Below are 60,948 nucleotides of genomic sequence, written 5' to 3'. Positions count from 1 at the left end.
AACCGTGAACGTACAATTTAGAGAAAATATACACATCATTGATTGCAACTCTGCCAAAAACATCTGCTGCACTCTTTCCTTGGAACAAAGAATCAACGCAGCATCCCTATCGAACAATCTGTTCTCTTTTTCCATCTTCGACACAGTTAACGAAACCTAACGCATAGAAAACCACGCAGAGGGTGTTTTTGATTCATTTTCGTGTTTCTAATGTTATCATAGCTACCGGCATGCTCATACAGATGACGCTGGAGATATTAATATTCACAATTTTAGATCTACCTTCATCATTGTAAAAGGATCCGGTACCTATCATCAGTTCTTATTGTTCTCAAAGCTTGTGAAAAAAATTCGGAGGATTTTGGCTGAATTAAGTGAAGACCCGAGACCTTAATTTCGTGGTCTTAAATTTGAATAAAAATCGATTATCGGTCGAAGTTTTTATTAGGTAATGATTAATGCTTTGAAGTAATGAATGTGATAGATGGGTTTCGTGGCATCGGGTTCTTGAAAACTACACGAAGAGAGCTGAGAGCACCGTAAGATTTCATTTCATAAAATTTCTTCAACATAAATAATCTACATACATACATCGTGGACATACAAATACAACAACAATCATACAGGTACTTAAATATTTTTTTAAAAAGCTCCAATACTTATCTGCGATAAAAAAACAACAACGATGAGCAAAAAATGGCCAAAATTGGAGGTTACAATTGCAATGATATTATTAAAACTATTCATAGTTTCTAATCCAATTTACACGAAAATCGTGACGATCGCGTTCTCTTCTGTCAACGTGATCTCCATTCTCCAATATTTACACCCGTTCGAAAAATTCATCCTGGAGGTAAATCTGCATCAACGTTCCAATTATTCCTCGACAAAATTTGCACTTCACCTGAAACAAAAACGCATGGATATTAGAAAAGAAACAAGAGTACAAGCACATGCACATTAGTGATAAGTACAATTAATTAAGTATTTATAGGTACTTGAAAAAATATTTTCTAATATTTTACGAACAACGATGTTTGAGGGGAAAGGTGGGAGTGCGAATTAAACACATACAAAAACCGTTTTTTGATGGAAATTTTGACAAAAAGTGAATCTTTCTAACAATTTTTACAAAAAAGTATGATTTCTTGAAAACTTGGACCGAAAACGTAAGATTTATGGGTATTTTAATGAAACCTGATTTTGTTTGCAATTTTCACTAAAAAGTAAGTTGCTATGAGGTTTCAGTAATTTTGGCAAAAAAGTAAATTTTTTTTGGTAATTTTTATAATTAAAAAAAAAAACACAGATTTTCTAAAAAAAATTTGGTTTAAAAAGGTGTTCCGCAATTTTGGCAAAAAAACACGACTATCTAAGCATGAAAAAACTGCTTTTTTTAATAGTAATTTTGACAAAAAGTGAGTCCTTTTTACGTGCAGATGCAGAACTTATTTACAAAAAAGTAGGAATTGTCATTTTTCGGTAATTTCGAATAAATAAAAAAAAGAACATTATTTTGCAATTTTGACAAAACTTGATATATGTGTAGTTAGAATCGGATAGATTACTTAAGGGAGAGAAGGAAATAATTGATTTCGTACTCAGTGCAGAATCCGCCTGTGGTGGTTAAAACGTTCGCGAACGATTCTTTTGACCCTAAATTGAAGGTTAAAAAAATAGAGCAACTACAAAAAAAGTTTGAAAATTTTTTTTTGTGATTTTCTTGAAAAGTATGTTTCTGGGGAGTAGTCAATATGCAAATTTTTGGGGCAATCGGTCCACATTTGGAGGATTAGTGCCATTTTATTGAAATTTGAATGGGGCTTAAGCTGGAAAAATCAACTCAATAAATAACTTTATTTTATATTAATTATTCATTCTTAGTAGTTTTCGCCTAATTTTTGGCGCAAAATTTATAAAAAAAGAAAAAATCGATTTGGGGAAATTTCGATTTTCGGCCTTTGGCAACCCTGATTTTGAAAAAAAATGTCAGGTTATGTTGGCACCTCTTGAGACCAAAAGTGGACCAAGTTTCACGGACCTACGAATCATAGATCGCCGAACACATAGATTCAAACTTCAAATGCCCGTCCTGTAAAATTTACTTTTTGGACACTAACCTGGTTTTCTCGTGACAGATCACATTTTTAGATTTTCTCACGAATTTTTGAAAATTTAAATTTGAGCTAAAATTAGGAAAAATCAAAATTTCAGCAAATTGGTCTGAAAAATTGAAATTTAGTCAATTCTGCTTCAGCCTATCTATCAAATAACCTCGCCGTTTCCTCGTGAAATTTTCTCCAACCCCTCCTACAGCGGCTCTAATACGGAAAATTGTTCTGGGGGGAGGAGACAGATTTGGAGTCTTTGTCCTCATAATCGCGTATATGGTTTCATTCAACAAATTTTTTAGTGCGCGGGCTTATTATTTCATATCTAATCTAATCATTTGCATCCTGTAATTTAAAATAGTACAGAAGTAGGAAATTGAATATTTTGTTATAAGTTATCAGAATGTGATAAACTATGCGAATCCACCCGAAATGAAGAGTCCTGTGTTTTTCGCCATTTCGTGGTCACGTGCATGTCCATAATATTGAAGATTCGCCGCCAGTATTGAACGATACAACTTATACACTTTCGAATAAACCATCGCGTCATTGCATATGAATCGTCATTTTGACGTTTACATCGTAAAAAATATGTTTTTTAGTCAAACGTTGGTGAAATTTTACGTGATTTTTCAAATTTTATTAAAGGCAAACTATGGAAATGGACACGACTGCGAAACTTTAACAGGTATGCAAATAGATATCCGTTCATTCATTTTACATAATACACGTAGTAATGTAGCATCGGCCAGCTCGCTAATTTTTTTTTTTAGTTCATTACATCTAGTGAAATATTTTGACAGGTAACTCTACAGAAAAGCTTAAATGTCGATTATTTTCAAATTACAATTCATCTACCCTTCAGAAAACTACTTCAGAAGATTACCTTCAAATACTGGACTTGGACGTTTTTTATGCTGATATAGTAGGTTTTTTCGTCAGTCATTTTTTGATATAATTATGAATCAAAGTAGGTATTCATTGCTTTAAAAAAAATAAATGTTTCAGCATGTTTCAGGAATATTCCAGCTGATCGGAACTGCAAAAGCGGTTGGTATTTAATTTTTTTTTTTTACATAATTTAGTCACTTTTAAACTTGACCTGTTCCCTTCCAAGATGTTATGGGGCAGATAATTCTCGGCATAGGGGCGCGAAAACTCTGAATCCACCACTGATTCGTCCTCGTAGTTTTCATTCATCACAATACCATTAGGTATTTGTACATTTCTATGAGACAAAATACATAGTTTAGTGATCAACTTGAACAAAAAAAAGTGCTGTTAAAATACCCTCTCTCTTCCCCACCCACCTCTATATGCAATTATTAAATACTTCTGATCTTTTTCTACATCCAGATGTGGAAAGATGAGCAATTGACCTGGGAACCAAATGAATACAATGATACACAGTCTCTAGATATTGGGAATCATTTTCACCAAACATGGAAACCAGATTTTTCATTAATCAAGTATGTTCCTAGATATAAGCTTTGTGTGCTCATTTAAACTGGGATACATTTTCAACTAAATTTGCATTCTATAGTTTAGGATATCGTAACCAAAAAATCAATCTTCAAAATCTTGTCAATACATTTTGACATCAACTTTCATAATATTGACTTGTCGATGTGAAAGTTGATATTGAACATCTGATAGTGGAGCACAAAAAATAACGTCCTGTTACCTATTGGAAAAAAGTGATTTCCTATGCAAATAATGTATCTTAATTGAAATGAGCACCATGTATGACCATAACAAATACCATCTATACATCGCCTTAAAACTTCATTACAGCAATGCATTCATCAAGAATAAACCTTTACTCGATTCTGGCGGTATTACTACAGTAATGCATAATGGAACAGTAACATTCTGGACAAACTACATCAGTATACAAGCAACGTGTCCAGTCACAGTAAAAATTAGACCGTGGTATAATCATATGTGCCAACTTGATTTTAAAACCAGCTCACTAAACCCATTATTCACCATTCATCATCAAAGTGAATCTTTACTTTCTAGAATTTTCAATAATTCTGACGTAAGTATTCATCTCATAAAATGGAATTTTAGTACTCAACTCTACTGCAATGTTTAACATTTCCATAAAGAGATCAAATTCTGGAAATGAATCACCATGGACTGTCAGTAAAACCCAAAATGTAAAATCAATAGATGGCAACTATACATCATCTGACTATGCGATATCGATTGAAGTTGAACTAAATAGAAACATTGGTATTTTCAATTCTACAAGATGTGTCCCATTTCCAAGTTTGTATATTTTTATTTAAATATGTACCTATCTACAAATACGTATTAAGGTGTACCTTATTTTACCAAGTTGAAATTTTCCACCTCCCACCCATCAAAGTTGTGACCTCGAGTGAGAAAATAATTTCCTATTTCTTATTTTTCCCTTATCTGCAAAAAAATGGAGCCGGTAGCCCTTCAAGTTTGAAAAATGTAAAAAAATGACAAAAAAATTCAATTCATAATTCATTGTTTCTGCGTCAAAACTTTTCTAAATAATCCCCGTTTCAAGAAAAAACTTTCTCCAGTCCTTCAAACAATATTGACTCTCCAATAAAGAGCCCCTCGAGGTTGATAAAATGACAAAAAATAACAATAGATCAAAATCAGGGAAAACTTTTTGAAAATATCTCGTTTCCACATTAGGATTATTCTACATAAGCCCCCTTTCAAGAAATCCCTTCATTGGTCCCCCAAAATAATGTTGACTCTCTTGTATGAAGACCTCAAATTTGAAAAAAAAAACGAAAAAAATAGGAAAAGAAATTTTGCAATTGGTAGAATTTTCCTAAATAAGCCCATTTTCAAGAAAACCCCTCCCTTGGTCCTCCAAAAGCTGTTGGTCCCATTGGGCGAAGCCCCCAGAGTTGAATAATATAAAAAAAGATGTAAAATTAATGTCTGCAGGTACAAATTATTTGAAAATTTTCCATCTCTGAGTAGAATACCTCATAAACAGGCCATTTCTCACTTCTTTTTTTGGGGGGAGGGGGGGGGGGTTACGCTAATTTTCGAAAGTTGTGAATCTATAATTTTTTGTACCCCTCACCACCCCAAATCACCAAACAGCATTGATTTTTTCGCCTTATCTGTTCTAAAAGTCTTTTTTTTTGTTGTTCGTTCCAAGAGTTATTTTTTTTGCCAAACTTGCTTAAATATAAGGCTCTGCTTTTTTTTTGTCTTTGCCCAAATCAAAAAGTGTTTATTTTCGTCAAAATTGTCAAAAAGTATTAATTTTTGGTAAAATATTCAAAGGGGGCAATTTTTTCTAAAATCGTTAAACAATCCTGTTCTTGCCAAGATTGCCCAAAAACCCACTGCTTCTGCCAAAATTGTTAAAAAATTTCCATAGTATTTTTTTTCATTGCGATAAAAGAAAGCGTTGCCACGGTAATATCGCACCTCGGGAGTTATAAGGTCACATCTCAAAAAAAATCGATTTTGATGTTTTTGCATTTTTGGGGTTTGCATGACCCCCTGCAACCAAAAATAACACTTTGAGTCGGGTATGCTGCTTAGATCATGTAAAAAATGCAAAGGGCCTAACTCAAAATTTCTACAACATTGCAAGTTGTTTGGAGTTATAAGGTCACATCTCAAAAAACTCCTCTTTCTTTGAGTAAAATTTGCACATACAAAGTGTCAGAAACCAGTTTCGATAGTGTTGAACGTTTTTAAGATGTAAAATAATCACAAGGAGTGTATTTTTTGTAGGTTTGTTCCAAAACAAAAAATTTTTAAAATAGAACATTTTTCAGAAAAATTAATTTGCATATATATTAAAATTTTAGTTTTTTGGGAAAAACTCAAAAACTAAGCACTCTAGAAAAAAACTAACGACATTATGTCGATTGGAAATTTAATTCTCTACAATTTTGATATCATGAAAATTTTTTTGGACGCTTTTTTTCGCCTCCAGATCACTTTTTATGAAAGGTTATAACTCAAAATGTTTTCCAAACATTGAAATATTTCCTCTTTAAGATTTTATTTTTCAAAATATTCTTATGCTAAATGAAGGTAGGATACCCAATCTTCAAAATGACATGCTATTCATTCCTCACAATTGATTATAAGTTGATGAAAATAATGAATCAAGTTTTTAAAAAAAAGAAAATCACTCTCCTGTAAAATTTCACTTTTTTGAGATGTGACCTTATAACTCCCGAGGTGCGATATAACAGAATCTAACTACCCGCAATTTTTGCAATTTTTTTTTTGAAAATATTGCAAAATTGCCAGAAATGTGGCGAGGGAACAGAATTTTTGCGGTTCCCTCAATTTTGAGGAAAATACTCAGGTAGTTAGATACTGTGATGCTAACCACTAGTACGCGTCACAATATCTAACTACCTTTTTTTTTTTTCGCTGAAAATACTCAGGTAGTTAGATACTGTGATGCATACGCGTCACAATATCTAACTACCTTTTTTTTTTCGCTGAAAATACTCAGGTAGTTAGATACTGTGATGCATACGCGTCACAATATCTAACTACCTTTTTTTTTTCGCTGTAAATCGCGGGAGGATGTGTGTGGTGGTTCTCCACTACGACGAGGAACATTCTCGTGATGTTAATAATGCCAAATCAACAAATCGATCCATTTTATTTTGAAAAATTATGAAAAAATTTGCAGGTATAAAATTAAAATTTTTTGTACCATAGGTTGTCAAATATAATGGTTGATTATTATAAAAATAAAATAAACACAGGAAAAGAATAATTTGAAATTTGAATACTACAAGACAGATTTATATGTAATGGCAAAATTACTGTGAATAAGTATATTTTTTTTTTGGTTTGAAAAATTGAACAGGCATCTTTTTTCTTGAGTATATTTTTTCTTGGTATTGAAATAAAAAAAAAGGAAGTAAAACATGAATTCATACAACACATACCTGCATATTTTTTCATAATTTTTCAAAATAAAATGGATTGATTCGTTGATTTGGCATTCTTAACATCACGAGAATGTCCCTCGTCGTAGTGGAGAACCACCGCGCACACATCCTCCCGCGATTTACAGCGAAAAAAAAAAAGGTAGTTAGATATTGTGACGCGTATGCATCACAGTATCTAACTACCTGAGACACCTGAGTATTTTCACCGAAAAAAAAAAAAAGGTAGTTAGATATTGTGACGCGTACCAATGGTTAGCATCACAGTATCTAACTACCTGAGTATTTTCCTCAAAATTGAGTAAATCGCCAAAATTCTTATTTGTGAAATCATTTAGTGGTATTTCCAGGTGGTTTTGAAAAAAAAAATATTAAATTACAAAGTAGTTAGATTTTGTGACGGTACAAGGTAGTTAGATTTTGTGACGGTACCCGTTGGGACTATATTTCTCCTCTGAGATAAGCAGGCCTTTTTTGGGGGCACACCAATTCTTGAAAATTGTACGTTGATAATTTTTTGTACCCCCTTCCCACCCCAAACACAAAAAAATCGACTTTCGTGTTCGAGAAGTCCTCTTTTCCTTCCAAAATTGCCAATCAAATGTCCTCTTTTTTGCCAAATGCTTATAGGATTCTGTTTTTTTTTCTACCTTTGCCCAGATTAAAAAGTGTGAATTTTCGGAAAAGTTGTCAAAAAGTGTTAATTTTTCAAGGAAAATGCCAAAAAGTGTCAATTTTTGCCAAAATAGTCTATAAGTGTTCGTTTTTGGTGATACTATATTACATTACACCAAGGTTGATTCAATTTTATTATTTATGCAAAACTTGCAACAGGCAGCTATGAAGCTGAAATCAAATGCAATTTGTTTTCAAATTACAATTTACTTTTACCTTCACCAAACGCATATGTGCAGACTTTCTTTAGCCCATTAGTGGATGTGGTCATCTCATACATCGATTTGGTAACATTTTATTCATTTTTATATCAAAGCTTCATAATGTTTGCAAAGTTGTAATGAAAATTCTATTCAATTAGAACATTGAGGATGGAATACTTCTGTTGATTGGACATATTAATATGGTAAGAGAAATCACCGCATGTTGACTGTCATGCTAGCCATATAAACCCATACATATGTACGTTGTCGTTCTATGTCATTCAATATTGCATCAAGTAAGTTCCCAAGTTCACCCATTATGTATTTGACAGCAATGGGACGATAAACGAGTCGCTTGGAATCAACAATTTAAAAAAGAACCAATAACTTGGGAATCGAATAAATCACTTGAAGATGATTTACTTATGGTAGGAATTGATGATGCCGATTCAGTATGGAAGCCAAGTTTGGTACTCAGCAAGTAATAAGTTGAATATTATTTAATGTAAATTGGCATAATTATGGTTATTGCATTTTATAAAGCATAACATTGTTAAACATTTCAGTAATTTGTTTGAAGAAGACTCCATAAACAACAGATCATTCGGCAAGGGTCGCATGAAGGCATTTATAGATGGTTGGTTGGCATGGGAGTCATCAATGAGGATACACACAAAATGCGACGTGAATTCTAATGGTTGGCCATGGGATCCTCAAAAGTGTGAACTCGATTTTACACTCAATACACCAGCTTTAGAGATAATATTGTTAGATGTGAGTTTCATTCACTTGTACAGGGGCTCCAATAATATGTAGGTACTAATTTGTTCGTGATTCTAAATCTCAAGAAATCGGTATATTCACCATCATTATGGACGATAACCGGCCTCGAAGAAAAACGTGATCTTCTACAATCGAAAATTGAAATAATTTTGCAAATGAAAAGCTATTCAAGGCAGGTGGTATTGTGTTCAACAATTATAGGTAGGTAATAATAAATGTACCTGAGTATTTTTGTTTATTTCATTTTAAAACCAGGGAAATGAGGCTTCAATCAGTTTTCTTTTAACTTCCAAGTTCCAGAAAAAATGACCAAAAAAAACTGGAAAATAAGATTTTTTGTGTTTGGTTTAAGTTTTGTTTCTGTTCTGTTATTTTTTTTATCTTTGTTTTTGTTCTTGATTCCGTTCTTTCAATTTATGTTCCTTTCCATTCTTTTTGTTTTCACCACCCAAAATAGTTATTGAACAGTTGACCTGTTTTTCAGCTGTAAGTTTGGTGATGCTGATATCTTTCTTGATACCTCCAATGAGTGGACTGAAACTGACTTCAAAAATATCATCTATTCTACTTCTGATACTTTTTCTGCTGATGATGATAAATTCGATTCCTAATTTCAGCACAAAAGCATCTAATTTTGGTAAGTAAAGATGGATCATTTTTATCAATTTTTTTCTGAATGTTTCACCTGGGTCATTCCATGTCAATTTGGACCAAAAAAACGCAATTTTGAAAATCATGTCTTTCAATTTTGCTCAAACTTTATTTTACAATGTTTACTCAGCCAATAAGTAAGTAACCCGCAATCAGTTTGGTCCCAGCTCCCTCAGTGGGCGGATAAGAGGCTTCAATTCTTTTCGCAATGTTTCGAGGTACTCAATTTCAGCAGCGCATATCTCCAAAGCTATGATACTAGAGAGCTCCCCCTCCCAAATTTGTGCAAAACTTTCAGAAAAAAAATCTGGGGCATGTGACATATTGAATAGTATGTTTTTGGTGAGGCTGAACACGAATACGACGTCAGATTTTTGATTGGACCCCATGCATGGCTTCCAACACAAATGAAACAAATTTTTTGAACTTTTACCCATGGGGGAGGGTCTGGGGGCCATAGCCTATTATTAGGTACATTGTTTTGAATTTGATTCGATTTTGTTTTGTGCTTCAGTGACTGGACTTGTCGTGTTATTATTAATATTGGGAGTATCCAGCTGTCTCACCGCCAAATTGGTTCAATTTGCAAGAATAACACATTCATCACTGGTCGAGGTACGGTTTTGTCATTTAAATAAATGTATACCAATTAACCAAGTAGGCCATAATCATACCCGCCAGCCGCCGCATTTTACCAAATTATTGATATATTTTTCATATTTTGTATGTCAACAAAATGTAGCAAGGAGCAATTTCTGAAGAAAGCAAATGCGAAGACAGCAAGGTGGATACATTGCAGTTGCTACCTATGTCATCCACTGATGATGAATGCACACCTGGAGAATCTCTATTGAATAGAAGTGGAAAAAAATGGTTAAACGTAGCCGTTGCGGTGGAACTTACATCATTTGGGATTTGTTTGATTGTTGTTATATTTCTTATCATGAGTTTATAAACTTATTGAAACTGCATAATGGCATTTTGTGTTGGTACCTACTTAATTTGATTGCACATATCTTTGAAATATGTATGTACTTACTTACTTACTTACCTAATATCATTTACGAGACATAAACTGGATAAATACATGAGTGCAGTTAGCTTTATTTCAAATTTCCAATGCATTCGAAGGATAACTTTTGCATGATCAAAATTAGCATTAGTAGACTTAACTGGAAAGCATCCTAACCGGTACAAAAATTTTTCAACCATACAAAGTGGAATCGAAAGAGCACCCCCAAAATATACCACCACCCAAAATTTTAGGAGCTAAAATTCATTTTTCGATTTTTTTGCGAATTTTTGAAAATTTTAGGTAAATTTGGACTAAAATTAGAAAAAATTAAAATTTTTGCAAATTGGTCTGAAAAGATGGAATTTAGTTTGTAGCTTGTTTTCCACCAGCCGAGTCGACTAGTGGCGCTTTCGAACCGTTCTGGCGCCTCCAGCGTATTTTCGGTTTCATGATGACAATAAAATTCAGCACGTATTAACTCGGAGTTACAATCTTTGTGACCCATTCGAGCGATTTGAGCTCATATTTTCAAAATCTTTTCAGGCTCGTTTGAATACAAAATTTTCTCCGGTGATGATTTTCGAAGAAATGAATACATTCACTCAAAGAATTCTACGAAAAATAATTGGCCAGAGAATCTAGTCAATTCTGTTTCAGCCTACCTATCAATTTTGACCTCGCCTTTTCTCGGTGAAATTTTCTCCAACCCCTCCTTCAGCGACTCTATTACGGAAAATTGTTCCTGGGGGAGGGCGCAGACAGATTTGGAGTCTTTGTCCTCATAATCGAGTCTGGTCTCACTTAACAAATTTTTTAGTACGTGGACTCATTACTTATATTCATATCTAATCATTTACATCCTGTATTTAAAATAGTATACGAGTAGGAAATTAAATACTTTGTTATATCAGAATGTGACTGATAAACTATGCGAATCCACCCGAAATGAACAGTCCTGTGTTTTTCGCTATTTCGTGGTCACGTGCATGTCCATAATTGAAGATCCACCGCCAGTGATAAACGATAATACCTATCTTATACACTTTCGAACAAACAATCACGGTTCTTCTTTGCATATGAATCGTCATTTTGACGTTTACATCGTAAAAAATATGGTTTTTGGTCAAGCATTGGTGAAATGTTACGTGATTTTTAACATTTTATTACAGGCAAATTATGGAAATGGACACGACTGCGAAACTTTAGCAGGTATGCAAATACATTGATATCCATTCGTACATTTTACATGATACACGTGTAGCATTGGCCAGCTCGCTAAATTTTTTTAGTTCATTACATCTAGTGAAATATTTTGACAGGCAACTCTACAGAAAAACTTAGATGTCGGTTATTTTCAAATTACAATTCATCTATCTCTCGGAAAACTACTTCAGAAGATTACCTTCAAATACTGGACTTGGAAGTTTTTTATGCTGATATAGTAGGTTTTTTCGTCAGTCGTTTTTTGATATGATTATGAATCAAAGTAGATATTCCTTGCTCAAAAAAAGAAATGAATGTTTCAGAATGTTTCAGGAATATTACAGCTGATTGGAACTGCAAAATCGGTTGGTATTTCATTTTTTTTTTTACATAATTCAGTAACTTTTAAACTTGATTTCTCCCCTTCCAAGATGTTATGGGTCGAATAATTCTCAGCCTAGGGTGCGAAGACTCTGAATCCACCACTGATTCATCCTGGTTTTCACTTGATCACAATGCCATTACATTTCTGTGAGACAAAATGGTTTAGTGATCAATTTGAACAAGAAACTAGACAGCTAAGCAAAGCTTAGCTGCAAAGTGTGCATAGCTAGCTGCCTTTTCTACAGCTATAACCGTTATTACATCTAGGTAGTGCATAAGTGAATCAACCATGTCACAGTGATGAGAATTTTTGAAACTCTCACTGCTTCAAAATAATAATTGTTTTTCAGTGTTTTCATGTTTTCCAAATTACAATAGGTATTTCAGAATAATTTATAAGCTTGTATTGCTTCTAAATTAAGAAATTTCTAGTTGTTTTTCATAGTTTGCATTGTTTTAAAATTTACAAAATTTCAAATCAATTTCCCGAATTCCCCATCGCTACAATTTCATAAAGTTTTCAATAAATTTTCAGAATTTTGCATTGCTGCTGAGTTCGGAAATTTGCAATCAATTTTTAGAATTCACATTGCCTCTAAATAGTCAAATTTTGAATAATTTTTCAGAATTCTTATTGCCTTTAAATTAAAAAATTTCAAATTCAATTTTCAAGTTCATATTGTCCACAAATTGTAAAACGTTTACTCAATTTTTGGAATTCACATTGCCTCCAATTTTTCAGAATTCTCATCTTCTTCATAAATATTACAATACTTATTTCATATAATTTTCAAGTTAACATTACCTGCAACTTACAGAACTTTTAATCAATTTTTGGAATTCTCAGAGTCTCTAAATACAAATTTTCACATTATTTTTTTTAGAATTTCCATTGTCTTCAAATTTATAAATTTTCAAATCAATTTTCAGAACTTGCTTTTTATTCTAAATTAAGAATTAAATCTTATAAAATATATTAAGAATTTGCATTGTCTCTAAATTACACGAAAAAAATATGGGTAATTTTTACAAAAAAATTTAACTAAATACTGGTATTTAGCACAATTAAGTACCAGATCCCATTCAATAATTTTTACTGTAATCGACTAATCGTATAGTAAAACTTATCATTTTAATAAATTTTGCTATAGGTACCAATATGTAGTAAAAATCATTTTGTTTTGATAATTTTTACTAAATCATGATAATAAAAATTACGTTTCAATTGTACAAAAATTAGTTTAATTACTCATTTTGAAGTAATTTTCAAATTATAAGTAAAAAGTTGAAAATTATTCATGTCAAGGTAATTCTTACTATACTTATGGCTATAGGTAGACAAAAAATTAATGAAATGAATTTTTAGTTAGCAAATCATATCATAATTCATGACTCAATTTCAGCATTATTTTTGCCCTATTAACATGTACTACATAGGTAACTCCATAGCATTTACCTATCCAATTTTTCTACGAAAAATCCGTCACCTACCTACTTACCTCACTGGGATTCGAACCTGGGTCCCTAAATTTCCTATTCCTACCTACATGCCCTAACCACTCAGCCACACATTCGCTACGAGGGTTAGGGCATTAAAATAATATATTTGTTTGGTAAACGCCCCACCAAACCACTCCCACTTGGAATTTACAGCTAACAGACCAGGGGTGTAACAGGGTACAATGAAACACAGCTGGTGATGGAATAGACTGGGGGTATAGCAGGGTACAATGAGCGGCAGGTGTTCTACAAGTCCCCTTTTCCCTTTTTTAGGATTTAATGCATTAAAATAATGAACTAAAATTGCAATTACTCAGCAATTACCCATCCGAATTGAATGAAAATTAATCTATTCCCTCCACCTTAATGATTCTCAAATGGTGTCCAATAGGTGCAAAAAACGGTTGGATAGCTTAAGAGAACATTCATTGTAATTGAAATTTCAATTTCTCAAAGCGAAACCAATAGTGTGCTACGCACACTAAAAAGTGCTGTTAAAATATCCTCTCTCTTCCCCACCCACCTATACATGCAGGGCCGTATTTACGTATAGGCAGTATAGGCAGCTGCCTAGGGCGGCAAATTTTAGGGGGTGGCAGATTTTTACTTTTGAAAAAAAATAAATCGTATGGATTTAGCAAAAAGTACCTACGGAAATGTACGGATTTCTCGATTTTTACCCAATAAAACATGCTAAAATGGAGGTTTTTTTGTTTCTTGAACTCATTTTTTCAAAAAAAATTTCGCTCTCGCTTCGTTCGAGCACTACTTTTACATTCCTTCTTCTACAATTATTTATCCCACGCCTCGAAAGGTTCTGAGATAATTACTCGTTCCACCTTTCCCCTTACGATCCCGGGAACTACAATTGAACAAAGACAATGCTGATTACCTCTAATTTCGAGTTTTCATGTCTAAAAGATTTGGTTTTTCACGCGATCAAAATCAAGAAACGCATTTTTTAAAAGTTTTTTTTTAGCATACAGAAATCGATTTCATTTTTCATAAAAAAAATACGGATTTAAAATAGATTTTTTGGCTGCCAGCACTTTTTGATATTTAATTACGTATAGATATTGATATTGTATATCAGTCACATTTTGTATATTTCGATTAAAAATTGAATTACCTACCTATGGTGGATGTAAAATTTCCACACAAACCAAAAAAATTGGGTGGAGGGAGGGGCGGCAAATTTTTTTCTGCCTAGGGCGGCCTAATGATAAATCCGGCCCAGTATACATGCAATAATTAAATACTTCTGAACTTTTTCCATATCCAGATGTGGAAAGATGAGCAATTGACTTGGGAACCAAATGAATACAATGATACACGGTCTCTAGATATTGGGAATCATTTCCATCAAATATGGAAACCAGATTTCATATTGATCAAGTAGGTATCCATGATATAAAGTTTATCCCCATAGTCCATGGGATCACTTCATTTCAAGTTTATTAGTTTATTGATTGGTACCTTGTGCTAATGAGCACCACGTTAACATAACAAATACTATCTACATCGCTTTAAAACTTCATTACAGCAATGCATTCATCAAGAATAAACCTTTACTTGATTCTGGCGGTGTTACTACAGTAATGCATAATGGAACAGTAACATTCTGGACAAACTACATCAGTATACAAGCAACGTGTCCAGTCATAGTAAAAATTAGACCGTGGTACAATCATACTTGCCAACTTGATTTTAAAACCAGTTCACTAAACCCCTTATTCACCATTCATCATCAAAGTGAATCTTCACTTCCTAAAATTGTCAATAATTCTGATGTAAGTATTCATCTCATAAAATTGAATTTTTGTACTCCACTCTACTGCAATGTACATAATACATAACATTTCCATAAAGAGATTAAATTCTGGCAATGAATCACCATGGACTGTCAGCAAAACTGAAAGAGTAAAATCAATAGGTGACAACCATACATCATCTGATTATGCGATATCGATTCAAGTTGAACTAAATAGAAACATTGGTGTTTTCAAATCTACACGATGTGTCCCATTTGCAAGTTGGTATAATTTTTTTTCGAATATGTACCTATATTATCTAGTATCTAGCTTGTGATTAAAGGAATCATTTCTGCAAGAAGCAAGAATCAAAATAATTGCAGAAAAATGGAAAGAATGTCCCACACTTGGAGGATACACACTTGATTTGACATGAGAGAGTAAATGTTACAAATATGGACCTCTCCTTCCTTTTTACTCTGAAGGGCAGAAAAAATGATCAATTTTTATTTTCAAATGAACCATTTGAAATGCCAAAGACCCTAGTTTATTATTGGGTAAATTTTTTCATGTTTAAAATCCATGGAGCAATTGCAAATTTTAAGCAGATACAAAAATTGGTAGAAATATGGACCAAACCCCCTCAGAAAATTGCTAACAATAGTAGGATGTTGTACAAAAATATAGCCTATTTAAAGATGTTTTTTGGTGCTTTGAAATTGTCTTCTTTGTTAATAACACTTTGCTCGACATTCTAAAAACCGTTGAATCAAAATTAGATTTTAAAAATGTGCATGTAATTTGTTAACTGAATCAAAATAAGGCCAAACCACCCGTCCCCTGAGGGGGCTGGGACCAAACTAATTGCGGCTTTCTTACTTACTGGGTGGGTAGATATTGTAAAAAAAATTTGAGCAAAATTGAAGGACATGACCCAAAAACGTTGGTTGAATTGACATGGAATGACCCTGGTATAATTTTTAATGCCCATTGTGGCAGTCTGTATGACAGGATCACCAAAATTCGGGCCAGCAATTTCTTGATTGTAACTCTTTCATTTTTCTTTATCCGACTTTCCTGATTTTGAAGCACATAAAGACATTGGGCATTTGAGGCAATCCCTTTTGAACCATAAATAAATCAAGTGATGATGCAATGGAACATAATATAATATTTTCCAGTGTTACTCCTGGTTGCTTAATTTTTATTATGTAAAACTTTCAACAGGCAGCTATGAAGTTGAAGTAAAATGTCATTTGTTTTCAAAATCCAATTTGCTTTTACCTTCACCAACTGCATTTGTGCAGACGTTCTGGGGCACTTTGGCAACAGTGATAATCTCATACGTCGATTTGGTAACATTTTATGCATTTCAATATCAAAGCTTTATAACGTTTGCAAAGTTGTAATGAAAAATCTGTCCAATTAGAACATTGAGGATGGAACACTTCTGTTGATTGGATACATGAAAATGGTAAGTGAAATCACCGCATGTCTACTGGCATGCTAGCCATAAAACTCATTAAGTACATTCCAATGTCTTTCTCTATCCTTTAATATTACATATTACATCGAGTGAGTTCATCTTTGTATTTGACAGAAGTGGGAAGATGAACGAACGGTTTGGGACCCCAAGAAATTTGGAGGTGTGTGGCTCCTGGATATTGACGACGCTGATTCAGTATGGAAGCCAAATTTGATATTTAACAAGTAATAAACATTATTTAAAATGAATTGATAAAAATGATGATTGCATTTTATAAACCAAACAATATTTGAAAACATTTCAGTAACTTGTTTCAAGAAGACTCTATGAATAACAGATCATTTGGCACGGATGACTTGAAGGTACTTTTTAATAGTGAATGGCATTGGAAGTCTGCGATAAAGATACTCACAAAATGCGACGTGAGTTCTAATGGTTGGCCATGGGATCCACAAAAGTGTGAACTTGATTTCACACTCAATACACCAGTAGTGGATTTATTGTTGTATTATGTGAGCTTCATTCATACATCACGTACAGGGGCCCCAATAATATTGAGCATAGATGGTTCTCACTTTTGCAGTCAGTTTTTTTTTTCACTTTCCTGATTGATTCACATATTAGAAAAGTTCTTTAGTTTGAAGATTAAGCCTTTGAAGGACAAAACAAAGTCTAAAACATGAAAAATAGTGAATACTTTTGAATAAAATTAATTTGCGCCACCACTGAATGTGTTTCGTTACACACAACACGCTGCCAACTCACATTTTGCCATGGAAATTTTTGCACCAGCTACGCTTGATATTACAAGACCCTGTCTGTATGTTTTTTGGGTAGGTACTAATTTGTTTGTGATTCTAAATCTCAAGCATATGGGATCTAAACATGAAGTGCCATCATTATGGACAATAACCAGCTTCCAGCAAGTACGAGATCTTCTCAAATTGAAAGTAGAAATAACTTTGGAAATGAATAGCAATACAAGGCAGGTGGTGTTGCTTTCAACATTTATAGGTATGTAATAATAAATGTAAGTAGGTACTTATTTTTATTTATTAAATTTTAAAATCTGACAAACGAGGCTTCAACCAGTTCTTTTAACTTTCAAGTTCCAGAAAAAAAAACATAAAAGAATGGCAAAAAAAGTTGAATCTTTGTTTTTGTTCATTGTTTCCGTTCTTTCAATTTAATGTTTCCATTTTTTTCAGTTTTTGTTCTTTCACAAAAATTATGTTTTTTTTTTTGTTTTTCCTCAAGAATTATTTGAACAGACGAACTATTTTTCAGCTGTAAGTTTGGTGATGCTGATATCTTTCTTGATACCTCCGATGAGTGGAATGAAACTGACTTCAAAAATATCATCTACTCTGCTTCTGATACTTTTTCTGCTAATGATGATAAGTTCGATTCCAAATTTCAGTATAAAAGCATATAATTTTGGTAAGTAAAGATGGATTTTTTTTCAATTTTAGGGCTGTGGAGTGGGATGAATTTCATGCCAGTTCTGGTCGTTAGGGACAGCGAATCTGAAATTTACGTCCACCAATAAAAATGCACTTGTAGTTCTTCTCACCTCTCCTACGACTACTGATTAACAATATTTTCATCATTTTTATTGAATTTTTTCTGAATGTTTCAAAAAATATTACATTGTTTTGAATTTGATTTAATTTTGTCTTGTGCTTCAGTGATCGGACTTGTCGTGTTGTTATTAATATTGGGAGTATCCAGCTGTCTCACCACCAAATTGGTTCGATTTGCAAGAATAACACATTCATCACTGGTCGAGGTATGATTTTGCCATTTAATTAAATGTATACGTATTAATTAACCAAGTAGGCTAATCATACCCGCCACACTTTACTGAATTATTGATACATTTTTCATCTTTGGTATGTCAACAAATGTAGCAAGGAGCAATTTCTGAAGAAAGCAAATGCGAAAACAGCAAAGTGGATACATTGCAGTTGCTACCTATGACATCCGCTGATGACGAATGCACATCTGAAGAATCTCTGTTGAATAGGAATGGAAATAAATGGTTAAACGTAGCCGTTGTGGTGGAACTTTCATCATTTGGGATCTGTTTGATTGTTGTTATATTTCTTATCATGGGTTTATAACCCTATTAAAACTGTATAATGGCTTTGAAATATGTACCTTCTAAACGTCGTTTACAAGACATAAACTGGATAAATACATGAGTGCAGTTAGCTTTATTTCAAATTTTCAATGCATTCGAAGGATAACTTTTGCATGATCCAAATTGGCAAAAGTAGACTTAACAGGAAAGTATCCTAACCAGAACAAATTTTTTTTAACCTGACAAAGTGGAATTGAAAGAGTGTAGAGGGAGAAATATATTCATACCTCCTTACTGGGAGAAAAATATTACATAATTACACAACCTGATGCGAATATCCGGGCCGCGATTCCTTATCTCTAGGGGTGGATTAGCCCTTATCATGACGTAATTATTAACCAATAATAGTAGAGGAACGCGCGCACCATTCCCCCACCAGATTTTATATATTTCTACCCTGAGCTGTGCTAGTTTTTCTTTCACCCTCATAAATCAGTCTTCATATTACTGCCGTCCTGCCTGGTTCTCCCTTGGACTACCTTGGTTGAACTGGCAGGACTGGGCCTGGATTGTCCATCAATATTATTTCATCTTATTGATTCAATTTATTAATTCTATTAATTCGGTGACATGAAACTAGCCAGGTATATGGAGCTCAGGGGCCACAGTGGGTAAGTGGTACTCTTTATTCCGAGTCTCATAAGATGATGGGATAGTGTGTATACTAGCTGACTTGGTATACTATCTATTATTTGCACTGAAGTCAGGAAAGGGTTACTTCCGGAAGACAAAACAACCATTTCTCGAGGTGTACTTAGGTACTCATGTCTTTTCCTTGTTTAAAGTAAAAACATTGTAAATTAACTGTCAAGATACCACACAAAGTAATTGCACAAAAACCCACAATAAATCCATTGTAATAACGTTTTGTGACAATACACAGTGTTTGAAGTTAATTTGACTTTCTTATTCACGTAAGTGTTTGATGCCTCATATACTTATAAATATCCGATGGTAATATTACTTGTACAATATCCCTCGAGGGGAGAAACATATAGGGCAAGGGTATAGCCTTAAACTATTGATTGAGCCTTAGAGCACACTTGTATGATAATATTTAGGGGCAGCCCCCCCAATTGACACCTGCTGGGGACTGACCAAGTGTAGACAGGATTATTTTCTAGATTGACCCCATGGATACCTCCCTGAGGGTACTGGGTATGTTCAATCTAGACTAGACCTTTATATTTAACCATCAATATAATTGTAGTAAAATTCTACCTCTACAAGAGCACTCCCAAAATATACCACCACCCAAAATTTTAGCAGCTAACATTCATTTTTCGATTTTCTTCGCGAATTTTCAAAAATTTAAATTTGAGCTAAAATTAGAAAAATTCAAAATTTCAGCAAATTAGTCTGAAAAGTAGAAATTTAGTTTGTAACCTATTTCGACCTGCCTAGTCGACTAGTGACGCTTTCGAACCGTTCTGGAGCCTTCAGCGTATTCACGGTTTCAGGATGACAATAAAATTCCAGCACGTATTAACTCCCGAGTTAAAATTTTTGTGACCCATTCGAGCGATTCGAGCTCATATATTCAAAATCGTTTTGGGCTCTCGTTTAAATACAAAATTTTCTCCAGTGATGATTTGCGAAGAAATTAATACATTTACCTAAAGAATTCTACGAAAAAGAATTGGCCAGAGAATCTAGTCAATTCTGCTTCAGCCTACCTATCAATTGGCCTCGCCTTTTCTCGGTGAAATTTTCTCCAGCCCCTCCTTCGGCGGCTCTAATATGAAAAATTGTGGGGGGGGGGGCGCAGACAGATTTGGAGTCCTTGTTCTCATAATCGCGTCTGGTCTCACTCAACAAATTTTTTAGTACGTGGGCTTATTATTTCATATCTAATCATTTACATCCTGTATTTAAAATAGTAGGTATACGATACGAGTACCTATAGGAAATTAAATACTTTATTGTTATACTTATCAAAATGTGATGAACTATGTGAATTCATTCGAAATGAACAGTCCTATGTTTTTCGCTATTACGTGGTCACGTGCATGTCCATAATTATTGAAGATTCATCGTCAAAAAATAATATGTTTTTTGGTCAAGCATTGGTGAAATGTTACGTGATTTTTAACATTTTATTACTGGCAAATTATGGAAACGGACACGACTGCGAAACTTTAGCAGGTAAGTATGCAAATAGATATCCGCATTCATACATTTTACATAATACACGTAGGTAGCATCGGCCATTATTTGAAAATCTAATTTTTACTGGGAGAATGAAAGAAATCAATTTCATTCTTTTTGTCTGTGAAAATAAAATTTGAGGAGAACAGAGTATAATTTTTTGGAAAATTTTCGATTTTGACCAAACGAAGCGATGGAGAAAGCTTTAGAAAAGTTTGAATTTGGGAGGTCCAAAAAAATTCGTAAAAATAGCAGCAAAAAGATGAAAAAAACTGCATCATTACAATTAGTGAAATATTTTGACAGGTAACTCAACAGAAAAACTTAGATGTCGATTGTTTTCAAATTACAATTCATCTATCTCTCGGAAAACTACTTCAGAAGATTGTCTTCAAATACTGAACTTGGAAATTTTTCATGCTGATATAGTAGGTTTTTTTCGTCAGTCATTTTTTGATATAATTAGGAATAAAAGTAGATATCAATAAATGTTTCAGCATGTTTCAGGAATATTACAGCTGATCGGAACTGCAAAAGTGGTTAGTATTTCATTTTTTTTTTTTTTTTTTTTGCATAATTCGGTCACTTTTAAACTTGATCTCTCCCCCCTTCCAAGATGTTATGAACTCTGAATCCGCCACTGATTTATTGTCGTTTTCACTTACCACAAATGCCATCAAGTACATTTCTATGAGACAAAATGGTTTAGTGATCAACTACACTACAACTTTAGCAAGAAAAAAGTGCTGTTAAAATATCCTCATGTTCCTCTCTTCCTCACCCACCTGTATATGCGGTAATTAAATATGTACTTCTGAACTTTTTCTACATCCAGATGTGGAAAGATGAGCAATTGACCTGGGAACCAAATGAATACAATGATACACAGTCTCTAGATATTGGGAATCATTTTCACCAAATATGGAAACCAGATTTCATATTGATCAAGTATGTACCCATAGATATAAAGTTTATCCCCGTAGTCAATGGGATCACTTTATACATATTTTCAAGTTCATTAGTTCCTTATGCTACTGTGTGGTCATTTAAACTGGTATACATTTTCAACTAAATTGCAACCACGTATGACGACCATAACAAATGTCATCTACATCACATTACAACTTCATTACAGCAATGCATTCATCAAGAATAAACCTTTACTCGATTCTGGCGGTGTTACTACAGTAATGCATAATGGAACAGTAATATTCTGGACAAACTACATCAGTATACAAGCAACGTGTCCAGTCACAGTAAAAATTAGACCGTGGTACAATCATACTTGCCAACTTGATTTTAAAACCAGCTCACTAAACCCCTTGTTCACCATTCATCATCAAAGTGAATCTTCACTTCCTAGAATTTTAAATAATTCTGATGTAAGTATTCATCTCATAAATTGGAATTTCTGTGCTCGACTCTACTATAATGTACAACATTTATAAAGAGATCAAATTCTGGCATCGAATCACCATGGACTGTCAGCAAAACCGAAAGAGTCACATCAATAGATGGCAACCATACATCATCTGATTACGCGATATCGATTGACGTTGAACTAAATAGAAACATTGGCATTTTCAAATCTACAAGATGTGTCCCATTTTCAAGTTGGTATATTTTTATTTGAATATGTATGCCACAGACATTGTAAGGTGCACCAGGGTAAGTGTGGATGTATTTTTCACAATTTCAACTTTGACCAACTGATACTCTCTCATCAATGAACCTATTATGATCAATTTTTTTCTATACTCGTACAGTGGCGTAGCCAAGGGGGGGGCGAAGGGGGCCATGCCCCCCCCCTTGCGAGCGAAAATTTGAAAGAAAACATGCAAAAATGGACGTTTTTTCGTTGTGTGGGCCCATTTTTTCTAAAAATTTTCGCTCTCGCAGTAATTTTGCCTTCTTTTTCATGAAATTGCCACACATCACAATTAGTCCGGCATATGACAACAGGAGTAATTGCATCCCCCCCCCGCCGATCCTCCGGGACAACCTTCTTATTAAAGGGGATATCCTAAGGAACATTTTAAAGCAAACTTGCCAAAAAAAAGTTGGCCTTACTTACAAAATGGCGGCCATTTTGATTGACAAGTCAGCCGAATTCGCAGATTTTGCGTTTTAACATAAGACTTGCACGAACTTTTTCAAACTTTACAAAGGTAGATCGAAAGATCATGCAACAATTTATCACCTGTCAAAATTTCAAGTGCTAAAGTGCGTTTTTCGATTTTTTGGTGAATTTTTGAAAATCGAATTTAGGCCAAAAATGAGGGAAAAAATCAAAATTTTACCAAATTGACCAAGAAAGCTGAAATTTGGGATATACCCTATTTTCGACATGCCAAATCGATTGGAAACGGTTTCGACCCGTTTTGAGTAGATCTGGAGCCTCTATCAGATTTTTGAAACTCGAAATTCGCACAAAATTCCATCAAATGAGAGTTGTAAAGCTAAAATTTATTCTAAAAACTAATTTCAATACGCTACGAAGTACTGCAGGTGAATTTCAAGTCGTTTTGGAGCCTCCAGCGACTTTTTGAAAATTCCTGATACCTCCAGCAGATTTTTGAAACTTTAAATTTTCACAAAATTTCATCAAATGGAGATGGAAAGCTGAAATTTACACTATACTCCAATTTTAACGCCCTCTGAAGACGACTTCTAGTGGATTTCAAGTCATTTTAGAGCCTCCCACGTCTTTTTTGAAAATTACTGGAGCCTCCAGTACATTTTTGAAACTTATGGAGAGTTGAAATTAATTCTGCAAACTAATTTCAATACGCTACGAAGTTGACTGCTGGTGAATTTCTAGTCATTTTGGAGCCTCCAGCAACTTTTTGAAAGGTTGTATGACGTTTTTTTGGAAAATTGAAATTTCTTAAAAGCAGCTGGAAGCTTTAAAACCATTTGAAACCACCATGTAGTCTGCGAAGTAAATTCCAGCTTGCCAACTCCATTTGATAAATTAATGCTGGGGAAATTTCAAGTTTCGAAAATCTACTGGAGGCTCCAGTAATTTTCAAAAAAGTCACTGGAGGACCAAAAATGACTTTAACCCACCTGAAGTCGTCTTCAGAGGGTGTTAAAATTGGAGTGTAGAGTAAATTTCACCTTTCCATCTCCATTTGATGAAATTTTGTGAAAATTTACAGTTTCAAAAATCTGCTGGAGGCTCCAGTAATTTTCAAAAAAAGTCGCTGGTGGCCCTAAAATTACTTGAACCCACCTGAAGTCGTCTTCAGAGAGTGTTAAAATTGGAGTAAGCATAGAGTAAATTTCAACTTTAGAATAAATTTTAGCTTTACAACTCCAATTTGATGAAATTTTACGGGAATTTCGAGTTTCAAAAATCTGCTGGAGGCTCCAGAACTGCTCAAAACGGGTTGAAACCGTTTCCAATCGATTTGGCATGTCGAAAGTAGGGTATATCCCAAATTTCAGCTTTCTTGGTCAATTTGGTAAAATTTTGATTTTTTCCCTCATTTTTGGCCTTAATTCGATTTTCAAAAATTCACCCAAAATCGAAAAACGCACTTTAGCACTTGAAATTTTGACAGATGATAAATTGTTGCATGATCTTTCGATCTACCTTTGTAAAGTTTGAAAAGGTTCGTGCAAGTCCTATGTTAAAACGCAAAATCTGCGAATTCGGCTGACCTGTCAATCAAAATGGCCGCCATTTTGTAAGTAAGGCCAACTTTTTTTTTGACAAGTTTGCTTTAAAATGTTCCTTAGGATATCCCCATTAAGAAAAAAGTTGTCCCGGAGGGTCGGCGGGGGGGAGGGTGCAATTACTCCTATTGTCATATGCCGGACTAAATAGATTTCCAGAAAATTACCCCTGATTTCGATTTTTCATGCCTAAAAATCTGGTTTTGCCCCCTCCTTGAGAAAATCCTGGCTACGCCACTGTACTCGTATGTTCCCACAAGGGATCCTATTAACCTATGGTGAAAATTTGAGCGTAATTGTCATACATACGTACATATAACTTTCAACAGACACCTACAAAGATGAAATCAAATGCCATTTGTTTTCAAAGTTCAATTTGCTTTTACCTTCACCAAGTGGATTTGTGCAGACTCCCTATAGCCCTTTAATAACTGCGATCATCTCATACGTCGATTTGGTAAGATTCTACGCAATTTTCATACCAAAGCTTCATAATACATATTTGCAAAGTTGTAATGAAAATTCTATTCAATTATAGAACATTGAGGATGGAACACTTCTGTTGATTGGATACAAGATAATAGTAAGTGAAATCACCGCATGTTGACTGTCATGCTAGCCATAAACCCCATTACATTGCAATGTCTTTCTCTGCTAATTAAGATTACATCGAGTGAGTTCATCTATGTATGTATTTGACAGAAATGGGAAGATGAACGAATGGTTTGGGACACCAAGAAATTTGGAAATATGTGGCACCTGGATATTGACGACGCTGATTCAGTATGGAAGCCAAACTTGGTACTTAACAAGTAATAAAATTGTTTAAAACAGGTAAATTGGTAAAATAATGATTGCATTTTATAAGGCAAATAACATTTTGAAAACATTTCAGTAACTTAATTCAAGAAGACTCCATAAATAAGCGATCATTTGGCACAGATGACTTGAGGGTACTTGATAATGGTGATTGCCATTGGAAGTATTCGATAAAGATACTCACAAAATGCGACATGAGCTCTAATGGTTGGCCATGGGATCCTCAAAAGTGTCAACTCGATTTTACACTCAGTACACCAGCTGTGGATTTTTTATCGTTTAAATACGTGAGCTTCATTCATTCCCTCGTACCGGGGCCCCAATGATATCGAGCATAGATGGTGCAGACTGCAGACACTGCATTCTATTCTGTTCTGTTCTCACTTTTGCAGTCAGTTTTTCTTCACTTTCGTGATTGATTCACATAATAGAAAAGTTCTTTAGTTTGAAAATTGAGCCTTTGAACGACAAAACAAAGTCTAAAGCATGGAAAATATTGAATACCTGATTTGAATTAAATTAATTTGTACCACCACTGAATGTGTTTTAGTTTTGTAATACACAACGCTGAAAATCCACATTTTGTGATGGAAATTTTGGCACTAGCTACGCTTGATATTATTCAAGACCCTGTCTGCATATGTTTCTTCATTTTCGTGTTGGGTAGGTACTAATTTGTTTGTGATTTTAAATCTCAAGCATTTGGGATATTTACATGGAGTGCCATCATTATGGACAATAACCAGCTTCCAGCAAGTACAAGATCTTCTCAAATTGAAAGTAGAAATAACTTTGAAAATGAATAGCAATACAGGGCAGGTGGTGTTGCTTTCAACATTTATAGGTATGTATGTAATAATAAATGTTAGTAGGTGGTAGGTAGGTACCTATTTTGTATTTATTAAATTTTAAAACCTGGCAATTGAAGCTTCAATCAGTTCTTTTAACTTTCAAGTTCCATGAAAAAAAAACCAAAAGAATGGCAAAAGTAAGATTTTTATACGTATTCGGCCTCCGTTTTGTTTCTGTTATGTTATTTTCTTGGATCTTTGTTTTTATTCTTGTTCCCGTTCTTTCAATTTAATGTTTCCGTTTTTGTTCTTTTACAAAAATTGTGTTTTTTTTGTTCTTTCTCAAAAATTATGTTGTTTTTTTTTCATACTCTGGTTTCCATATTTTTCAGTCCTTTTGTTTTCACAATCTAAAATAGTTTTTGAACAGATGAACTATGTATTTTTCAGCTGTAAGTTTGGTGATGCTGATATCTTTCTTGATACCTCCGATGAGTGGAATGAAACTGACTTCAAAAATATCATCTACTCTGCTTCTGATACTTTTTCTGCTGATGATGATAAGTTCGATTCCAAATTTCAGCACAAAAGCATATAATTTTGGTAAGTAGAGATAGATCATTATTATTTTTTTTTCAATTTTAGATAGGTACCAGGGCTTTGGAGTGGGATTAATTTCATGCCAGTTCTGGTTTCCGCACCAGTGCTCCACTTAAAAATTTATTTCGACGAGTCGTTAGGGACAGGGAATCTGAAAATTACGTCCACTAATAAAAATGCATTTATAGTTCTTCTCACCTCTCCTACGACTACTGATCAACAATATTTTCATCATTTTTATTGAATTTTTTCTGAACGTTCCAAAAAATATTACATTGTTTTGAATTTGATTCAATTTTGTTTTGTGCTTCAGTGATCGGACTTGTTGTGTTATTATTAATATTGGGAGTATCTAGCTGTGTAACCGCCAAATTGGTTCAATTTTCAAGAATAAAACATTCATCACTGGTTGAGGTATGGTTTCGCCATTTAAATAAATGTATCGGTATTAACTAAGTAGGCTAATCATACCCACCACACATTACCGAATTATCGATGTATTTTACATCTTTGGTATGTCAACAAATGTAGCAAGGAGCAATTTCTGAAGAAAGCAAATGCGAAAACAGCAAGGTGGACACATTGCAGTTGCAACCTATGACATCCACTGATGACGAATGCACATCTGAAGAATCTCTGTTGAATAGGAATGGAAATAAATGGTTAAACGTAGCCGTTGTGGTGGAACTTTCATCATTTGGGATCTGTTTGATTGTTGTTATATTTCTTATCATGAGTTTATAATCTATTGAAACTCAATAATATAAGGTAGCGTTTTCTGTTGAAACTTAATTTGATATCTAATAATTTTGAAATATGTATGTCAAACTTATGAAAAACTTGAAAAAAAATCGTTCAAATTATGATATTGTGTCATATTTAATCATCGACTTAAGCAAAGAACATATCCATGGATTAAAACTTTCTTAGAAGAGGAGACTTGACACCCATTTACAAAAAATTTCAATAAGAAACAGGTATTTTTTGCAATTTTGAAAAATTAATTTTGATGTAAGACGCTTGATGTTTGACGAAAAAAGTATTTTTTGATCAATGTTGAAAAGGCCAGTGACCTTGAAAGTTCAAACAGATGGGTCAATAACATTGATAGGCTAGACAGGAACACATGAGGACATCGAGAAACCAGACAGACAGACATACAGACGACCCTGGAAAGCTGAACAGTAAGGTCAGTGATCTTGAAAGTTTGAATATACGGGTCAATGACCTCAAGAAGCCAGACAGGCAGATATCATAAGACTTTGAACAGCCAGATCGACACTTAGACATTTAGACAACCTTGAGAAGCTATAGACAGGAACACAGACAACCTTTAAAGGACAGACAAACGAGACCTTCAAAAACATTGAAAACAAATGAGCAATTTCTCAAATTAAAATATCATCTCAGAATTTCTTTTGTCTGACTTTTAAACCGTTGGAAAAAGTCCGGATGAATTCTCAAAATTCACAATTAAATATCTAATTCTTGACACGAAGTAGAAAACATAATATATTTGAAATAAAATTTGTCTTGCAGAAGAGACTTTTTACCACCATTTTTAATTACATTTTTTTTACAGATACGTCTTGGCTTTGGTCAACTTTAATAGAGATTTAAACTGTTTTTGGTAATTGTCAGCAATTTCAATTTTTTTTTTTTTTTTGAGTTCTTTTACATCATTTCAGAACACTTTCAACACTGAACACTTTTTTCATGCATTTTGGAAACTTTTACCGAAAGGAGGAGTCCAGATAATGCCATTTTTTGGCACCAGACAATTATCGACTCGACCACTTAAAATGTTGTAATAAATGTTCCAAATACGAATCCGTGGTTAGTTAACCCAAAATGACTATTTTTAAGGCTCCACGAGTTCCCAAAGTTTTGAATTAAAAAAATCACGTTTTCACGATTTCAACGAAGTGAAACCTCAGAAAATTTCAATTATGAAAGTTACAAGAAAAATCAAATGAAAAATTATCGAGCACTTGCTATAGTATGTTTCAAATGTAAATTATCCAAATTATTCGAAAAAATATGCATAAACGCCATTTCTAGGGATGCTCAAAGTGGGGGGGGGGTTAAAAAAAGGGTTAAAAATTATACGAACCTACAGAGGGAGCTTAATTAAACTGGTTCATCTAGATAATTAAATATATACCTCAAAACGTTACGATCAGCGCAAATCGCAGGATTCTAGTTTTCCAGGGGTTCCCAAACTATCAAAATTACGAAAAATTGGGATTTTGAGTACTGTCGCAAACTTTTATTGAGCACAACTCAAAATTTCGTAGGAGGAGGTCTTTCAGATACTGATAATTTATAACAAGTTTTTTAGCAAGTTCAAAGGGGTAGGTTCAAATTCAAAATGATGGTTCCAAAATTTTCCAAAAATTAATCCCCTCCCGATTTCGGCCCCCGAAGGTCGAAAATAGGAAAATCACCTCGAATCACGTTTACGGGTTCAAACAGAGATACATATTTTACGCTAAAACAGTTTTTGAAAATAATACTCAGTGGTTCCTAAAATCATTTCTTTATTCATATCTTTGGGAACCCCTGGAGCCCACATAATGATCATTTTGAGTTAACTAATCACGGATTCGTATTTTATGAGTCATTTATTACAACATTTTAAGAGTAGTCGAGTCGATAGCTGTCTCCGGACTTCTCCTTTCAATTTGTTTTTTTTTTTGCAATATTCATTGATTTTTGCTTTTTTGGGCATTTACAACATTTTGAAAAGTTGTCGACACTTTTGCATATTTTCATGAAATTTTATTTCTTTTTGGTAATTTTTAGGAATTTCAGTGTTTTTCGTGAGTGTTTAAAGCATAATTTTCAAGGGTTCGATGATTTCGGGCAGTTTTCATTAATTTTAATGTCTTTTTTATTGAGCACTTTTACATCATTTTTCAATTCATTTTAAACACTTTTTCGCGCATTTTGCAAAAATTTTGCTGACAGTCACATGAGAAATATTTAGAAAATCGCTCACCCCTCCCCCAAGTGCAAAAAGCTCGGCGATTTGACATCGAATAACCCTCTACAGAGTTTCAACCCTTCATTTGGAAGCGAGTTCAGATCTGCCAACATGAAAAACACATCCCTGTTTCATAACAGTGGTAAAGATAGCGTACCTAGTCAGAAATTCTCGCTCTCATCACGTTTCAAGCATTAAAAGAAAAAGTGGAGACAGATTCCTGCGATTTGACTTTTTATTTAATCTCAATTTCAATCATCATTTACACAGGGTGTTCAGAAAAACACCACGCAAAATTTATCAAGTTTGTCTTCTTATAATTTAAATGATGATTAATCAACCTTCAAAATTTAAGCAGGTTGGTACCTCTACCTACTCATTTACATATAATTCGTATGAATGAAACCAGAACCAAAAAAAAAATCTAACAGAGACACCCTGTATGGAACTTCTCCAACAAAACAACCCAGTTTGGTGTCGAAGACCCAGATTCTTAAAGAAGAGTTGGTAGTCCTTAGCCACACACACACACACTTGACAACAATAATTATACATATTAGATTCATCTTTTTTCAATTATTCACGTACTTTTCAAACATTGTTTCGTTTCTTTGGTTTTGCAAACAATACATTCTCAAGTATCCATTTGAGAATTACTTTTGTGTATCCTATAGGTACTATTTTATTGTATTTTTCTTTGTTTTTTCGTCGAAAACTTGAAACAAATCTTTCCTTGTTTTCATGCATCATTAAGAACAACGTAGAAAAAAATGATGCAAAGTACATTTTCAGTGTAAAAGTGAGGTGCATTGAATGCATTAATTCTCTGAATACGTTGAGTATACTCTAAAAACACCAGTACATGCATACGTAGACAGTCGTGGACGTCGAAGAGTCTTTTTAGAAATATTTTTCACCTTATATTTAAAGGATTAATTACCTATTGAAATAACGGTACAGGCGATTCCACACAGAACGAACCCTAAGTATATTCGAGACTCAGATTTTTCAGCACACATACCTATCAACTGAGTACTTCCTTACTACTTACCTATGGATAGTTGGATACGATTTATTCTAACTATAGACGTGCATCACGTCACTCAACCGCAGGAACCTCTGCAGCCTGCTGCCTGCTTCTTCGGCTTCATTCCTCCATCATGCATTCGGGCGTCGAATTATTCCTCGACATCTCACCACCTCACCTGCAACACGATAAAAGTTGAAGAAAAAAAATACAGTCTTCAAGGGCAATATTTATAACAAAATGAAGATAAAACGCAGTCAGCACACCGCTAGGATGATAATACATATATTTTCGTGTAAAAGATATACTACATCTTCCTCATTGTTATTGTTGTTGTTATTATTGCTATGTAGCGATAAGGTAAACCAGTGCTGGTGGCCTCCATACCAGACGGTGGTGAGACGGTGTAACCTTAACGAGATGTCACTTTAACGCTTCATATGACAACCACGCTACCGGTTTTTATGCCTTGTCATCGAGCTGGAGATTTACTCCTCTTTCTCTTCTTTTCTCACTCTTGTACATATTTTTATAGGGGTGCGTAAATTTCAATACTCCACAACAGATAGGTAATTAGCTATAGGTACCTGGACCTACTTACATTACGACGATGACTTTTGAATTATTTGTAGAAGTGGTGCGACGCTCTGGTTAAAGACTGATGCGTCAGGTAACTAAATGGGGGAGGGCAGGGGATGGTTTTCAAAAATTGTCTCCTTATGAGATACCATATTTGTTAGGTAAGTTGAAAAATTATTGAGAGTGATATTTTTCAAAGTGAGAATGAAAAACCCTTTTTTGAGCACCCCTGCGATATGCATTTAAAATGAAAAACTAGTTCTGCGTATGAATTTCTAATTTTTACGTACTATACGTAGGCCTAGCTAGGCCACATCGATAGGTCGACTCGATATCGACACCGATGCGTCAATTGCCATTGTTATAGACACCAGGGATTATTTCGGTACAAGATTCGACATCGTCGATAGACGATTGACTTAAAAATGTCTTCACTTTTCAACATTATATGACTAATTTTAAAACAAAAGGGTTAAGAATGCACAAAAATCAGATTAAATATGAGGAATTTGAAGTATGGTATGCCTGATAATCGCATATTTCAAATACACGTACGTACATAAGTCGTCATTGTATATGAGTAAACACACATGACAGCAAAATCACTTATGTCTATCACTCTTTTGCAAGATTTTAGGAAATAATACAGTGATTCAGCAAGAAGAGGAGAAAGGAAAGGTGACGAATTCCTCAGCGTTTCGATGTGCAATTCTAAAAATATTTGCGTATTTTTAAAAAGATATCCATTCTTTTGTACCAATATTTATTTCTCAATGTATTTCTCTATGATAAAAATTTAAAAGTTCCTTTAATGCCTGAGAGAATATTAATCCAAAGAATTTTCATGAGACACGTTGAACTGAACAATCAGATCGTAATAATTTGAACAAAGAATTGAAATTTAAGTAATCACTCATTTTGGAAGTTGAGAATTTTCCTCAATTTTTTCCAAAACATTAAGTATGTCGATTCCCAAAAGTCAAATTGACAAAAATGCAGATGGAAACAAAAAGCCAAGCTGATTGAAATTTTCTGCAAAATTTCATCAGCTGAAAATTTTTTTGATTGTTTTTCTCAATTTTTTCTAGAAGACCCACGAAGGAAGATTTTAATGCTCCAAAACATAAAATATCAATTCCTTTCTTCAACAAATTTGACAGCTCACAAAACAAAATTACCTACGCTAGAGTTTACAATTTTGATCAAATGTTATTTTAGAACAATTGAATTTTGAAAAAAAAAAGTTGGTAAAAATTAATTTTTCTTTTGGAAACTAAGACTTGAAAATTTTTTAATGTTTTCTACTTTTACATAAAAGAAATTTTTGCTTCGAATGTAATAAAATTTTGAGCAAGGAGAAAAAACGCAAAGGTTTTGAAAATTGGTTGAAATTATGACTAAATTTGGAAAAAATCATATTCCAAAAAATAAATGAATTATAAATAAGAACGAAAATTCAAATTGATATATTTTCCGTACAAGTCCAAGAGCCTTCTGAAATCAATTTACGCAATTTCGACCTTGAAAGATGAGAGATTGTTGGTATCTTTAAAATCTTTGAAATTGAGAATTTGCAAAAACGATACCTCAATTTTTTGAAATGTTAATCACTTCAGCATAAAACGTTGTAGGTATTCGATGTAATTTTTTTAGAATTTTCAAGCATGGACATAATTTTCAACGTTATCAGTTAATTTTTTGTGCTCAAAAATAGGGAAACACTGATTTTCATCACATCGCCAAAAAGTTCTTCCATAGACCCAAAAACTAACAAAAGTTCCGCAAGTGTACGATTTGTAGTTTTTAATAAGGTTAACCCCTCTCGATTTTCTCAATAGCTCCATTTTCTTCAAGACTTTGGGCACCCCTCTCTTCCCTGTAAATGAACTTTGAGAACTGCAGTTTACGCCATTCGTAATCATATCACCGAGGTCTAACCAAATAAGAAATATTTTTAAATTCCATCGACCACAAGAGAAAAAAGTTCGGCGATCAGACATGTAATGACTCTTCTGGAATTTCAATTTGAAAGTTGGTAAAAATAAAAATTTGGAAAAAATGTCTGCTACCTACGAATAAAATAAAATTTTATGGAAGGAAAAAAAGCTCTACGATTTTGAAAATTGGTTAAAATTTAATTTCAGAATTTGAAGGGAAAATAATCGAGATTTAAATTTCTTATTTTAATATAGGTCGAGGTACCTACTTAAGAATTGTAAAATTACTCAATTTGAAAAAAAATCAAATTCCAAAAAGAATTACGCCTATATACATATAAGAACGAAAATTCAAATTGATATATTTTCAATACAAGTTCACAAGTCTTCTATTCTAATTTTCTTATTGAGATGTACAATTTTGACAATAGTATGTTTTTTGAACCAGAGGTCTGTCCAAAATTTTCAGGTCCTAGTTTGACTTAATAAGAACTTGAAACAGAATCACTAAATTGCTGCTGAGTGGTCTGATAGGTAGACGACAGACGACCTTGAAAGGCTAGACAGATGACGGAGTGACCTTGAAAGGCCATGACAAGAGGATAACGACCTTGAGAAATCTGACGGGTCAATGACCTTAAGAGGACAGACACGTAAACAGACCGTCTTTCTTAGCAAGCTGGACCAGTAGATTAGTAATTTTAAGCGGCTAAACATATGGGTCAATGCCCTCAAGACAGTAGACAGTCATTAGTCGGTCAGACGAACTTGAAAAATCAAACGAAAGGGTCAATGACCTTGAGAAACCAAACAGGCGACCTTGAGAAGTCAGACAAATAGACCGACAAACTTGGAAGATCAGACAGATAGGTCAGTGAGATTGAAAGTCCAGGTACGCAGGTCAATGACCTTGAGAATCCTATCACACAGGTCAATGACCTTGAGAATCCTATCACACAGGTCAATAACCTTGAGAATCCGGGCAGGGAGAAAGGCAATTTTTTGGCAACAATAAAGCGAAATTAAGGGGCAATTTTTGGAAAATAGTGAAATATTAAAAATTCATTGCTTTGACAACAAGCAACACTTTTAACTAACGGCAATTTTGACAAAATTCAAACATTTTGCTATTTTTGGCAGCAAGCGAGAATTCGACAACTTCAGCAAAAAACAAAACGTTGTAATCGGATGCTGAACAAACAGTGCAAACAATTCGAAGAGAAACATTTTTCTCCTTTTTTCCTTCAAAAAGTAGAGCTAAAAATGGAAAACATCGAATTTTTAAAAGGGCCTTCCCCTATAAGATGGTGTAAATCGGCCCTTATTGATCCATATGGGGGTCGAAAATGGTCCTGAAAATCATCCTTGATGTAATAAGTCCCCATACAAATTTTTGACCTCCCACCCCCTCCCGTTTCGGAGTTACCGCTCCCTAAAAATCAAAAATTCAAAAATTTGTATCTTGGAGGGAGGCTGAGGAAAATTTTCGAAATTTTCACAGATAGAGCGGGAAAATAAGGTAAAAAAGCGAAGGCGAAAAGGAAAAAATTGGCACATCAATTTTTTCTTCGGGAATGTGTTCAGATGGACCCCCTGAACTACCAAAAAAAACCCGACCCTCCTACCCCTGGAGCAAATTTTTTTAGGGGGCTAAAACCGGTTGCGATTCACGTTTTTTGCGTTTTACTCCGTAAATATTAGGTTTACGATAAAAACTACCATGACAAAAAATGTTCCCCTTCAAATTCTCGATAATTTGATACTACTCTCGATACCCATCCCTCAAGGGGGGTGCCTAAAAAAAGGGGTGGAAAGAGTAGGTGTTTCAAAAAAATGTAAGTCTAGTAAATTAATCAAAATTACCACTTAATATTATTCGTTTTCGCTCAATTTTTTTTTACAAAGTCTACACACCCAACTACTAATCAAACCACCATTGATTGATCTTCAACCCTCCCCGGGGGTTGGTGGGGGGTGCTTGATTTTTCAAGTAACACACAACTGAATCATGTATTCGAAAAACGAATCTGTACGTGCGATATATCGAAGAGTATGTTTTCGAGGTCGCTGAATACGAATATGAACTTATTTTCTGGGTCTAACCCCTCAAAGCCCCTCTGTGCCCCAAAAAGGGGGTCAAAATTTTGAAAAATCGCGAAAAGTCGAGTGATATATTATCGAATGGTATGTTTTTGAGGTCGCTAAGTACGAATATGAACTTATTTTTTTGGGACAACCCCTCGAAGCCCCCCATGTGACCCAAAAGGAGGGTCAAAATTGTGAAAAATCGCGAAAAGTCGAGTGATATATCGAATGGTATGTTATCGAGGTCGCTGAGTGCAAATATGAACTTATTTTTTTAGGCCAACCCCCGGAAACTCCCCTGTGCCCCAAAAAGAGAGTCAAAATTTTGAAAAATCGCGATAAGTCGAGTGATATATCGATTGATATGTTTTCAAAGTCGCTGAGTACGAATATGGTATTATTTTTTGCCCCCAACCCCACAAAGCTCCTGACTGCCCCAAAAAAGTCCAAAATTTTGAAAATTTTTGAAAAGTTGAGTGACATATCGAATTGTATGTTTTCAAAGTCGCTGAGTACGAATATGAACTGTTTTTCTGCTAACGATTCCTCAAAACCCCCTTACGCTCCCCTAAATAGGATAAAATTTTGAAAAGTTGCCAGTAATCGTGTAATATTTTGTCGAATATTATATTTTCAAGATCGTTGAAAACAAGACCATGGACTCATTTTCAATATATCACTCATTTTACTCTTTACACTTCCCACCAATTAGTGATGTTAAAAAATAGGGCAATAAAAGCAGGACAATTTCCCATATTTTATTTTGAAGGAAGGGCGAGATGTTCAATATTATTACAATCGATTTTTTTCACTACCTACTTTAAAAAACATTTTGATTTTTTTTCAATTCAAAATTTTAAAATGTTTAGATTTTCCCTCGCTAATTTTATCATTACTAGAGTAAAAATTTTTAGAAATTGAAATTTCCAAAATAAGGGAAGAATAAGTGGGAAATTGGAAATTTTTTTATTCAAAATATGAAAATACGAGCCATTTTTTCAAAACTACCTCAATATTTTTCAGAAAGGGGAGGCCCCAAATTTTTGTTTTATGATTAAAAAATAGGCCTAATAAAAAAGGCAAAGCAAGACAATTTCTGGAATTTTATTTGAATGGAAGGGGGAGGGGTTCAATATTATTTTCTCACTACTTCAAAAAGCATTTCGATTTTTTTTTTCAAATCAAAATTTTCAGATGCTTTGATGTCTCCCCCCTCCCCCTGAAATTTATCATCACTTGGTAGAAAATGTTTAGACATTCATGTTTTCAGCAAAAAAAAAAGAAGAAGAAGAAGAAGACGACGAAGAAGAAATAATAAATTAAAATAGCAAAAAATTTCAGTAATAATATGAAAAGACAAGCCATTTTCTCCCAAAAATACTTCAATTTTTTTCAGAAGGAAGTCTTAAAACTTTTGTTTCATGATTTAAAAATAGAACAAGTGAGTAGGCTACAAATTCGATATATCACTCGACTTATATCGCGATTTTTCAAAATTTTGACCCTCCTTTTGGGTCACATGGGGGGCTTCGAGGGGTTGTCCCAAAAAAATAAGTTCATATTCGTACTTAGCGACCTCAAAAACATACCATTCGATAATATATCACTCGACTTTTCGCGATTTTTCAAAATTTTGACCCCCTTTTTGGGGCACAGAGGGGCTTTGAGGGGTTAGACCCAGAAAATAAGTTCATATTCGTATTCAGCGACCTCGAAAACATACTCTTCGATATATCGCACGTACAGATTCGTTTTTCGAATACATGATTCAGTTGTGTGTTACTTGAAAAATCAAGCACCCCCCACCAACCCCCGGGGAGGGTTGAAGATCAATCAATGGTGGTTTGATTAGTAGTTGGGTGTGTAGACTTTGTAAAAAAAAATTGAGCGAAAACGAATAATATTAAGTGGTAATTTTGATTAATTTACTAGACTTACATTTTTTTGAAACACCTACTCTTTCCACCCCTTTTTTTAGGCACCCCCCTTGAGGGATGGGTATCGAGAGTAGTATCAAATTATCGAGAATTTGAAGGGGAACATTTTTTGTCATGGTAGTTTTTATCGTAAACCTAATATTTACGGAGTAAAACGCAAAAAACGTGAATCGCAACCGGTTTTAGCCCCCTAAAAAAATTTGCTCCAGGGGTAGGAGGGTCGGGTTTTTTTTGGTAGTTCAGAGGGTCCATCTGAACACATTCCCGAAGAAAAAATTGATGTGCCAATTTTTTCCTTTTTAAAACTGCTATTTGCCCGGTCTAAGATTGTGTACATTACATATGTGTTGGGTACTCACAGTAATTTTTTGAATTTTCTTCCTCCATTTTCTTCCATTTTTCAAGGGGGGGGGAGAGGTGAAAACTTTTAATTTTTTCAAATGGGGAGGGGGGTTACATAGCTGAATTTTTTCCAACACTTGATGATACCCTAAGGAATGACATTATATAATTTTTTCAAGGTCTCAAGGGGGGGGAACAAGGTCAAAAAAAGAAAGTTTGAAAAAAAATTCAACTTTGGGAAGCACTGAAAAGTTAGAGATGGCTGAATGGGAGTGTTCGGGGGTCGATAATTTAAGAGAGGTTCGATATGAGTAATTTATCACCACAAACACCTCCCTACCACCTTTTGGTCAGGACTGCTTGGCCAAAACAGATGAAAGGTGCTCGATTTTCACAGTTTTGGCAACCCCTGAATCGGTTTTGCAATTCGATCTGAAAAATGTGATGGTGGTTTCGGGACTGGAAAATAGTCTTGCATGGAGAGTTTTTACATCAAGGGTGACTTTTAGCACCATTTTCGACTCCATATATGGATCAAGGGCCAATTTCACCATCTTAGGGGAAGGCCCTTTTTTTTAAAAAAAAAAAGTAATTCACTCGGTCACTAGAAAAGTACTGAGTACGAGCCCGATATTTTGAAAAAATTTGAAAAATTCCCAATCAAATGATTGAACAATTGAAATCCCATTAATGTTAAGACACTTTGTGTGTACGTACTACGTAAGCAATTTTCAAATCGTTCAAAATACACTCTAAACATCGTCGTACAAGTACAACAGAAAGCCGATTGTAGGCCTAATCCTCACATTGAATTTCTTTACCATGAAAAAAAAATCACCTCTAATACCACTTCTCGCCATACAATATGTCCTTTTCTCCTCTGCAAACACACACGTATCCAACCTAAACCATTTTTTACATCAATTCAAAATACGTAAATCGGACCAAAGAAATAGAAAATCCTACACCCACACGCAACATATTAAAATTCATACAAGATGCGAACAAAAATAATAATATTGTAAATATATAAGAAAACGTCTCCGGTCTAAGCAGGCAAGCCAGTCTACAAGACGAAACATTCAATATACATACAAGGTAAGTATTGTATTGTGCATCGCATACCAGACCACAGTATAAAGATGCGTTTTACGAATCGTGACGTCATAGCGTGGAATAAGGGTGCCATCTTGAATGATTAATGGCTGTTTGGTGAGAGGTGACTACCCTGCGACCAATCTTTAGGGAAACTACTCCCTAACGTGACAGCTGTCACTCAGTACGATGCAATAGGGGTGATACAGACTACACAGCGCGATGGAGCACCGCCAGTAACTCGTATACTATACGGCGGCGTAGCCCGAGCCCGACCGATACGATGAGGATGCAGTTGCATAAACCGCATCTCCGACCCTTAATTTTTATACTTATTAAAAATTCGCTCTCTCTTCTTCTTCTTCGTTACCTAGTACAGAAAAGCTGGCTGGCGTTTTTTGTAACCAACTCGACGATGATGTCTCTCTTCTCTAACTCGAGCACGACTTGTTGACGTATGGAAAGGTGTTAATTAGGTTAGCTCGTCGTTTCGAGTTTTTCTATATGTAAATTCTCTTCCTGCTGGTACAGTTCGTCTTTTTTTACGATTAGAGGAAATCAATTACTTTACGACGATGGAGCTTTCTCTATACCTATTACCTACCCACGTAAGTATAGTCTAACTCTTGATTTAGCCATAAGCTTACACGAGTGCCTATGCCTCTATACTCGAGATAGAAAACTAAACGCCCGCGCTTCAAACCAACGTATACATTTCCACAGCATCGTATAGTATATTATGCAGCCAAGCAAACCCTTAAAATCCATCCTCTCTTTTCCACCGTTGGTACAGCACCAAAGCCTATAGTATTTGCATACATTATACAATTTCATGCTGTATTCGTCGTCATCGTAGGCCTCTCTATATTTAGCTGTATCTATCCTGCAACTTCGTCATCGTCACAAGCCATCATCGTACTCGTCGTACGACCCGAATCTAGGCTTGTAAATGTCCTCTTCGAGTCTCGTAATTCCGGTGAGATTAGTGGCTCGGATATAACTTTCAATTTCCCATTTAGTTACCTAATTCGGTCGCTATATCGGCGTGCCTCTTTGACTTCCAGTCCAATCCCCATACAATACACCAAGCCTACGTATATGCAAAAGTACCAAAATGCTAATGTACAATTTGACGCTATGTGCTTGGGACCGAATTTATAGAAGAATTTAAATAATTCGGAGCTTAAAATCGCTGGAAATTTCATATATGTAGCTGACGAAAATAGATCTGTACATATGTAATGGTGTAGATGTAGGTAGGTAGAGGTACAGGTAGGCATACGATTCCCTGAAACACCTACGCGGGATATATTTTCAGAACACGTACAGTCTTTTTGGTCAACGGAGCTTCCAGTCTCACAAGGCGTCTCTTTAATTATTGTACACGCTAGTGCGAGTATCTTCGCCAACGCAACTCGAGTCGATGAAATGATTAATTGAGAATATTTTCAACGAAACTGAATCCTTTTTATAACTCTTCCAAAAACTTGAATGAATGAGAGTGTTTTTCTTAATAATTGCAAGACTCGAACAACACCAGAATCTTTTTACTAATAATGAAAGTGACCATAGGGTACCTATACTGAAACGTCGAGACATATTCATGCAATACAAAATCACAATAACAAAAGGATATCAACAGAACTAGAAACAATAAGGATACCATGAATGAAATACTAATTGATATATGGAGAATAATGGAAGAAGTTGAGTAAAATTAATTATAGGCTCGTTCAGGCGACATCCACATTTTCACACTACTCTACAGTCTACAATTACAAAACCTCCACATAAACTGTGGAATTCTATCGTCTGCGATCCCATGGCTGGTCGAAGCACGAAACTCGAACTGCTTTGGTCAGTCCTTAGAATTTGTTAACTGACAAAGTATATCTACATAAATCTTTCACTTTTCAAAACTTTCATTGTATATGTACATTAGTTTACATTTACACACAAGCAAAAAATCAAAACATCGTACAATGTAAAATCTCTACACCAATTCATCGATGTTTTTCTTTGTGCAAATAAAATAGTATGTTGTATACACGATCGCAAGAACACAATTAAGTGTGTAGAGGTCGTCCGCGAACGAACCCATAATTTTTTTTAGGAAGGGATTAGAACAAAGTATGTAGTACGAGGGAAAGGGGTCAAATAACCAAAAAAGTTTGAAAAAGTAACCAAAGCAGTTGAAAAACGCAAGCAAAACACATTTCAAAGTAGAACAAAAACACCAAAAAAAAAGAACATTTCAATAAAATTTGATGTAAAAAAAAGAAAAAAAAATATTTTCAAGTACAAGTACAATCCAAATTTGACAATTTTTGAAAAAATTCTACAGGGTTTTTTGACAATTTCTAGCAAAAAAGAAAGACCTTCGAGCAATTCTTGGAGAAAAAAAGGTTGATTACACTAACCATTTTCAAAAATAAAATTATTCTACATTCCATTTGAGTCAAAGATCTTTAAAAAAAAAACAAAAAAAACACGAAACAAAATAAAAAAGTTCTGCAAGGCTTTTTGACAATTTCTGACAGAATAAGATGAACTTTTGCGCAATTTTTGGAAATACTACCAATTTCAAAAATACAATTCCACATTCCATTTCATTCAAATTTGATCTAAAAAAATTAAATAAAAAATATTTCAAGTAGGTACCTACAATTTACTCGTAACTTTGACAATTTCGTAACAAATTTTGCAGGGCGTTTTGACAATTTCTATCAAAAAAGATGAACTTTTGAACAATTTTTGAAAAAAAAGTGATTCCGTTACCATTTTCCAGAATAAGATTCCGCATTAAAACTTGTAATAGAAAAAAATGAGATCAAATTGTGAAAAAAAGAACAATCAACTCGCAGTGAGTAAATTGAAGAAATAAAGATTATTTAAACTACAAAGATTCACTTTTTTGCATGTAATTTTTCCCAAAAAAATCTACAATTCTTCAGCTATTTTCCATAAAAAAACGCGATTTTCTGGCAAGTTTGACAAAATTCGAGCATTTTTGCAACTTTTTACAGATAAAGAGGCTTTGCCAATTCCAACAAAAGGTACCTATGCGAATAAGCAAAACTTTTTAGTAATTTTTAGCCAAAAAGTGAGACTTTTTTGGACACTTTTAGATTAAAAAGTAAAGATTTTTTATTTTTCATTTTTTTAAAAGCGAAACTTTGTAACATTTTAGATAAAAAGTTGGCACTTTTTTGGCCAATTATAAAATCCCCAGCAAAATAAACAGGACTTTTCGAGAGGGACTTTGACAATACTAACAAAAGACAGAGTTTTTGGGCAATTTCAGATCAAAAAACGAGATTTTTGGTCAAATTTTGGAAAAAAGTGAGATTTTGTGAAATTTTTTCAAAAGAGCGCTAATTATTAATAATTGTTGATAAACTGACAAAAGGCGAGATTTCTTGCTATTTTTTGACAAAAAGCTAGTCTTAGAAATGAAAATTATTATGTATTTTAAAAAAATATCTTATACCTATTTACTCAGTACCAGCCCTGCAATAAGAGAAGGAGGGGCAACGGCGGATTAAATATTTTCGTGCTCCCAGACAGGATAAAAATAGCCACCCTTCCCTTCCCTTTCCCTCCTTTCAACCCTTTCAAAAAATTGTCCATATGTTTGATATTTTTTCATATTTTTTTCGCATTCCGTTTTTGAAAAGGAATTTTTTTTTAATTCTAAATGGATTTTAATGGGGGGGCGGGGGGGGGGGGTAGGTGATGAAACAAGTCATTCAAATTGATCATCAAGACCGATTTTTCGCTTATTCGTTTTCTCATTTTTGAATTATGATTGAGAAGACATGTTTTAAAAAATCACACAAAAATCAATTTTTTGTATTTGAACAGAGAAATTCATTTTGAAAATTCTATTTTGATGATCTTATAAGGACTTTGCCTCTTCCAGTTTGGAATTTACCCGTAATCTTTTCCTCTCCAAACGCTTTCCAGGAATTTTGTTTGGGATTGTGGCAGAAAATCACCAGATTGCAACATTTTTTTCAGACTGAATTTATTATTTTTTTCATTAAAAAAAAATTCAACAAAATTTGATCCAATCGAGGCAGAAAGCTGATAATCCTAATGAAAACCTGAAAATAATGAGACAAAATTTTCACATGCCTTTCCTCTCAACCTCGAATCTCTCGCCTTTTTGTAAAAATATACGTATTAAAATGAAAAAAATCACTTTCAATTTTTTTCTAAATCCAACATTTTTTGAGACTATTTAAAATCATTTTGTTTGAGAAAAGAAGTAGGCTAGCAGAGTGGAATTAGCATGCACAGGTTTCTAAAATTTTTGAAAAAAATGTCAAACATTCTCATGTTAAACCTTTTTTGCACAATCCTAATGATAGATTTTTCCGCAACGAAAACTTGGAAATTTTAGTCTATTGTTTGAAAAACGATCTCAAGAGTACAATGTTTTCAACGCAACTGCTCCTACTCGTACAAGCAATGAACATTTTTTTGAATGTTACTCATATAGGTAATTAAGTCATATAACCGATCTTATCATTCCTATCAGTTTTCCATTAAATTTTAACCCATTTTTCAAACCAATTTTTGCAGCATCCGTCACTTATTTTAAATAAAATCATAAGTAACAAACGTCTGATGATTAAGCCAATACAATTTTATAAAATTTTCAGAAAAAAAGTGCCCTTTCATTTAAGTAGATAACTAATTTAAGAATTTATTCGAATTAAATAATCAAACAGTGCAACATTCAATCAAATCGTATGAAATTCTTGAAAATTTTTTTCTAACGATAAAACTATAGATCGTTAGACCATTCTTAAAAATCCAATTTCACCGGATGCTTTTTCTTCGGGATGTAGTAGAATCAATTTCGTGAACCCATTCCCACTCATTTGATTACGAATATTTTTATTCAAAAAGTACCTAAACATACGTTTTTTACAATTTTCGAATTTGTTTTTCAAAATATTAAGATTTAGGCGCCATTTTGAATGATTTTCATAATGTTTATAAATATGTATCTGAAAAAATTAATCTTGATTCATTGTTTCGAAAAGCTTAAACTTATTTTAAAGCACTTTCAATATGTCCTGATTATAGTTTTTTTTTTCAAAATCTCAACAGTGAACGTGAAAAAATTATGATTTAGCTATTTTTCAAACTTTTTACCGATTTTTGTAAAACTGCATATCTTTTATTTACATAAGAGTAAGTATACCTACGTAGAAAAGATTTAAAATCAATCAGATTTTTAATACAAAAATTACCTCAAAGTCCAGGCAGAAAAGGTAACGTACACCAAGTAAGCTTTGAAATCCATCTCATTAAATCGATGCAATATTCGCTGATGAGATTTCTCAATCGGTATTTCTGTACCTGAAACAGAAAAATTAGGCCTTAAAGTAATGCAATAAAACTAGTATTTCAACAATTTGCACAATATTACAATAATATTTATCATATTATTTCATTGAATTTCATTCCATTTATTTGATAATAACCGTAAAAAAATAATTTCCAAAAAATCCTTTTTTCTAATTCTTGATTTATGCATACGTTAGTTCCTTTTCAAAATCACAAATTTTTCAACACTGCTAAATGTAATTCCTCTCTCTCTACACCCCCAGCCAACTCGTCAGTCGTCTGTCCACTTATCCTTCTCTTTTCCCTTCAGCTCTCCTCTTTGTTTATCTGTCAATCTCATACAGACGAAATGTATCGCCACTTGACCAGTGAAGATGCATGTGAACTATTGCAGTGTATGATATTCCTGTTAGTTTCCGGTTTCAGTGACAAATTGAACGAAAGTATCGCGTATTTACATAGTGTTCGTATTCGTACCTGGTGTGGTTCGTTTCCAACTCAGATATCCTGGGGTTTCTGGTAAAAAGCTCAACAAAGGACTACTTTACCATTGGTGGAAAACCTTGCAGCAACTAAGAAGACGATTGGATCCACCTACAATTCAGTTTCAAAACCCAAGAACATGGAAACGAGCGCTTCTAGTAGCCAAACCGATACCAATCCCAGCATCCAAAACACTCGAGACCAAATGCAGATCAATTGTTGCCCAGTTCAAGTCAAACAGGAAGAGTATTCAACAAGGGATAATCCAAAAATGGATAAAATGTTCCTCGACATGGATCAAGGCGAAGTGTTCACCGATCCTAATTTTATATTTTCTACCACCGATATCACGAATTCGCTTCCTAATACGAGACCCGGGTCTCAATTTTTACGCAGTTCGTTCGATCGTAATTTGAATAATAATTTAAACAACGAGTGGAATACGTTTGATAACTTTTACGCGAGTCCGGTACCTACCACCGTGTCTTATACTAATTTTACGCCCGAAAGAGACCAATGGAGCTACGAATTGAATTATGGAAATTGCATAGGAACGAGTGGTCAATTTTTTCAAAGTGTGCCACCATCTCCTGCTCCGCAACCGACAACACAGGCTCAACCTCAGGTGTCCACAGCTCATCAGAATGATGCGATCATGATTAATCAGAACTTGCAACGAGCTACGCAGTTTTTTCCTCAACCTGGTGAGTTTTTTGTCCAAAGTATATTTGTTCGCATGATCTTGTTTTTTTGAATTTTATGCCATCAGTTTTGAAAGTTGCTCTTTAATAATGAAAATCTAGAAGTAGATCAAGTCTCCGTCTTATTTCCTTTCATTTCGATACATTCCTTCTTAAATTATTCAACATTTTTTTCAATACCTACTTTGATTTCTTTTTTACATTTTTATTATACTCGTAAGTTGAGTAATAGTCGGAATATTTGGTAGATAATCGTGCACGTTAATCTGGGTACTTTGTTGTTGTTTTCGTTCCGGGTGAATTGAAATGAACTAGGTAGATAAAAATAAAACATTGTCTATAGATTAATTACACGCAAAAAGTTTATTTCCAATGAACTTAAAATAGGTCAAAATTACAAGAAGATGAACAAATTCAATTCATAATTTCTATTGACATTCAACTTCTTTGGATTCATTTGACAGTGTTTTAAAAAATCAAAAAGCTGAGGCGATTTTTTCCAAAGTGTATTGGACATTCTGTGCAATGTTACGAAATAATTTAGGAGCTTTTTTCATGAGAAAATGGCGGTGAGTTTCGTAAAGTTGAATTTTTAACGAGTAAAATTAGATAATGTGAGAGACTGGTGGTTGTACTTGGAATGAAGAGCATGATCCAGTGTATTTAAGTTCTAAAAATGAAAAAAGCTTAAAAATATTTTTCGATAATTTCATGCTTAAAATTGGAAAAAATTGATAAAATAAGTACTTAATATTGAAGTACTGCGAAGAATCTAATTGGTTATTGTCAAAAACTTTCTAGGAGCCTTCTCTCACCCTCAAATTTCAAAAATTGGGTTCAAAAAGTGACTAAAGTAAAAAGTTTTTACATCATTGTTCAAAAAGCAATAAAAATTAGGCAACTATCACTGAAAAATACTTCAGCATTTCACATTTTGATACATAATTATCGATGCCACGATTTTTTCGCTCTTTTCTACTGATAGGTATCTTACCCCTCCCCTTCCTCTCTCCTTGTCAATTAATCAGATTTCGATAAAATTGACAATTTTTTTGGGAGCCCATTTAGAGACCTCTCACTTTCCCAAGACCATTTAATTTGAATTTTTCGAAGGTGAAAATGAATTACCTACTGTATTAATTGTTTTTAATGAAGTAGTACTTCTACTTACCCCATAAAATGTTGACACTTCTTTCCTTTTCAATTTCTGATGAAGAAAACCGAAAACTCCTTAGAAAGTTCAGATTGGCTAAACAGTATTTTTTTATCGAGTTGGAATGTTTCGAAAAAAAATCATTAGTTTTTTAAAAATTTGAATATTCAAATTTTCTAATTCGCAAAAATTTAAAGATTTAGGTACTCGAAAATATTTAATTTTGAACGTTGATTAAATTGATGAAAACGCTTCGAAAGTGTCAGAATGTCTCACAAAATGGCCGTTTTTGAGTTACAATTAGCCTCTTGTTTGTCTACTCAACGCACTTCTATTAGGAGACAGATGGAGATGTATTCTCAAAATTCCATATTTTCCCTTTCAAATGAATTTTTTCCAAGGTCTATCGGAACAAACGAGAGCACAGGAAATACATATGAGAGGTGGAGAAAGAAAGGGAGTGTCAAAAAGTTGCATGCTGCTTACCCTACGATTCAATTATTCGAGCATTGGAATTTTTTCCACCAAAAAAACATTACTAGGCTTAGCAGAAGAAACATGAAAAGTGTGGGAGGGAGAGGGTAGTCAAAAAGTCGCCAAAGAAATCATTATTGAAACCCAGAATAGATGTATCAAGAGAAGCAAAGAGGAGAAAAAACTAGAATTTTTTCTTTAAATTTTACTCAAGAATCGAAGGTCAAAAACAAAAAACAAAATTGGAATCTAAAAAGTACCAGAAGGAGCGTAAGGTGTTGAAAAATTTTCAATTTATTCAAAAATTTAAGTTTTTATCCCTCACAAAACCATAATTAGAACCTTCAGATGAGCCAGAAGGAACAGAAAAATCCAAAAACTTGCAAGATGTTTACCCTATGACATCTTTTTGAAACATTTCTCGCCAAAAAAACACCCTACAGAAGAGACAGAAGGTAGGGGGACTCAAAAACTCACAAGATCTTTACCTTATAAGCGTATTTTCCCATTTATTCGAGAATTGCGCACATTTTCCCGCCAAAAGATCATGATTGGAACCTGCAGATGCGCCAAAGAGACAAGATGGAGGAGGGGGGGGGAGTAAAAATCGAGAAATTCTCGCCCTACGAGTTTTTATTTCAATTTATCTACCAATAGAGAATTGACTCAACTGATCCTGAAATTTTTTTTTAATGAAATAAAAACCTCTTGGATTTGCGGATCCGAGAGCTCTTTTCTTGAGGGGGGGGGGGAGGCAATTCTGTTAGCTTTGTTGCCAAATAATGCAAAATTTGATTTAAAAAAAAAAACAGTTTACGAAAAATTAAATTTTGATTCTTCCTCCCTTCCCCCTTCAGGCCTTCATGAGGCTTTTGGCATTAGATTCTAAAAATTATGAGAAAAACATCATTCTTGGTAGAAAAAACTGCCCTCCTCACATTCCAATAACCTCACTGAGGCAGCAAAAAATCTCAAAGAGCTCAAAATGTTATCAATTTTTAAATTCAACCTAATTTGTGTAAACATGGTTAAGAAATACAACAACTCGACTCATTTTTTTAAATGAATTTTTCAAAAAATCATAATGAAATTTTTTCAAAATCTAACGAGGGTTTCCCATCACTTGGCAACACTTCTGCACATTTTTCCAGTTCAGTCTCCAATTCTCCATATTGAAATTTTCACACAAAAAAGGCGTCATTTTTGAAATCTCGGCGCCATTTTGGTCCTAGAAAATGGTAAAAAAAAAAAGGAGAAAGGAAAACTTGAAAAGGGATGAACAAGAGAGTTGCAATAGTTTCAGAAATTTTTTGTATTGTTCTAAAATGTAGAAAAACTGGACTTTTTTCTAGTATCAAAAAAAAAAAAAATCATTAGGTAGGTAACTATTTTGTTGAAAAGAATTTTATAATTTTCCAACCTGAATTTATATCACGAAAAAAACGCGCAAATAATTCAGGGCCAAAATGCAAAGTTTCAAAATTTTTACTCGGAAATTCAGTTTTGTTTTTCAATAGAAAATCCTTGAAATTTTTTCCAATTTCTCAATTAAGTACATATTTGCAAAATTACTTACGCAAATTGTGAAAGTTGGATTTCAAAAAAAAGAATTATTATAAAAAACAATCGGAAAACTTCAATATCATAAAACTGTGATTCTTTTCGAATAAATCCGAATGCTGCTTCAAATTATTTTACATTTGTATACTTAAGAAAAATGACTGAAGAAAAAAGAAAAAAAGAAAAAATTGGAGTAAAAATACTGTTTTGTAAAATTACTTATTTCAGAAGAATGAAGAATTGAAGAATCGTTTTACAGGGTGCCCAGAAATATCGGGTGCCCCACAGAAAGTTTTTCATTAAAAATATAGGTTGGCAACGTGAAATAGATGCATATGATTGGTGGAATGTTATCTCTCCAGTCCAACAATCAATCATTATTATCAATCATTCACTGTGACCAACCGAAGTATTTAGCAGAAAACTTTTTTAGGGGTAGGTACCCGATATTTCTGGGCACCCTGTAGATACCTACCTACTTATTTTTGCTGACCTACTTTTTTTTTTTAAAAAGAAGCAGATGAATTTGAAAAAAATTGAAGCAAAAATTGTCTTGAGTATACTTTACATCTATTTCTTCACTTACCCTCCTCTCTTCCTCCCCCATCCCACAAAATGAAAAATATTTTACCGAAATATTGACTTCATCGAGCCACATTAGGTATAGGTAGGTACTTTATGGCTAAAAAATTTTCAAAAAGTGAAATAAAAACGTTCGATTTCCGAAAATTTAGTCAACAATATTTATGATGAAAATTACAAAAATCCTCAGGTTTTCTTCAAAGGAATATCAACTCTAAAATTAGCATTTTAAAAATATAATTTGGTGATTGAGTAAACTTGAGACAAGCAATTGAAATCTCAGTTTGCTCGATAGATAAATATTATATTAATCAATTTCCAAACACATCATCCGTATTTTCCCCCACCAGTCACAATTGAAAACACTCTCTTTCTAATTTCATTCTTCTCCAATGATCCGATACACGAAATTCGGCTAAACAGTCAAATAAACTTCAAACAAATTAAATATCAAAGGGAAAAATTGCACCTCAGCAGCAGATAATCTGCAGTGGCAAATAATAACGACAATAAATTCAACCCTAACGCAATGCCATTGCTGCCGAGTTAATAAAAGCTACCTAGACCTACACGACGATTGCGCTATTAATTATGATTAATGAATGTTTACCCTTGTACGCGTGTAAATGTACATAACTTGGCAGCTCACACATACGAGAATTTCGCTACTACATCGTCGTGTGTCACATACAAAAGGTATTGTTCCGTTTATATCGGTTAGGTACTTTCTTAATCCTCGTCTAGACCGTTATTAGAAAGCCAACAAAAGCCTATTTAGGTCGAATCCTTCTGTTTGGTTTGGTTTACTTTCAACGTTGATCTTTTCTATACGTATACACGATCGTCTATATGTAGAGGAAGGTATTCGATCCTTCCAGGACATTTTTACGCAATCGATAATCCGCTCTGTCGAGTTATGTTTCCCACACTTTCGATTTCACTCATTTTAATTGATAAAATCGATCCGATAGATCATCGTGGCGATAATACTCGTATTATATCAATTTAAATCCTCAAATATGTAACCTTAGAGATTGACTCATTTCATCATTTTTTTTTTTTTACAGAACCTCCACATAAATTGGACCCTGCACCTAAACCTACAGCAACAGTGAATGAAAAGCCAAGACGAGAGAAACCCAGTTTACCAGGAAAAAGAGCTCGAACAGCGTACAGCAGTACTCAACTTTCGCATCTCGAAAAAGAATTCCAAAGTAACCAATATATAACCAGAACCAAACGAATCGAGATGGCAGCTGCGCTCAATTTAAGCGATCGCCAAATCAAAATCTGGTTCCAAAACAGAAGAATGAAAAAGAAGAAGGATACCAAATACAACGAGTTTGGTAAGTCACCAAATCCAAAGCCAAAAAATTCGATATCGCTCGTAAAGAGAAAAAAAAATCACATCTGTTTATATATTTTTTTTTCAAACAGGTACGCAGGAAATCTCATCTTCATCGAACACCTCAATCGACCTGACAGCCCAATCTCCGAATCATATTCTACAAAATTCGCCAATTACGTCGGGACAATCTCTATCACCGGTGACTCCTCCGCCTAATTTACCATCTCCTTCGACGACTATACATTATACTCCGATAGCCGAACCGAAACTGAAACTTTACCCCTTCGAGCCCTCACCTTGGACAAATACCTGGCAGAAATGGGGAAATCCCATTTCTGAAAGAATTTACGAGCCTGCGCAGCACAATTACACAGAAACGTCATCGTCAAACACCGATGGTTTACAGGCATTCGCCAACGTTCAGTTCTTGTAGCAGAAAAAGGTAATTATCGTACGAATAAATTCCACCGTTTCGACTTCTGGAATGCTCGATAGGTAATTCCTGAGCTGGATAGAGAAAGACACTAGACAGAGAAGGGAGGTGAAGGAAGAGAAGGGTCAAATGTCGAAAAAAGAATCGTATTGTGTAACATGAGTCGGAATTCAATAATCAGAGTAAAAATTTTTGGATTCAAAAACATAGAAGGGTCATAAAAAATGATCGAGAATTGAGTATGTAATCGTAATCGATTAAAAATAGAATGAAATTTATATCTTGATTAGAGGGACAAGGCATAAAAAAAATTACATTCGAAGGCAAATTACTAATTAAAAAATTAAATACGTATGTGTAACAAACAAATTAATAAAAAATCGCCTGGCCCCATAAGCCAAAAGAAAAGGATATGAAAGAAAAACAAAAGACTCAATTGTAAAATTAATCAATTAACAAAAGATTACTAATACGGTGAAAATAATTTTCCAACAGGTTTTTCCAAAGATGATATTCAAATTGTTGCAAGTTTTCACGTACTTGATGGAAAATATTCGATACGTCTACCTACAGAAGATTATTATAATAATGTACTTAACTTTTTAATCACCGATTTTATTTTCATTTTTGTTTTTTTTGTAAATATGTACTTAGTAATAATTAATAATCGAATGTAAAATATAACGAGTAGGAATTGACCTATTTAAGGGCAGTTTAGAGGGAGAATAATTTCGATAAATATTTGTGAATTTTTGTAACTTTTTTGATTTACCTGAATAAACTTATGTTTATAAATTATTTTGAATGTATTTTTTGGTGTTGGTAAATCATATCCGAGAACAGGTACATATAAACACACAGTGGGAAAACTCCAAAAGACTGAATTTTGGCTACAATGATGAAAGGATCGAGGGCATTAATAAAAACACGAAAACTGAAGAAAATCAATTTCAGACGAAAAAGGAATGAAACAGGGAAGAAAATTTCCAAGGACAGCTTCGCTAGAAGAAGCAAATATAGGTAGGTACCTAAATTACAAGAATTAAATGAGTGTAATTTTTTCCTCGTGGTAAAATGTTTGTTTTAGAATATCCAAGTTCAATAATTTTAAAAGCTTTTTTCTCCAAAATTTTGAACAAAAACTAATTGAAATTTCGAGCCTACCGATTTCAATTTTTGGGGTTTGATCAATCTAATTCTGATCAATATTGATTTATTATCTGAAAGTCTATATTAATTTTTTCATTTCTAATTTGATCGATTATTTGAGATCGAAAATTTGAAAACGAATCGATTTTTGAGTTTCGATTAATCGAATTTCGATCATTATCGATTTTTATTTGCTAGTATACATTTTCAAGATTAAAATTGAAATTTAATTTTGAACATGATTGATCATTTGGAATCGAAAAATCGCAAATGAATCGATTTTTTGAAGTTCGATTAATCAAATTTCGATCATAATGGATTTTCGATTATAAAATCGACTAAGTATTTCTGAGGCAAAACTTGTTTTTTTTTATTCCGAACTCGATTGAACATTTAAAATCGAACATCGCTAATGAATTGGTTTTTGAGGTTCGTTTAATAGAATTTTTAAAATCGATTTTTGATTCGAAAATCGATTATTTTTTAGACTAAATTTTTTTTTCCTTGGGTGTTTGTAATTGATTTTAAATTTCTAATTTAATTGACTATTTGGGATCGAAAATTGCAAACGAATCAATTCATGAGTTTCGATTCATCAAATATCGATCATTATCGATTTTGGATCAGGAAGTATATTTTTGAGGCTGAAATTGATTTTTCATTTTCAACATGATTGATAATTTCAGATCAAAAAATCGCAAATAAATCGATTTTTTCAAGTTCGATTATTCAAAGTCGACTATTTTTGAGGCAAAAGTTTACTTTTTCATTTCGAATTCGATTGATCATTCAAAATCGAACATCGCAAATGAAATTGTTCAAGAGATTCGATAAATCGAATTTTGATAATCGATTTTTGATTTGAAAATCGACTTTTTTTGAGACTTAAATTGATATTTTATATTTATTTTTAACACGATTGATCACATGACGTTTGGGATTGAAAATCGAAAAAAATCGATTTTTGAGTTTCGATCATTATCGATTTTCAACCCGAAAGTCTATTTTTGAGGCTAAAATTGATTTTTCATTTCGAACATGATTGATCGTTTGAGATCGAATATCACAAATGAATCGATTTTTGAGGTTCGATTAATCGAATTTCGATCATTATAGATTTTCGATTCAGAAGTCGAGTATTTTTTAGGCTAAAATTGATTTTCTTATTCTGAACTTGATTGATCATTTCACATTTGGAGTTGAAAATTGCAATTAAATCGATTTTCGAGGTTCGATTAATCAATTTTTGATCATGGTCGATTTTTTATCGGTAAAAGGAATGTGACTTTTAAAGTTTTGAAAACCGCCAATGTTTCAAAAAATGCCTCCAGTAACAAAAATTTTTTTAATTTTTTCAAATTTTTCGTCTCATGAAATAGTATTTTAATTTCCAGTTCAATGAAGCACTCTCCATATGAGCGCTTGAAAATCACTGAATAGATAGAAAAAGGAACCTTAAATTGATTTTTTGCCACTCAAATTAATTTAAACATCTCTTAAAGAGATTTAAAAGTTCTAGAAAAATTGAAAATCGCGCTAGTAGCTGCAGAATAGCTGGAAAAAGCATAGAAACGATAGAATTCGGTTTGAGAGAGCCAATGACATTCCTTATTTTGACTATAAAAAAAAAAAATACGCACATTTCCTTTTTCGCTGATTTTTTGGTAGGTATCAGATGACAAAAAAATTCAAAACGATCCTCATCGTGAAAGTGAAAATGAATACAAAAGAACTATCAATTTTTGAATAATTTCCACGATTAATTACATTATTTTTTGAAACCTACCCAGAGGCAAAAGTTTGATCGTACGTATTTTCAAGGAGTAAACTTACAATCTCAAGATCAAAAGCCTCTCAAAGTCCGGAGGCAAAAGTATCAAAATCTCAAAACCTCAATATGAAAAAAAATATAATCTCGAAATAAAAAATCTAAAATATTAAGATTGAAAAATCTCAAAATTTCAAGACAAAAAAAATAGAATCTTGAGACGAAGAAAATCTCAAATTTTTTTGTCCAAAAATCTAATAATCTCACAACCAAACAAACCTTATAACTTCAACATCAAAAACCTACCCTGGGAACAAAAATTTCAAAATTAATAAGACCTCAAAATCTCAAGGTGAAAAAGAATTTATGTCTTGAGACAAAAAACTTTTAAAATGTCAAAACAGAAAATTCTCAAACTGTCCAAATCGAAAAAATCTTGTAATCTCAAGATCAAAAACCTCTCAAAGTATGGAGGCAAAAGTGTAAAAATTTCAAAACCTCAAGATTAAAAAAAAATCCAGAATCTCAAAATGTAAAAAAATCTCAAATTTCAAAATTTTAAGGTCTAAAAATCTCACATTTTCACTATCAAAAAAATCTTAAAACCTCGAGATCAAAAACCTAGTCTGGTGACGAAAATTTCAAAATCTATCAGGTCTCAAAATCTCAAGATGAAGAAAAAAATGAATTCTGAGACAAGAAAAAATTTTACAGTCTCAAGACAGAGAAATGAGAAATCTCAAACTGTTCAGGTCGAAAAAATCTTGTAAATCTCAAGATCAAAAACCTCTCAAAGTCTGGAAGCAAAAGTATCAAAATTTTCCGTGTGCTTTTTAATTGTGATAATCATCGAGTCGTTTGACTCAAGTTTGGGTAAAACTGCAAAAAACTGCGTTTTCCACAAAAAAACACCTCAATTTGAGGGCCCCTAGCTCCACTTTTTTTTCATCCACGAAACTGAAATTTTTTATGGAAGGTTTTTCAAATCTGACTAAGTAAACTACCTTCGTGAATTTGGTCAAAATTCAATATATGTCCCCCCACTCCACTCTATTGGACAAACTTCACACTTCGATAGCCAGCCAAGACTGAATCAAAATTAAAACCAGGACACCTTGTATAATACCTACCTACCTACTTGCACACGACATCCAGCGATACATGGAAAACACGCATACTAAAATTTATCCCAATCCCATCCAGAAATTTATTTCAGCTTCGGGATAAATTTCGACGAAGCGTATCCTCGCGATCCGGAAATCTGCTTATAACGCGTAATTTTCTCTCGTAAAACAATTTGCTCCGGATACCGTAAAATTCGACTGGTAAAGCGAAAATATAGAAAAGAAAAAAAAAACAACGTGCTCGGGACAGGGCACGAGGAGGAGACGGTGCACGAGGTATAAACTGTTCATAAAAATCATACCGCGACTTTATTTTATTCTCGGACTAACGAAGATTTTCATTCGCTATAAATCATCAACAAGCTTTCGGCAGAAGAAAATGCGGTAGTGGTGGTGGCGATGACGAGGCGAGGAACCAAAGTCTGTAATACTTTTAGCGAGAGGATTAGCATAATCGGAATAATTTCAGCAGCCAGCAGCTGACAGATACCGAAATCTACCCCTTTTTCGAATTCTTCTTCCTTCTTCGCGCTATCTTGTTCGCCTCGCATTATCTTTTTCGCCGCAAAGAATGTCTTAACGTTTCCCTTTTCAAATTTTATCGGGAACTTACTATTTCCTTTTTTCATTCATTTTATTGTGACCGTTTTTTCTTCTCTTTTTATTTCTCTTCTGCTTTGTCTTTCCAGTTTAACTTCTTCTTTTTTTTCCTTTTGCAAATTTTTTTTTTCGTTTCGATATTTTTGCCTCTGGCTGCTGCTACGCGTCGTCGTCTCTCTGTATATTTGTACTATATATACGTATACGTGGGCACAGTTCCAAAATTCGATTTCACGCTGCACACGCAAACAAAAGCAAGGGTTATAGAGAGAGACAGAGGGAGACAGAGGGAGCTGGGACACGTTTATAACGAGCATTCCTCGTATACCATACCATACAATACAAGAGGCATTTCATTTTTTTTAAACGACAATTTGCAGCAGCACTTGTGGATTAATACGTGATTGAGCGAGTATTATTGCCTTACTCCCTGTTTTATTTCGCCAGCTTGATATATTTTTTCTGCCTTCTTCGACACATAAATGCAACATACTCGTAAAATCCTAATACACTGCAAACCATAGGGTCGGGTCAACTATACCATCGAGGTTTTCGCTACATATACAATGTAAAAGCAATAAAATATTCGATGGATTGTCATCCGTGGAATCCCCGCACATAGCAAATGTTAAGCTAAAAAGGGCCCTCAGTATAGTATGGTATACATAACTCGATGAAACGCAATAAAGAAAAACACACGCACGATCTCCCTGCTCGCGCCTCCAAAGAGTACAGAGGGCGTTGAAAAAAAAACAACCCCGCTAGGTAGGTAAAACAACGGTAAAATATGACTTGGAAAAAAGCTAAAGTATTTTTTCGAACATTGAAATACAATCCACGTAATACGAGGGAGTCGTGTAGCACCTGTTAGGATGTGTACGTCGAGAAAGATGAACACGAAGAGGAGGAGGAGGAAGAAAAAAACTAGAAAAAACACTGCAGCTAGGTTAGGTTTAGCAAAACAAACGGCGGCGTGGCGGCCGTTGCGTACCTACGCGAGGAAAAAAAAGGGATTCGAGCAAAACCTCTGTTTCCTTTTAAAAATGCATACAATCTGGAGAAAAGCACGAACTGCGTGCGAGTCTGCAAAGGCGAAACCGAAACCGAAAGCAAAAGGTACCTTTAACCGTATACAACATTAACATTTTTATAACATTTTTCGCACACGCAACTTTGCGCTGTGCGAATGATTAAAAAGATTTTGGCCGCTGATGTGTCTACTCTCGTTGCTGCTGCTGCTGCTGCTGCTGCTGCTGCTGCCTCGTCCACCTTTCATTGTCCAAAAGATTTTCCGCGCTGGATGAATTTTTTCTACATCTACCGTTGTATTTCGTGTGGTGGTTAGAAGGTGCTTGTGGTAGGTACTATATATGACCGGGTATGAATTTAAAATGAGCCACCATCTCGTCGTCGTAGTCGTGTTCCGCTTAACGGTGTCACATTTTAAAACACTTACCGGCAAGAATTTTTACCAGCCGGACATCCGAAGAATGTTAATTTACGCTGAAGAAATTCTACGTTTCGCGATCCGCTTTGTAGTGTACTGGGCAAAGCTGCGTGGATAGCATACCGAGTAACACAGGCAAAAGAACGATATGTCAGAATCAGAACACATCCTGAGCACGAGTAAAGCCATATCAGTACCATATTCGTACTCGTTGGCGGGTTTTTTCCTTGTGAAATGTTGATGAGAAGGCCGGGGGGAGGGGGTGGTGGATTTTGTAAGAGAGTGTGAAAAACTCAATTTTTTTCATGTTACTCGGAGGCGTTCCGTGAAGGGGTGGGGATGAGAAACCCCTATTTCTCGAAAAATTTGGGCGAAAATTCGGTGAGTCGGAAACAATTGGGGGGAAGAAATTCTGTAAGCAGGGAAAATTAAAGAATCATCAAAAACCATAGGTTTTTATAAATTTTCAAAAGTTTTCGCCCTCGTTTCGCTCGGCTCAGATCATTTTCCTTTTTCTTTCTCCGACTCTTTCTCACATCAAAAATAATGTTGTTTTACTTGAAATTCCCCCCTACCCCGGTCCAAAATGTCTCTCCAATGCATTCACGTCAAAACTGTCAGAAAGTACCAATTTCTGCCGAAATATCAAAAAATGACCTATTTTTGGCCGAACATTGGGAAACAATTTAATTTCGAATTTTGGCCAAAATTGGTTGTTTTCTGAAATATAAAAATGGGAAATATATAATTGAACGATAAAAAATGGTGCATATAGTACGATATTTTTCATTGAATAAAGAAGGTGTTGGGGGGAATTACCAACTTAGCCCTCCCTGAGGTGCCTTCCACGCTCTCACACTCTCGAGGACCCTACTAGATTCGGAGACTGATGAGCCTAAGCCCTGTTGGACCCAACCAAGTACCATATAATACCCCAATAAGGAACAATCCAGTTGCTTATTACATTTATTATACAATGTACAATGGTCAGACAGTCATACGTCTGACACAATACAATACAAGGGTATTCTTCTGCTGAGCGTTCTCTTATAGATGGATAGCGGCCAGCGTTAAAGCTGCTACGTCAAAAGATATAAAAGAACTGCACAGAGGCAGGAGCTTTCGGCAGGGTCTACCTCTGGTTGGAGCTAATCCACCAGAGGGCGCTAATCTCGTTAGCTTACCCCCAGCCTGGGCATAATTACCCCCACTAGGTAGGTAACCAGGAGTCCCTAGTCCCCACTACAAAGGCGTTGACATTGAGATAAGCAGGTCTTTTTTGGTCACTTCTTTTTTTGGGGGGGGGGGACGCCAATTTTCGAAACATGTACCTAAGTCGACAATTTTTGTACCCCTTCCCTACTCCAAACATCACAAAAAAATTGATTTTCGCGTTAAAATACAGTAGTCGCGGTTAATAAAATAATTCGGATAATGGAATCGAAATGGGTTGGGACGTAACGCTTGCATCTTCTTACATGTAAGTTTTATCGCTTATTGTAGTGAGAAAGAGCACTGAGTTTGGTTAATAGAATTGATGAATCTTCAAAAGTTGGAGAAAATCGAGGAAATTCAACAAAATTTAACAAAAAGTGAATGAAAAAGACATGTTTTAAACATGTTAAAATGGCATAAAAACACAAAATGAAAAATTATTTTGTTATGAGTGAAAATTGTCAAAAAAGATGATGAAATTTTTGTAAAATTTTGTAAAAATTGTCCAAAAAAGTGTTTAAAACATGTACTTGACTAAAAAACCAAATAAGTACTGAAATTGACCCCTAAAAATATCAAAAAGTGATGAAATTTCAACAGAATTCAGAATTTTGTGTGTTTTTATCCTTCAGCTTTCTTTGGTTTATAGAATGAAACATACCTACCGAGTCCCTACTCAATTCTAGTAAATCAGTAGGAGTATCAATTGGAAATTTGTTTGTGAAAATGATGGAAATTATGCTGAAGGAAGTCCAAGCTTATTTATGATCAGAGGAAAGCCCAAATACGAGTAGGATTTTCTTAGTAAGTAAGAGGTTATAATACTATAAGCAAAGATACAATATACATATTTCAAAATTTTTTCTGCGCTTTTTTATTGGACCGCTTATTAGAATATCCCAGTTAATAGAATTGAAAGTACCTCGGCCCAAACCTATTCCATTAAGTGAGTTATTCCTTAGGGAAGGAATAATTATCTTGTCCTGGATAGCTCAAAGTAGGCAGAGTGACACAATAAAACCAGCAACCCCACACAGAGTCATTCCAAAATACCAAATAAATACATAAGATCAATGAAATGTTATTACTAGTGATTTATTACAATTTAAGAACAACTTGAAAATACATGTAAGGATAAATCAATATAGAATAATTGTAGAATTATTATTTTATAATTGAGACAAGCTTATGCTGGCATCTGACAACTACCATTAATGAATAGAAAAATCTTAATAATAATGTTAAGTATAAGCTTAATTATTATTAATTACCGATGAAGTAATGTAAAAATAATAACACATGGCTAGGTTATGCATATTGTCTAAGTTCTAAGTTATAGGGGTAGATATGAGTGATCAACACCTATAAGGAAAAAGTGCGAATTAAACTAAGTAAGTATATTCCAATACTCACTAAACACTGTACTTATCTTCTATCTCTTTCAGGGGCTCTACTTCGTCTAAGAGCGTCGACAGAAATGGATTACACAAAGTCCTTATTATTTGAGAGATACCTCCGATGACTGGTGAGATTGGAGAAATATCCAATGTTCCATAATTAATAAACATAATTATTAACCATGTTAAATTGCACAAATTATCCACTTAGACAGTGGACTAAGCCAGGTAGGAGGGATGGAGGGGAAAAGCTCTGTTGCCTTTAAGTCTGTATATTGATGAGGAACCAGCCATGGTGAGTAACCAAAACCAAGTGACGACCGTGGTTAACGATCTGATGCACAATCCTCAGATTGTAAAAGTTCTCATATGTTACCATACTTTCAGTGTATAGGAAGATTAGTTTAGTAACCGCTAAGGCGATTAAGACATATCTCCTCATATCAAGGTTCTGTTTTTTTTGCCAAATTTGCTCAAGTCAAAAAGTGTCATTTTTTGGAAAAGTTGTCAAAAAGTGTTAATTAGGTATTGGGGAAAATGTCAAAAAGTGTCAATTTTTGGCAAAATAGTCAAAAAGCACCCATTTTGACACAATTGCTAAAAAGTGTCCACTTTGATCAACATTTTCAAAAAGTCCATTTCTGGTAAAATTGTCAAAAGGGGCTCATTTTTGCAAAAATTGTCAAATAATAGTCCTGTTTTTGCCAACTTTGCACAAAAATATCCCCGATTGTTTGAGAATGTCAATTTTCAGCAAGTTGACAAAAAATTGCTATGTTTTTTCATCAAAATTCTCTTGGGAGGTGTTTTATGATCAAAATAGGTAGTCAAATGGTGGTAATTAAATTTAGCTTCGGAGGAGCTCCTGAAAAGGAGATACCTATGGGTCCTCATAAAGCAGGAAGTTTCTCAAAAACAGTGATTTTTTTCTCTCTAGCTCCCACCAAACCTGTTTTGGAAAAAATGATCCAGGTCCAACGATAATATTTTAGATATTTGGGGGGGGGGGAGAGAGATTCGTGTTTTGTAAATATTTTCTGCTCAATGCATTTTACGAGTACTATGTCGAAACATCGAAAAATATCTTTTCTGAAATTGGAGAAATAATGTATGCAGTGGTTTCTTCCAATTTATTGGTCATTGATTATTGCGAATTTCAAAAACAACTGAAAAGATTTTGTAGAGTTTTTGGCAACCAGTTTTTCTATTTTTTTTTTTAAATTTGCGATAAAATGACCAAAAACTTGGAACCACTGAATTCCAAAATATTATCTAAACTTTTCATCAGAC

At 34.0% G+C, this 60,948-nt stretch overlaps 4 protein-coding genes and 1 long non-coding RNA gene across 6 annotated transcripts; 4 read left to right on the top strand and 1 right to left on the bottom strand.

Moving 5' to 3' along the window:
- Nucleotides 1-488: 488 nt before the first annotated feature.
- On the bottom strand, nucleotides 489-44,227 carry LOC135841564 (uncharacterized). The gene is made up of 3 exons (XR_010557945.1): nucleotides 44,128-44,227; nucleotides 30,913-31,066; nucleotides 489-904 (listed from the first exon to the last, which is right to left on the bottom strand). It is a non-coding gene; the product is annotated as an uncharacterized LOC135841564 (long non-coding RNA).
- On the top strand, nucleotides 2,502-10,460 carry LOC135838515 (uncharacterized). Its single transcript, XM_065354183.1, has 14 exons — nucleotides 2,502-2,799; nucleotides 2,915-3,036; nucleotides 3,120-3,161; nucleotides 3,468-3,580; nucleotides 3,906-4,152; nucleotides 4,223-4,385; nucleotides 7,877-8,004; nucleotides 8,079-8,123; nucleotides 8,253-8,401; nucleotides 8,487-8,694; nucleotides 8,769-8,904; nucleotides 9,188-9,340; nucleotides 9,869-9,969; nucleotides 10,097-10,460. Exons 1-14 carry the CDS (start codon nucleotides 2,667-2,669, stop codon nucleotides 10,307-10,309), a joined length of 1,953 nt encoding a protein of 650 aa, XP_065210255.1. The 5' UTR covers nucleotides 2,502-2,666; the 3' UTR covers nucleotides 10,310-10,460.
- Nucleotides 11,285-18,912, top strand: LOC135838513 (uncharacterized). The gene is made up of 14 exons (XM_065354180.1): nucleotides 11,285-11,578; nucleotides 11,689-11,810; nucleotides 11,896-11,937; nucleotides 14,739-14,851; nucleotides 15,000-15,246; nucleotides 15,326-15,488; nucleotides 16,435-16,562; nucleotides 16,637-16,681; nucleotides 16,808-16,917; nucleotides 16,998-17,205; nucleotides 17,563-17,707; nucleotides 17,981-18,133; nucleotides 18,382-18,482; nucleotides 18,604-18,912. The coding sequence occupies exons 1-14, from the start codon at nucleotides 11,356-11,358 to the stop codon at nucleotides 18,814-18,816; spliced, it is 2,013 nt and encodes a 670-aa protein (XP_065210252.1). The 5' UTR covers nucleotides 11,285-11,355; the 3' UTR covers nucleotides 18,817-18,912.
- Nucleotides 20,786-27,741, top strand: LOC135838514 (acetylcholine receptor subunit alpha-like 2). 2 transcript variants are annotated; one of them, XM_065354182.1, is made up of 14 exons: nucleotides 20,786-20,981; nucleotides 21,291-21,412; nucleotides 21,492-21,523; nucleotides 21,820-21,932; nucleotides 22,120-22,366; nucleotides 22,435-22,597; nucleotides 24,995-25,122; nucleotides 25,204-25,248; nucleotides 25,368-25,477; nucleotides 25,561-25,771; nucleotides 26,184-26,328; nucleotides 26,726-26,878; nucleotides 27,189-27,289; nucleotides 27,407-27,741. In XM_065354182.1, the coding sequence occupies exons 4-14, from the start codon at nucleotides 21,820-21,822 to the stop codon at nucleotides 27,617-27,619; spliced, it is 1,629 nt and encodes a 542-aa protein (XP_065210254.1). In that variant the 5' UTR covers nucleotides 20,786-20,981; nucleotides 21,291-21,412; nucleotides 21,492-21,523; the 3' UTR covers nucleotides 27,620-27,741. The 2 variants fall into 2 exon arrangements, with proteins under 2 accessions (XP_065210254.1, XP_065210253.1); XM_065354181.1 differs by having other exon boundaries at nucleotides 21,482-21,523.
- Nucleotides 44,228-44,574: 347 nt separating the features above from the next.
- On the top strand, nucleotides 44,575-51,757 carry LOC135838512 (homeobox protein Hox-B3-like). The gene is made up of 4 exons (XM_065354179.1): nucleotides 44,575-45,411; nucleotides 50,245-50,523; nucleotides 50,615-50,967; nucleotides 51,454-51,757. Exons 1-3 carry the CDS (start codon nucleotides 44,847-44,849, stop codon nucleotides 50,956-50,958), a joined length of 1,188 nt encoding a protein of 395 aa, XP_065210251.1. The 5' UTR covers nucleotides 44,575-44,846; the 3' UTR covers nucleotides 50,959-50,967; nucleotides 51,454-51,757.
- Nucleotides 51,758-60,948: the final 9,191 nt, after the last annotated feature.

Source organism: Planococcus citri, chromosome 3 (assembly GCF_950023065.1).
Source record: "Planococcus citri chromosome 3, ihPlaCitr1.1, whole genome shotgun sequence".
Classification (NCBI taxonomy): domain Eukaryota; kingdom Metazoa; phylum Arthropoda; class Insecta; order Hemiptera; family Pseudococcidae; genus Planococcus; species Planococcus citri.
This window is presented reverse-complemented; position numbering and strand designations above follow the sequence as displayed.

Coding starts and splice junctions, on each gene's coding strand:
- LOC135838513 (XM_065354180.1), top strand. CDS start 11,356: ATGTCCATAATTGAAGATCCACCGCCAGTGATAAACGATAATACCTAT. Junction 14,852..14,999: donor CCAGATTTCATATTGATCAA/GTAGGTATCCAT, acceptor ACTTCATTACAG/CAATGCATTCATCAAGAATA. Junction 16,682..16,807: donor TGATTGGATACATGAAAATG/GTAAGTGAAATC, acceptor TGTATTTGACAG/AAGTGGGAAGATGAACGAAC.
- LOC135838512 (XM_065354179.1), top strand. CDS start 44,847: ATGGAAACGAGCGCTTCTAGTAGCCAAACCGATACCAATCCCAGCATC. Junction 45,412..50,244: donor GCAGTTTTTTCCTCAACCTG/GTGAGTTTTTTG, acceptor TTTTTTTTACAG/AACCTCCACATAAATTGGAC. Junction 50,524..50,614: donor TACCAAATACAACGAGTTTG/GTAAGTCACCAA, acceptor TTTTTCAAACAG/GTACGCAGGAAATCTCATCT.
- LOC135838514 (XM_065354181.1), top strand. CDS start 20,846: ATGTCCATAATTATTGAAGATTCATCGTCAAAAAATAATATGTTTTTT. Junction 21,933..22,119: donor CCAGATTTCATATTGATCAA/GTATGTACCCAT, acceptor ACTTCATTACAG/CAATGCATTCATCAAGAATA. Junction 25,478..25,560: donor CCAAACTTGGTACTTAACAA/GTAATAAAATTG, acceptor AAAACATTTCAG/TAACTTAATTCAAGAAGACT.
- LOC135838515 (XM_065354183.1), top strand. CDS start 2,667: ATGAATCGTCATTTTGACGTTTACATCGTAAAAAATATGTTTTTTAGT. Junction 2,800..2,914: donor CGACTGCGAAACTTTAACAG/GTATGCAAATAG, acceptor ATATTTTGACAG/GTAACTCTACAGAAAAGCTT. Junction 8,402..8,486: donor CCAAGTTTGGTACTCAGCAA/GTAATAAGTTGA, acceptor TAAACATTTCAG/TAATTTGTTTGAAGAAGACT.